At 37.1% G+C, this 72,089-nt stretch overlaps 1 protein-coding gene and 7 pseudogenes across 1 annotated transcript; 7 read left to right on the top strand and 1 right to left on the bottom strand.

Annotated features, from left to right (window-relative positions):
- Positions 1 to 28,807: 28,807 nt before the first annotated feature.
- On the bottom strand, positions 28,808 to 29,655 carry LOC149584501 (uncharacterized). The gene has a single exon (XM_089863480.1). The coding sequence runs from the start codon at positions 29,567 to 29,569 to the stop codon at positions 28,808 to 28,810; it is 762 nt and encodes a 253-aa protein (XP_089719606.1). The 5' UTR covers positions 29,570 to 29,655.
- Positions 29,656 to 45,246: 15,591 nt separating this feature from the next.
- On the top strand, positions 45,247 to 45,365 carry LOC149584500 (5S ribosomal RNA; annotated as a pseudogene).
- A 360-nt stretch (positions 45,366 to 45,725) lies between these two features.
- LOC149584499 (5S ribosomal RNA) lies at positions 45,726 to 45,844 on the top strand (annotated as a pseudogene).
- A 137-nt stretch (positions 45,845 to 45,981) lies between these two features.
- On the top strand, positions 45,982 to 46,100 carry LOC149584498 (5S ribosomal RNA; annotated as a pseudogene).
- A 123-nt stretch (positions 46,101 to 46,223) lies between these two features.
- Positions 46,224 to 46,342, top strand: LOC149584497 (5S ribosomal RNA; annotated as a pseudogene).
- Positions 46,343 to 46,941: 599 nt separating this feature from the next.
- LOC149584496 (5S ribosomal RNA) lies at positions 46,942 to 47,060 on the top strand (annotated as a pseudogene).
- A 137-nt stretch (positions 47,061 to 47,197) lies between these two features.
- On the top strand, positions 47,198 to 47,316 carry LOC149584495 (5S ribosomal RNA; annotated as a pseudogene).
- A 123-nt stretch (positions 47,317 to 47,439) lies between these two features.
- LOC149584494 (5S ribosomal RNA) lies at positions 47,440 to 47,558 on the top strand (annotated as a pseudogene).
- Positions 47,559 to 72,089: the final 24,531 nt, after the last annotated feature.

Here is a 72,089-nt window from a genome sequence, read left to right as displayed (position 1 = left end):
TAGACTATATTTTGCAGGCTCGTAACTCTGTTTCTACTGGAGATACGGGGATGTCCTTTGAGTATGTTATAGACCAATTTGTCCTCCATCTAGCCATACTAAGAATTAGGGCTACGACAAACAGTAGTCGAGTAATTAAGCTAATCGTAAACAAACCTACCCCTCCATAGGAAATACATTAGACTAAATTCTGGAGGCTCGTAACTCTGGTTCTACCAGAGATACGGGGATGTAAATAATGTGACCTTGACACAAATGTTCGGATAATTATAAAGGTCTTTGCATGTTCCAAGCAAAAAAACAAAACTTCGCGGTTTCGAACCTGTGGCCTTCCGGGAGTGAGGCGGATGCGATAACCGCTACACTAAAGATATGTTATTATTTTTAATCGAAAGAACAGGGTCAAGTAATTAAGCAATACATTAACACACAAACCCCTCCATAGAAAATGCATTAGACTATACTTTGCAGGCCCATAACTCTGTGTCTACTAGAGATACCGGGATGTCCTTAGGATATGTTATAGTCCAATTTGTCCCCCATCTAACCATAGTAAAAACATTGAGCTACGACAAACAGGGGCCGAGTAATTAAGCTAAACGTAAACAAACAACCCCTCCATAGGAAATGCATTAGACTATAATTTGCAGGCCCATAACTCTGTGTCTACTAGAGATACGGGGATGTCCTTAGGATATGATATAGTCCAATTTGTCCCCCATCTAACCATACTAAAAACTTTGGGCTACGAGAAACAGGGGCCGAGTAATTAAGCTAAACGTAAACAAACAACCCCTCCATAGGAAATGCATTAGACTATACTTTGCAGGCTCGTAACTCTGTTTCTACTGGAGATACGGGGATGTCCTTTGAGTATGTTATTGTCCAATTTGTCCCCCATCTAACCATACTAAAAACATTGAGCTACGACAAACAAGGGCCGAGATATTAAGCAAAATGTTCGTCAACTTTGGTATCGTCTCACTTATTTTTATTATGTTACTTATGATTTTTGCACTAAACTTTGGAGGCTCATAACTCTTGTTCTACAAGAGATACTGGGATCTACTTTGGATATGTTATAGTACTCTTTGCTCCCCATACAAGGATACTTTAAACTTGAGGCTACCTCAATATCGTCGTCAACTTATTTTTTGCCTCACTTATTGTTAGAAGGTTACTTTTGATTTTTGAAAATAAAGTTTGCAGGCTCGTAACTCTGGTTCTACCAGAGATACGGGGATGTAAATAATGTGACCTTGACACAAATGTTCGGATAATTATAAAGTTCTTTGCGGTTTCGAACCTGTGGCCTTCCGGGAGTGAGGCGGATGCGATAACCGCTACACTAAAGATATGCTATTATTTTTAATCGAAAGAACAGGGTCAAGTAATTAAGCAATACGTGAACAAACAAACCCCTTCATAGAAAATGCATTAGACTATACTTTGCAGGGCCATAACTCTGTGTCTACTAGAGATACCGGGATGTCCTTAGGATATGTTATAGTCCAATTTGTCCTTCATCTAACCATACTAAAAACTTTGGGCTACGACAAACAGGGGCCGAGTACTTAAGCAAAACGTAAAGAAACAAACCTCCTCCATAGGAAATGAGTTAGACTATACTTTGCAGGCTCGTAACTCTGTTTCTACTGGAGATACGAGGATGTCCTTTGAGTATTTTATAGTCCAATTTGTCCCCCATCTAACCATACTAAAAACATTGAGCTACGACAAACAGGGGCCGAGTAATTAAGCTAAACGTAAACAAACAACCCGTCCATAGGAAATGCATTAGACTATACTTTGCAGGCCCATAACTCTGTGTCTACAAGAGATACGGGGATGTCCTTAGGATATGATATAGTCCAAATTGTCCCCCATCTAACCATACTAAAAACATTGAGCTACGACAAACAGGGACCAAGATATTAAGCAAAATGTTCGTCAACTTTGGTATCGTCTCACTTATTTTTATTATGTTACTTATGATTTTTGCACTAAACTTTGGAGGCTCATAACTCTTGTTCTACAAGAGATACTGGGATCTCCTTTGGATATGTTATAGTACTCTTTGCTCCCCATACAAGGATACTTTAAACTTGAGGCTACCTCAATATCGTCGTCAACTTATTTTTTGTCTCACTTATTGTTAGAAGGTTACTTTTGATTTTTGAAAATAAACTTTGCAGGCTCGTAACTCTGGTTCTACCAGAGATACGGGGATGTAAATAATGTGACCTTGACACAAATGTTCGGATAGTTATAAAGGTCTTTGCATGTTCCAAGCAAAAAAAAAAACTTCGCGGTTTTGAACCTGTGGCCTTCCGGGAGTGAGGCGGATGCGATAACCGCTACACTAAAGATATGTTATTATTTTTAATCGAAAGAACAGGGTCAAGTAATTAAGCAATACGTGAACAAACAAACCCCTAAATAGAAAATGCATTAGACTATACTTTGCAGGCTCGTAACTCTGTTTCTACTGTACATAAGGCGATGTCCTTTGAGTATGTTATATTCCAATTTGTCCCCCATCTAACCATACTAAAAACATTGAGCTACGACAAACGGGGGCCGAGTAATTAAGCTAAACGTAAACAAACAACCCGTCCAAAGGAAATGCATTAGACTATGCTTTGCAGGCCCATAACTCTGTGTCTACTAGAGATACGGGGATGTCCTTAGGATATGTTATAGTCCAAATTGTCCTTCATCTAACCATCCTAAAAACTTTGGGCTACGACAAACAGGGGCCGAGTACTTAAGAAAACGTAACGAAACAAACCCCTCCATAGGAAATGCATTAGACTATACTTTGCAGGCTCGTAACTCTGTTTCTACTGGAGATACGGGGATGTCCTATGAGGATGTTATAGTCCAATTTGTCCACCATCTAACCATACTAAAAATAATGAGCTACGACGAACAGGGGCCGAGTAATTAAGCTAAACGTGAACAAACAAACCCCTCCATAGAAAATGCATTAGACTATATTTTGCAGGCTCGTAACTCTGTTTCTACTGGAGATACGGGGATGTCCTTTGAGTATGTTATAGATCAATTTGTCCTCCATCTAGCCATACTAAGAATTAGGGCTACGACAAACAGTAGTCGAGTAATTAAGCTAATCGTAAAAAAACCTACCCCTCCATAGGAAATACATTAGACTAAATTCTGGAGGCTCGTAACTCTGGTTCTACCAGAGATACGGGGATGTAAATAATGTGACCTTGACACAAATGTTCGGATAATTATAAAGGTCTTTGCATGTTCCAAGCAAAAAAAAAAACTTCGCGGTTTCGAACCTGTGGCCTTCCGGGAGTGAGGCGAATGCGATAACCGCTACACTAAAGATATGCTATTATTTTTAATCGAAAGAACAGGGTCAAGTAATTAAGCAATACGTGAACAAACAAACCCCTCCATAGAAAATGCATTAGACTATACTTTGCAGGCTCGTAACTCTGTTTCTACTGGAGATACGGGGATGTCCTTTGAGTATGTTATAGTCCAATTTGTCCTCCATCTAACCATACTAAAAATATTGAGCTACGACAAACAGGGGCCGAGTAATTAAGCTAAACGTAAACAAACAACCCGTCGATAGGAAATGCATTAGACTATACTTTGCAGGGCCATAACTCTGTGTCTACTAGAGATACCGGGATGTCCTTAGGATATGTTATAGTCCAATTTGTCCTTCATCTAACCATACTAAAAACTTTGGGCTACGACAAACAGGGGCCGAGTACTTAAGCAAAACGTAAAGAAACAAACCCCCTCCATAGGAAATGAGTTAGACTATACTTTGCAGGCTCGTAACTCTGTTTCTACTGGAGATACGGGGATGTCCTTTGAGTATTTTATAGTCCAATTTGTCCCCCATCTAACCATACTAAAAACATTGAGCTACGACAAACAGGGGCCGAGTAATTAAGCTAAACGTAAACAAACAACCCGTCCATAGGAAATGCATTAGACTATACTTTGCAGGCCCATAACTCTGTGTCTACAAGAGATACGGGGATGTCCTTAGGATATGATATAGTCCAAATTGTCCCCCATCTAACCATACTAAAAACATTGAGCTAAGACAAACAGGGGCCGAGATATTAAGCAAAATGTTCGTCAACTTTGGTATCGTCTCACTTATTTTTATTATGTTACTTATGATTTTTGCACTAAACTTTGGAGGCTCATAACTCTTGTTCTACAAGAGATACTGGGATCTCCTTTGGATATGTTATAGTACTCTTTGCTCCCCATACAAGGATACTTTAAACTTGAGGCTACCTCAATATCGTCGTCAACTTATTTTTTGTCTCACTTATTGTTAGAAGGTTACTTTTGATTTTTGAAAATAAACTTTGCAGGCTCGTAACTCTGGTTCTACCAGAGATACGGGGATGTAAATAATGTGACCTTGACACAAATGTTCGGATAATTATAAAGGTCTTTGCATGTTCCAAGCAAAAAAAAAACTTCGCGGTTTCGAACCTGTGGCCTTCCGGGAGTGAGGCGGATGCGATAACCGCTACACTAAAGATATGCTATTATTTTTAATCGAAAGAACAGGGTCAAGTAATTAAGCAATACGTGAACAAACAAACCCCTCCATTGAAAATGCATTAGACTATACTTTGCAGGCTCGTAACTCTGTTTCTACTGTAGATAAGGCGATGTCCTTTGAGTATGTTATATTCTAATTTGTCCCCCATCTAACCATACTAAAAACATTGAGCTACGACAAACAGGGGCCGAGTAATTAAGCTAAACGTAAACAAACAACCCGTCCATAGGAAATGCATTAGACTATATTTTGCAGGCCCATAACTCTGTGTCTACTAGAGATACGGGGATGTCCTTAGGAAATGTTATAGTCCATATTGTCCCCCATATAACCATACTAAAAACATTGAGCTACGACAAACAAGGGCCGAGATATTAAGCAAAATGTTCGTCAACTTTGGTATCGTCTCACTTATTTTTATTATGTTACTTATGATTTTTGCACTAAACTTTGGAGGCTCTCAACTCTTGTTCTACAAGAGATACTGGGATCTCCTTTGGATAAGTTATAGTACTCTTTGCTCCCCATACAAGGATATTTTAAACTTGAGGCTACCTCAATATCGTCGTCAACTTATTTTTTGTCTCACTTATTGTTAGAAGGTTACTTTTGATTTTTGAAAATAAACTTTGCAGGCTCGTAACTCTGGTTCTACCAGAGATACGGGGATGTAAATAATGTGACCTTGACACAAATGTTCGGATAATTATAAAGGTCTTTGCATGTTCCAAGCAAAAGAAAAAACTTCGCAGTTTCGAACCTGTGGCCTTCCGGGAGTGAGGCGGATGCGATAACCGCTACACTAAAGATATGTTATTATTTTTAATCGAAAGAACAGGGTCAAGTAATTAAGCAATACGTGAACAAACAAACCCCTCCATAGAAAATGCATTAGACTATACTTTGCAGGCTCGTAACTCTGTTTCTACTGTAGATAAGGCGATGTCCTTTGAGTATGTTATATTCCAATTTGTCCCCCATCTAACCATACTAAAAATAATGAGCTACGACAAACAGGGGCCGAGTAATTAAGCTAAACGTAAACAAACAACCCGTCCATAGGAAATGCATTAGACTATATTTTGCAGGCCCATAACTCTGTGTCTACTAGAGATACGGGGATGTCCTTAGGAAATGTTATAGTACAAATTGTCCCCCATCTAACCATACTAAAAACATTGAGCTACGACAAACAGGGGCCGAGTACTTAAGCAAAACGTAACGAAACAAACCCCCTCCATAGGAAATGCATTAGACTATACTTTGCAGGCTCGTAACTCTGTTTCTACTGGAGATACGGGGATGTCCTATGAGTATGTTATAGTCCAATTTGTCCACCATCTAACCATACTAAAAATAATGAGCTACGACAAACAGGGGCCGAGTAATTAAGCTAAACGTAAACAAACAACCCGTCCATAGGAAATGCATTAGACTATACTTTGCAGGCCCATTACTCTGTGTCTACTAGAGATACGGGGATGTCCTTAGGATATGTTATAGTCCAAATTGTCCTTCATCTAACCATACTAAAAACTTTGGGCTACGACAAACAGGGGCCGAGTACTTAAGCAAAACGTAACGAAACAAACCCCCTCCATAGGAAATGCATTAGACTATACTTTGCAGGCTCGTAACTCTGTTTCTACTGGAGATACGGGGATGTCCTATGAGAATGTTATAGTCCAATTTGTCCCCCATCTAACCATACTAAAAATAATGAGCTACGACAAACAGGGGCCGAGTAATTAAGCTAAACGTAAACAAACAACCCGTCCATAGGAAATGCATTAGACTACCCCAGTAACAAAATCGACGTTGGACCGACGCAGTCGGTTCGAGGTCCAACCAACACTGACGTAAAAGCGTCGGTAAACTTTCATTTCGACCGTCGAAATGTCCTATCCGTTTAAGCGTCGGCCCGACTTCAGGTCATACAAATTTTGCCAGCACTTTAACCGACTCTAAAAAGTAAGCGTGTCCAGCTCTTACCTTATCAAACAAGAAGTCGGCTTTGTTATCTGGTTATGGTCGGATTATTAATCTAATTGCGGTCGGCTTTATCGACTGTTATTTGTCGGCTTTATGGCTTGTTTGTGGGCGGCTTTATGGCTTGTTTGTGGTCGGTTTTATGGCTTGTTTGTGGTCGGCTTTATGGCTGTTTTGGGTCGGCTTTATGGCTTGTTTGTGGTCGGCTTTATGGCTTGTTTGTGGTCGGCTTTACGACTTGATTATGGTAGGCTTTACGACTTGATTATGGTAGGCTTTACGACTTGATTATGGTAGGCTTTACGACTTGATTATGGTAGGCTTTACGACTTGTTTATGGTCGGCTTTATGGATTGTTTATGGTCGGCTTTATGGATTGTTTATGGTCGGCTTTATGGATTGTTTATGGTCGGCTTTTTGGATTGTTTATGGTCAGCTTTTGGCTTGTTTATGGTCGGATTTAAAGCTTATTTATGGTCGGCTTTCAGGTTGTAGTGACTGTCTTCTAAACACCACTTTCATCTGGTATTCTGTCCATCCCACATGGACACCAGTGTGTACTTACTGGCTTCTACTCCTTCATCATCGTTAAGGTTAGCGATTGGCTAGGGTTACAAGAAACTTCTAGCCTCCCAATGGTCCAGTTTCCACCAAAGGTTCACGCAATTGAGCTGTTCTTATCCATTACTAAGATTCGAAACCTTATGTACCGATTTGAGTAAGACAACAATGGGCGTATGCTTCATTTCAAACGTCAATATTAGTCTAGTCTCTCAAGAATGTTCAATAGTTATTTTTTAAACGATGTAACGCGCAATAAGGTTAATAATTATCGAAAAAAATATATAATATTAATTATATTTATTTTAATGTTTAAGATAATCTTAAATTGTTGACACACTAGTGCACATTGATAAAAACGCATTTTAGTTGGTAAGGAGTCGAGCAGCCAACATAATCCTTCATTACATTAACCGACTTAAAATGAAACTATCAGACTACTCTATTCTATTGTTCTCAAGGCCGACGGCAAAGCGGAGTTAGCAACTGAAGTTGGATAAGAGTCGGATTTCCGTTGTAAGTGCCGACTAGACCATAAACCGACGAATCTACCTCGAACCGACTCAAACGCGGAAGAAGCTTCATTATAACTATTCTTTAGTATGATCGGTAGGTAGTCGGATATGCCGACCTCTCGTCCCTTGTTGTTATTTTTATAAAAACCCATGTTAGTTGGTAAGGAGTTGAGCAGCCGACCTAATCCTTTCTTACACCAACCGATATAAAATGTAACTATCAGCCAACTCTATTTGTTTGTTCTCACGGCCGACTTCAAAGCGGAGCTGGTATCTGAAGTTGGATAAGAGGCGGACTTTAGTCGTAAGTGCTGACTAGGCCATAAAGTGAAGAATCTACCTCGAACCGACTGAAACGCGGAAGAAGCTTCATTACAACTAAATCTTAAATTTTCAGTGTGATCGGTAGGCAGTCGGATATGTCGACCTCTAGACCCATATTGTTAACTTTTATTTGAAAGAAACGCGTGTTAATTGGTAAGGAGTCGAGCAGCCGACCTAATCCTTCATTACATTAACCGACTTATAATACAACTATCAGCCAACTCTATTTTATTGTTGTCCCGGCCGACTGCAAAGGGGACAACTTTTTGGGCTTCCGTTGCGCAATGGTTAGCGCGTTCGGCTGTTAACCGAAAGGTTGGTGGTTCGAGCCCACCCGGGAGCGTTGTTGTTGGATCTCTAATGTAACGTAAAAAGCCAAAGTTCTTCCACAATACCTAACAACCATTTAATTTCTGAGCTTCTGTGGCTCACTGGTTAGCGCGTTCAGCTGTTAACCAATAGGTTGGTGGTTCGAGCCCATCCGGGAGAAGTGTTGTGACGTCTCAGATGTAACGTAAAATGTCAGAGTTTTTCCACAATACCTGACGAACATTTAATTTTTGGGCTTCCGAGGCGCAATAATTAGCGCGTCCAGCTATTAATCGAAAGGTTGGTGGTTCGAGCCCACCCGGGAGCGGTGTTGTGGGATCTCAAATGTAACGTAGAAAGCCAAAGTTTTTCCACAATACCTGACTACCATTTAATTTTTGGGCTTCCTTGGCGCAATGGTTAGCGCGTTCGGCTGTTGACCGAAAGGTTGGTGATTCGAGCCCACCTGGGAGAGGTGCTGTAGGGTCTCAGATGTAACGTAAAAAGTCATAACTTATCCACAATACCTAACAACCATTTAATTTCTGAGCTTCTGTGGCTCACTGGTTAGCGCGTTCGGCTGTTAACCAATAGGTTGGTGGTTCGAGCCCATCCGGGAGAAGTGTTGTGACGTCTCAGATGTAACGTAAAATGTCAGAGTTTTTCCACAATACCTGACGAGCATTTAATTTTTGGGCTTCCGTGGCGCAATGGTTAGCGCGTTCAGCTGTTAATCGAAAGGTTGGTGGTTCGAGCCCATCCGGGAGCGGTTTTGTGTGGTCTCAGATGTGAAGTAAAAAGTCAAAGTTTTACCTCAATACCTGACGAAAATTTAATTTTTGGGCTTCAGTGGCGCAATGGTCAGCGCGTTCAGCTGTTAACCAATAGGTTGGTGGTTCGAGCCCACCCGGGAGCGGTGTTTTGGGATCTCAAATGTAACGTAAATAGCCAAAGTTTTTCCACAATACCTGACGACCATTTAATTTTTGGGCGTCCGTGGCGCAATGGTTAGCGCGTTCGGCTGTTAACCGAAAGGTTGGTGGTTCGAGCCCATCCGGGAGCGGTGCTGTGAGGTCTCAGATGTGAAGTAAAAAGTCAAAGTTTTACCTTAATACCTGACGACCATTTAATATTTGGGCTTCCGTTGCGCTATGGTTAGCGCGTTCGGCTGTTAACCGAAAGGTTGGTGGTTCGAGCGTACCCGGGAGCGGTGTTGTGATGTCTCAGATGTGACGTAAAAAGTCGAGGTTTTTCCACAATACCTGACGACCATTTAATATTTGGGCTGCCGTGGCGCAATGGTTAGCGCGTTCAGCAGTTAACCGAAAGGTTGGTGTTTCGAGCCCACCCAGGAGAGGTGTTGTGGGGTCTCAGATGTAGCGTAAAAAGTCAAAACTTTTTCACAATACGGGACAAACATTAATTTCTGAACTTCCGTGGCTCAATGGTTAGCGCGTTCGGCTGTTAACCAATAGGTTGGTGGTTCGAGCCCATCTGGGAGCGGTGTTGTGAGGTCTCAGATGTAACGTAAAAAGTCAAACGTTTTCCACAATAACTGACGAACCGAAAGTTTGGTGGTTCGAGCCCATCCGGGAGCGTTTTGTGGTGTCTCAGATGTAACGTGAAAAGTCAGAGTTTTTCCACAATACCTGACGAACATTTAATTTTTGGGCTTCCAGGGCGCAATGGTTAGTGCGCTCAGCTGTTATTCAAAAGGTTGGTGGTTCGAGCCCCTCCGGGAGCGTTTTGTGGGGTCTCATATATAACGTAAAAAGTCAGAGTTTCTCCAAAATACCTGACAACCAATTAATTACTGAGCTTCCGTGGCTCAATGGTTAGCGCGTTCGGCTGTTAACCAATAGGTTGGTGGTTCGAGCCCATCCGGGAGCGGTGTTGTGAGGTCTCAGATGTAACGTAAAATGTCAGTTTTTCCACAGCACCTGACGACCATTTAAATTTTGGGCTTCCGTGGCGCAATGGTTAGCGCGTTCAGCTGTTATTCAAAAGACTGGTGGTTTGAGCCCTCCCGGGAGCGGTGTTGTGAGGTCGCAAATGTGACGTAAAAAGTCAAGGATTTTCCACAATAACTGACGACCTTTTAATATTTGGGCTTCCGTTGCGCAATGGTTAGCGCGTTCGGCTGTTAACCGAAAGGTTGGTGGTTCGAGCCCACCCGGGAGCGTTGTTGTTGGATCTCTAATGTAACGTAAAAAGCCAAAGTTCTTCCACAATACCTGACGACCATTTAATTTTTGGGCGTCCGTGGCGCAATGGTTAGCGCGTTCGGCTGTTAACCGAAAGGTTGGTGGTTCGAGCCCATCCGGGAGCCGTGTTGTGACGTCTCAAATGTTACATAAAATGTCAGAGTTTTTCCACAATACCTGACGAACATTTAATTTTTGGGCTTCCGTGGCGCAATAATTAGCGCGTCCAGCTATTAATCGAAAGGTTGGTGGTTCGAGCCCACCCGGGAGCGGTGTTGTGGGATCTCAAATGTAACGTAGAAAGCCAAAGTTTTTCCACAATACCTGACTACCATTTAATTTTTGGGCTTCCTTGGCGCAATGGTTAGCGCGTTCGGCTGTTGACCGAAAGGTTGGTGATTCGAGCCCACCTGGGAGAGGTGCTGTAGGGTCTCAGATGTAACGTAAAAAGTCATAACTTATCCACAATACCTAACAACCATTTAATTTCTGAGCTTCTGTGGCTCACTGGTTAGCGCGTTCGGCTGTTAACCAATAGGTTGGTGGTTCGAGCCCTCCCGGGAGCGGTGTTGTGACGTCTCAGATGTAACGTAAAATGTCAGAGTTTTTCCACAATACCTGACGAGCATTTAATTTTTGGGCTTCCGTGGCGCAATGGTTAGCGCGTTCAGCTGTTAATCGAAAGGTTGGTGGTTCGAGCCCATCCGGGAGCGGTGTTGTGTGGTCTCAGATGTCAAGTAAAAAGTCAAAGTTTTACCTCAATACCTGACGAAAATTTAATTTTTGGGCTTCAGTGGCGCAATGGTCAGCGCGTTCAGCTGTTAACCAATAGGTTGGTGGTTCGAGCCCACCCGGGAGCGGTGTTTTGGGATCTCAAATGTAACGTAAATAGCCAAAGTTTTTCCACAATACCTGACGACCATTTAATTTTTGGGCGTCCGTGGCGCAATGGTTAGCGCGTTCGGCTGTTAACCGAAAGGTTGGTGGTTCGAGCCCATCCGGGAGCGGTGCTGTGAGGTCTCAGATGTGAAGTAAAAAGTCAAAGTTTTACCTCAATACCTGACGAAAATTTAATTTTTGGGCTTCAGTCACGCAATGTTCATCGCGTTCAGCTGTTAACCGAAAGGTTGGTGGTTCGAGCCCACCCGGGAGCGGTGTTTTTGGATCTCAAATGTAACGTAAATAGCCAAAGTTTTTCCACAATACCTGACGACCATTTAATTTTTGGGCGTCCGTGGCGAATGGTTAGCGCGTTCGGCTGTTAACCGAAAGGTTGGTGGTTCGAGCCCATCCGGGAGCGGTGTTGTGAGGTCTCAGATGTGAAGTAAAAAGTCAAAGTTTTACCTCAATACCTGACGAAAATTTAATTTTTGGGCTTCAGTGGCGCAATGGTTAGCGCGTTCGGCTGTTAACCAATAGGTTGGTGGTTCGAGCCCATCCGGGAGAGGTGATGTGACGTCTCAGATGTAACGTAAAATGTCAGAGTTTTTCCACAATACCTGACGAACATTTAATTTTTGGGCTTCCGTGGCTCAATGGTTAGCGCGTTCGGCTGTTAATCGAAAGGTTGGTGGTTCGAGCCCATCCGGGAGCGGTGTTGTGAGGACTCAGATGTAGCGTGAACAGTCAAACTTTTTCCATAATACGTGATAACCATTTATTTTCTGAGCTTCCGTGGCTCAATTGTTAGCGCGTTCGGCTGTTAACCAATAGGTTGGTGGTTCGAGCCCACCCGGGAGCGGTGTTTTGGGATCTCAAATGTAACGTAAATAGTCAAAGTTTTCCCACAATCCCTGACGACCATTTAATTTTTGGGCGTCCGTGGCGCAATGGTTAGCGCGTTCGGCTGTTAACCGAAAGGTTGGTGGTTCGAGCCCATCCGGGAGCGGTGTTGTGAGGTCTCAGATGTGAAGTAAAAAGTCAAAGTTTTACCTCAATACCGGACGACCATTTAATATTTGGGCTTCCGTTGCGCTATGGTTAGCGCGTTCGGCTGTTGACCGAAAGGTTGGTGGTTCGAGCCCACCTGGGAGAGGTGTTGTAGGGTCTCAGATGTAACGTAAAAAGTCATAACTTATCCACAATACCTAACAACCATTTAATTTCAGAGCTTCTGTGGCTCACTGGTTAGCGCGTTCGGCTGTTAACCAATAGGTTGGTGGTTCGAGCCCATCCGGGAGAAGTGTTGTGACGTCTCAGATGTAACGTAAAATGTCAGAGTTTTTCCACAATACCTGACGAACATTTAATTTTTGGGCTTCCGTGGCTCAATGGTTAGAGCGTTCGGCTGTTAACCAATAGGTTGGTGGTTCGGGCCCTCCCGGGAGCGGTGTTGTGACGTCTCAGATGTAACGTAAAATGTCAGAGTTTTTCCACAATACCTGACGAACATTTAATTTTTGGGCTTCCGTGGCTCAATGGTTAGAGCGTTCGGCTGTTAACCAATAGGTTGGTGGTTTGGGCCCTCCCGGGAGCGGTGTTGTGACGTCTCAGATGTAACGTAAAATGTCAGAGTTTTTCCACAATACCTGACGAACATTTAATTTTTGGGCTTCCGTGGCTCAATGGTTAGCGCGTTCGGCTGTTAATGGAAAGGTTGGTGTTTCGAGGCCATCCGGGAGCGGTGTTGTGAGGTCTCAGATGTAGCGTGAAAAGTCAAACTTTTTCCATAATACGTGATAACCATTTATTTTCTGAGCTTCCGTGGCTCAATTGTTAGCGCGTTCGGCTGTTAACCGAAAGGTTGGTGGTTCGAGCCCATCCTGGAGCGGTGTTGTGAGGTCTCAGGTGTGAAGTAAAAAGTCAAAGTTTTACCTCAATACCGGACGACCATTTAATATTTGGGCTTCCGTTGCGCTATGGTTAGCGCGTTCGGCTGTTGACCGAAAGGTTGGTGGTTCGAGCCCACCTGGGAGAGGTGTTGTAGGGTCTCAGATGTAACGTAAAAAGTCATAACTTATCCACAATACCTAACAACCATTTAATTTCTGAGCTTCTGTGGCTCACTGGTTAGCGCGTTCGGCTGTTAACCAATAGGTTGGTGGTTCGAGCCCATCCGGGAGAAGTGTTGTGCCGTCTCAGATGTAACGTAAAATGTCAGAGTTTTTCCACAATACCTGACGAACATTTAATTTTTGGGCTTCTGTGGCTCACTGGTTAGCGCGTTCGGCTGTTAACCAATAGGTTGGTGGTTCGAGCCCATCCGGGAGAAGTGTTGTGCCGTCTCAGATGTAACGTAAAATGTCAGAGTTTTTCCACAATACCTGACGAACATTTAATTTTTGGGCTTCCGAGGCGCAATAATTAGCGCGTCCAGCTATTAATCGAAAGGTTGGTGGTTCGAGCCCACCCGGGAGCGGTGTTGTGGGATCTCAAATGTAACGTAGAAAGCCAAAGTTTTTCCACAATACCTGACTACCATTTAATTTTTGGGCTTCCTTGGCGCAATGGTTAGCGCGTTCGGCTGTTGACCGAAAGGTTGGTGATTCGAGCCCACCTGGGAGAGGTGCTGTAGGGTCTCAGATGTAACGTAAAAAGTCATAACTTATCCACAATACCTAACAACCATTTAATTTCTGAGCTTCTGTGGCTCACTGGTTAGCGCGTTCGGCTGTTAACCAATAGGTTGGTGGTTCGAGCCCATCCGGGAGAAGTGTTGTGACGTCTCAGATGTAACGTAAAATGTCAGAGTTTTTCCACAATACCTGACGAGCATTTAATTTTTGGGCTTCCGTGGCGCAATGGTTAGCGCGTTCAGCTGTTAATCGAAAGGTTGGTGGTTCGAGCCCATCCGGGAGCGGTTTTGTGTGGTCTCAGATGTGAAGTAAAAAGTCAAAGTTTTACCTCAATACCTGACGAAAATTTAATTTTTGGGCTTCAGTGGCGCAATGGTCAGCGCGTTCAGCTGTTAACCAATAGGTTGGTGGTTCGAGCCCACCCGGGAGCGGTGTTTTGGGATCTCAAATGTAACGTAAATAGCCAAAGTTTTTCCACAATACCTGACGACCATTTAATTTTTGGGCGTCCGTGGCGCAATGGTTAGCGCGTTCGGCTGTTAACCGAAAGGTTGGTGGTTCGAGCCCATCCGGGAGCGGTGCTGTGAGGTCTCAGATGTGAAGTAAAAAGTCAAAGTTTTACCTTAATACCTGACGACCATTTAATATTTGGGCTTCCGTTGCGCTATGGTTAGCGCGTTCGGCTGTTAACCGAAAGGTTGGTGGTTCGAGCGTACCCGGGAGCGGTGTTGTGATGTCTCAGATGTGACGTAAAAAGTCGAGGTTTTTCCACAATACCTGACGACCATTTAATATTTGGGCTGCCGTGGCGCAATGGTTAGCGCGTTCAGCAGTTAACCGAAAGGTTGGTGTTTCGAGCCCACCCAGGAGAGGTGTTGTGGGGTCTCAGATGTAGCGTAAAAAGTCAAAACTTTTTCACAATACGGGACAAACATTAATTTCTGAACTTCCGTGGCTCAATGGTTAGCGCGTTCGGCTGTTAACCAATAGGTTGGTGGTTCGAGCCCATCTGGGAGCGGTGTTGTGAGGTCTCAGATGTAACGTAAAAAGTCAAACGTTTTCCACAATAACTGACGAACCGAAAGTTTGGTGGTTCGAGCCCATCCGGGAGCGTTTTGTGGTGTCTCAGATGTAACGTGAAAAGTCAGAGTTTTTCCACAATACCTGACGAACATTTAATTTTTGGGCTTCCAGGGCGCAATGGTTAGTGCGCTCAGCTGTTATTCAAAAGGTTGGTGGTTCGAGCCCCTCCGGGAGCGTTTTGTGGGGTCTCATATATAACGTAAAAAGTCAGAGTTTCTCCACAATACCTGACAACCAATTAATTACTGAGCTTCCGTGGCTCAATGGTTAGCGCGTTCGGCTGTTAACCAATAGGTTGGTGGTTCGAGCCCATCCGGGAGCGGTGTTGTGAGGTCTCAGATGTAACGTAAAATGTCAGTTTTTCCACAGCACCTGACGACCATTTAAATTTTGGGCTTCCGTGGCGCAATGGTTAGCGCGTTCAGCTGTTATTCAAAAGACTGGTGGTTTGAGCCCTCCCGGGAGCGGTGTTGTGAGGTCGCAAATGTGACGTAAAAAGTCAAGGATTTTCCACAATAACTGACGACCTTTTAATATTTGGGCTTCCGTTGCGCAATGGTTAGCGCGTTCGGCTGTTAACCGAAAGGTTGGTGGTTCGAGCCCACCCGGGAGCGTTGTTGTTGGATCTCTAATGTAACGTAAAAAGCCAAAGTTCTTCCACAATACCTGACGACCATTTAATTTTTGGGCGTCCGTGGCGCAATGGTTAGCGCGTTCGGCTGTTAACCGAAAGGTTGGTGGTTCGAGCCCATCCGGGAGCCGTGTTGTGACGTCTCAAATGTTACATAAAATGTCAGAGTTTTTCCACAATACCTGACGAACATTTAATTTTTGGGCTTCCGTGGCGCAATAATTTGCGCGTCCAGCTATTAATCGAAAGGTTGGTGGTTCGAGCCCACCCGGGAGCGGTGTTGTGGGATCTCAAATGTAACGTAGAAAGCCAAAGTTTTTCCACAATACCTGACTACCATTTAATTTTTGGGCTTCCTTGGCGCAATGGTTAGCGCGTTCGGCTGTTGACCGAAAGGTTGGTGATTCGAGCCCACCTGGGAGAGGTGCTGTAGGGTCTCAGATGTAACGTAAAAAGTCATAACTTATCCACAATACCTAACAACCATTTAATTTCTGAGCTTCTGTGGCTCACTGGTTAGCGCGTTCGGCTGTTAACCAATAGGTTGGTGGTTCGAGCCCATCCGGGAGAAGTGTTGTGACGTCTCAGATGTAACGTAAAATGTCAGAGTTTTTCCACAATACCTGACGAGCATTTAATTTTTGGGCTTCCGTGGCTCAATGGTTAGAGCGTTCGGCTGTTAACCAATAGGTTGGTGGTTCGAGCCCTCCCGGGAGCGGTGTTGTGACGTCTCAGATGTAACGTAAAATGTCAGAGTTTTTCCACAATACCTGACGAGCATTTAATTTTTGGGCTTCCGTGGCGCAATGGTTAGCGCGTTCAGCTGTTAATCGAAAGGTTGGTGGTTCGAGCCCATCCGGGAGCGGTGTTGTGTGGTCTCAGATGTCAAGTAAAAAGTCAAAGTTTTACCTCAATACCTGACGAAAATTTAATTTTTGGGCTTCAGTGGCGCAATGGTCAGCGCGTTCAGCTGTTAACCAATAGGTTGGTGGTTCGAGCCCACCCGGGAGCGGTGTTTTGGGATCTCAAATGTAACGTAAATAGCCAAAGTTTTTCCACAATACCTGACGACCATTTAATTTTTGGGCGTCCGTGGCGCAATGGTTAGCGCGTTCGGCTGTTAACCGAAAGGTTGGTGGTTCGAGCCCATCCGGGAGCGGTGCTGTGAGGTCTCAGATGTGAAGTAAAAAGTCAAAGTTTTACCTCAATACCTGACGAAAATTTAATTTTTGGGCTTCAGTCACGCAATGTTCATCGCGTTCAGCTGTTAACCGAAAGGTTGGTGGTTCGAGCCCACCCGGGAGCGGTGTTTTTGGATCTCAAATGTAACGTAAATAGCCAAAGTTTTTCCACAATACCTGACGACCATTTAATTTTTGGGCGTCCGTGGCGAATGGTTAGCGCGTTCGGCTGTTAACCGAAAGGTTGGTGGTTCGAGCCCATCCGGGAGCGGTGTTGTGAGGTCTCAGATGTGAAGTAAAAAGTCAAAGTTTTACCTCAATACCTGACGAAAATTTAATTTTTGGGCTTCAGTGGCGCAATGGTTAGCGCGTTCGGCTGTTAACCAATAGGTTGGTGGTTCGAGCCCATCCGGGAGAGGTGATGTGACGTCTCAGATGTAACGTAAAATGTCAGAGTTTTTCCACAATACCTGACGAACATTTAATTTTTGGGCTTCCGTGGCTCAATGGTTAGCGCGTTCGGCTGTTAATCGAAAGGTTGGTGGTTCGAGCCCATCCGGGAGCGGTGTTGTGAGGACTCAGATGTAGCGTGAACAGTCAAACTTTTTCCATAATACGTGATAACCATTTATTTTCTGAGCTTCCGTGGCTCAATTGTTAGCGCGTTCGGCTGTTAACCAATAGGTTGGTGGTTCGAGCCCACCCGGGAGCGGTGTTTTGGGATCTCAAATGTAACGTAAATAGTCAAAGTTTTCCCACAATCCCTGACGACCATTTAATTTTTGGGCGTCCGTGGCGCAATGGTTAGCGCGTTCGGCTGTTAACCGAAAGGTTGGTGGTTCGAGCCCATCCGGGAGCGGTGTTGTGAGGTCTCAGATGTGAAGTAAAAAGTCAAAGTTTTACCTCAATACCGGACGACCATTTAATATTTGGGCTTCCGTTGCGCTATGGTTAGCGCGTTCGGCTGTTGACCGAAAGGTTGGTGGTTCGAGCCCACCTGGGAGAGGTGTTGTAGGGTCTCAGATGTAACGTAAAAAGTCATAACTTATCCACAATACCTAACAACCATTTAATTTCAGAGCTTCTGTGGCTCACTGGTTAGCGCGTTCGGCTGTTAACCAATAGGTTGGTGGTTCGAGCCCATCCGGGAGAAGTGTTGTGACGTCTCAGATGTAACGTAAAATGTCAGAGTTTTTCCACAATACCTGACGAACATTTAATTTTTGGGCTTCCGTGGCTCAATGGTTAGAGCGTTCGGCTGTTAACCAATAGGTTGGTGGTTCGGGCCCTCCCGGGAGCGGTGTTGTGACGTCTCAGATGTAACGTAAAATGTCAGAGTTTTTCCACAATACCTGACGAACATTTAATTTTTGGGCTTCCGTGGCTCAATGGTTAGAGCGTTCGGCTGTTAACCAATAGGTTGGTGGTTTGGGCCCTCCCGGGAGCGGTGTTGTGACGTCTCAGATGTAACGTAAAATGTCAGAGTTTTTCCACAATACCTGACGAACATTTAATTTTTGGGCTTCCGTGGCTCAATGGTTAGCGCGTTCGGCTGTTAATGGAAAGGTTGGTGGTTCGAGGCCATCCGGGAGCGGTGTTGTGAGGTCTCAGATGTAGCGTGAAAAGTCAAACTTTTTCCATAATACGTGATAACCATTTATTTTCTGAGCTTCCGTGGCTCAATTGTTAGCGCGTTCGGCTGTTAACCGAAAGGTTGGTGGTTCGAGCCCATCCTGGAGCGGTGTTGTGAGGTCTCAGGTGTGAAGTAAAAAGTCAAAGTTTTACCTCAATACCGGACGACCATTTAATATTTGGGCTTCCGTTGCGCTATGGTTAGCGCGTTCGTCTGTTGACCGAAAGGTTGGTGGTTCGAGCCCACCTGGGAGAGGTGTTGTAGGGTCTCAGATGTAACGTAAAAAGTCATAACTTATCCACAATACCTAACAACCATTTAATTTCTGAGCTTCTGTGGCTCACTGGTTAGCGCGTTCGGCTGTTAACCAATAGGTTGGTGGTTCGAGCCCATCCGGGAGAAGTGTTGTGCCGTCTCAGATGTAACGTAAAATGTCAGAGTTTTTCCACAATAATTGACGAACATTTAATTTTTGGGCTTCCGTGGCTCAATGGTTAGAGCGTTCGGCTGTTAACCAATAGGTTGGTGGTTCGGGCCCTCCCGGGAGCGGTGTTGTGACGTCTCAGATGTAACGTAAAATGTCAGAGTTTTTCTACAATACCTGATGAACATTTAATTTTTGGGCTTCCGTGGCTCAATGGTTAGAGCGTTCGGCTGTTAACCAATAGGTTGGTGGTTCGGGCCCTCCCGGGAGCGGTGTTGTGACGTCTCAGATGTAACGTAAAATGTCAGAGTTTTTCCACAATACCTGACGAACATTTAATTTTTGGGCTTCCGTGGCTCAATGGTTAGAGCGTTCGGCTGTTAACCAATAGGTTGGTGGTTCGGGCCCTCCCGGGAGCGGTGTTGTGACGTCTCAGATGTAACGTAAAATGTCAGAGTTTTTCCACAATACCTGACGAACATTTAATTTTTGGGCTTCCGTGGCTCAATGGTTAGAGCGTTCGGCTGTTAACCAATAGGTTGGTGGTTCGGGCCCTCCCGGGAGCGGTGTTGTGACGTCTCAGATGTAACGTAAAATGTCAGAGTTTTTCCACAATACCTGACGAACATTTAATTTTTGGGCTTCCGTGGCTCAATGGTTAGCGCGTTCGGCTGTTAATGGAAAGGTTGGTGGTTCGAGGCCATCCGGGAGCGGTGTTGTGAGGTCTCAGATGTAGCGTGAAAAGTCAAACTTTTTCCATAATACGTGATAACCATTTATTTTCTGAGCTTCCGTGGCTCAATTTTTAGCGCGTTCGGCTGTTAACCGAAAGGTTGGTGGTTCGAGCCCATCCTGGAGCGGTGTTGTGAGGTCTCAGGTGTGAAGTAAAAAGTCAAAGTTTTACCTCAATACCGGACGACCATTTAATATTTGGGCTTCCGTTGCGCTATGGTTAGCGCGTTCGGCTGTTGACCGAAAGGTTGGTGGTTCGAGCCCACCTTTGAGAGGTGTTGTAGGGTCTCAGATGTAACGTAAAAAGTCATAACTTATCCACAATACCTAACAACCATTTAATTTCAGAGCTTCTGTGGCTCACTGGTTAGCGCGTTCGGCTGTTAACCAATAGGTTGGTGGTTCGAGCCCATCCGGGAGATGTGTTGTGACGTCTCAGATGTAACGTAAAATGTCAGAGTTTTTCCACAATACCTGACGAACATTTAATTTTTGGGCTTCCGTGGCTCAATGGTTAGAGCGTTCGGCTGTTAACCAATAGGTTGGTGGTTCGGGCCCTCCCGGGAGCGGTGTTGTGACGTCTCAGATGTAACGTAAAATGTCAGAGTTTTTTCTACAATACCTGATGAACATTTAATTTTTGGGCTTCCGTGGCTCAATGGTTAGAGCGTTCGGCTGTTAACCAATAGGTTGGTGGTTCGGGCCCTCCCGGGAGCGGTGTTGTGACGTCTCAGATGTAACGTAAAATGTCAGAGTTTTTCCACAATACCTGACGAACATTTAATTTTTGGGCTTCCGTGGCTCAATGGTTAGAGCGTTCGGCTGTTAACCAATAGGTTGGTGGTTCGGGCCCTCCCGGGAGCGGTGTTGTGACGTCTCAGATGTAACGTAAAATGTCAGAGTTTTTCCACAATACCTGACGAACATTTAATTTTTGGGCTTCCGTGGCTCAATGGTTAGAGCGTTCGGCTGTTAACCAATAGGTTGGTGGTTCGGGCCCTCCCGGGAGCGGTGTTGTGACGTCTCAGATGTAACGTAAAATGTCAGAGTTTTTCCACAATACCTGACGAACATTTAATTTTTGGGCTTCCGTGGCTCAATGGTTAGCGCGTTCGGCTGTTAATGGAAAGGTTGGTGGTTCGAGGCCATCCGGGAGCGGTGTTGTGAGGTCTCAGATGTAGCGTGAAAAGTCAAACTATTTCCATAATACGTGATAACCATTTATTTTCTGAGCTTCCGTGGCTCAATTGTTAGCGCGTTCGGCTGTTAACCGAAAGGTTGGTGGTTCGAGCCCATCCTGGAGCGGTGTTGTGAGGTCTCAGGTGTGAAGTAAAAAGTCAAAGTTTTACCTCAATACCGGACGACCATTTAATATTTGGGCTTCCGTTGCGCTATGGTTAGCGCGTTCGGCTGTTGACCGAAAGGTTGGTGGTTCGAGCCCACCTGGGAGAGGTGTTGTAGGGTCTCAGATGTAACGTAAAAAGTCATAACTTATCCACAATACCTAACAACCATTAAATTTCAGAGCTTCTGTGGCTCACTGGTTAGCGCGTTCGGCTGTTAACCAATAGGTTGGTGGTTCGAGCCCATCCGGGAGATGTGTTGTGACGTCTCAGATGTAACGTAAAATGTCAGAGTTTTTCCACAATACCTGACGAACATTTAATTTTTGGGCTTCCGTGGCTCAATGGTTAGAGCGTTCGGCTGTTAACCAATAGGTTGGTGGTTCGGACCCTCCCGGGAGCGGTGTTGTGACGTCTCAGATGTAACGTAAAATGTCAGAGTTTTTTCTACAATACCTGATGAACATTTAATTTTTGGGCTTCCGTGGCTCAATGGTTAGAGCGTTCGGCTGTTAACCAATAGGTTGGTGGTTCGGGCCCTCCCGGGAGCGGTGTTGTGACGTCTCAGATGTAACGTAAAATGTCAGAGTTTTTCCACAATACCTGACGAACATTTAATTTTTGGGCTTCCGTGGCTCAATGGTTAGAGCGTTCGGCTGTTAACCAATAGGTTGGTGGTTCGGGCCCTCCCGGGAGCGGTGTTGTGACGTCTCAGATGTAACGTAAAATGTCAGAGTTTTTCCACAATACCTGACGAACATTTAATTTTTGGGCTTCCGTGGCTCAATGGTTAGAGCGTTCGGCTGTTAACCAATAGGTTGGTGGTTCGGGCCCTCCCGGGAGCGGTGTTGTGACGTCTCAGATGTAACGTAAAATGTCAGAGTTTTTCCACAATACCTGACGAACATTTAATTTTTGGGCTTCCGTGGCTCAATGGTTAGCGCGTTCGGCTGTTAATGGAAAGGTTGGTGGTTCGAGGCCATCCGGGAGCGGTGTTGTGAGTTCTCAGATGTAGCGTGAAAAGTCAAACTTTTTCCATAATACGTGATAACCATTTATTTTCTGAGCTTCCGTGGCTCAATTGTTAGCGCGTTCGGCTGTTAACCGAAAGGTTGGTGGTTCGAGCCCATCCTGGAGCGGTGTTGTGAGGTCTCAGGTGTGAAGTAAAAAGTCAAAGTTTTACCTCAATACCGGACGACCATTTAATATTTGGGCTTCCGTTGCGCTATGGTTAGCGCTTTCGGCTGTTGACCGAAAGGTTGGTGGTTCGAGCCCACCTGGGAGAGGTGTTGTAGGGTCTCAGATGTAACTTAAAAAGTCATAACTTATCCACAATACCTAACAACCATTTAATTTCTGAGCTTCTGTGGCTCACTGGTTAGCGCGTTCGGCTGTTAACCAATAGGTTGGTGGTTCGAGCCCATCCGGGAGAAGTGTGTGACGTCTCAGATGTAACGTAAAATGTCAGTTTTTCCACAATACCTGACGAACATTTAATTTTTGGGCTTCCGTGGCTCAATGGTTAGAGCGTTCGGCTGTTAACCAATAGGTTGGTGGTTCGGGCCCTCCCGGGAGCGGTGTTGTGACGTCTCAGATGTAACGTAAAATGTCAGAGTTTTTCCACAATACCTGACGAACATTTAATTTTTGGGCTTCCGTGGCTCAATGGTTAGCGCGTTCGGCTGTTAATCGAAAGGTTGGTGGTTCGAGGCCATCCGGGAGCGGTGTTGTGAGGTCTCAGATGTAGCGTGAAAAGTCAAACTTTTTCCATAATACGTGATAACCATTTATTTTCTGAGCTTCCGTGGCTCAATTGTTAGCGCGTTCGGCTGTTAACCAATAGGTTGGTGGTTCGAGCCAACCCGGGAGCGGTGTTTTGGGATCTCAAATGTAACGTAAAAACCCAAAGTTTTTCCACAATACCTGACGACCATTTAATTTTTGGGCGTCCGTGGCGCAATGGTTAGCGCGTTCGGCTGTTAACCGAAAGGTTGGTGGTTCGAGCCCACCCGGGAGCGGTGTTGTGGGATCTCTAATGTAACGTAAAAACCCAAATTTTCCCACAATACCTGACGACCATTTAATATTTGGGCTTCCGTTGCGCAATGGTTAGCGCGTTCGGCTGTTAACCGAAAGGTTGGTGGTTCGAGCCCACCCGGGAGCGGTGTTGTGGGATCTCTAATGTAACGTAAAAACCCAAAGTTTATCCACACTGAAACCATTATTTTTATACTTTTTGCTTTAATTCAAGCAAATGTAACGATACTCAATCAAAAAACTGTTAAAATTAAATTTTTCAATAAGAAATCGTTGTCACGGATTTTGTATCTTGAAGAAGAAAAACATGCGATTTTTTCGGTACTTTTTTGAATGCATTTTTTTCTGGAGAAATTTTTGACCGAATTCAGCTTAATTCCCTATAAAACACTCATTAAAAGTGATTTCATCTCGATTGAACAATAAATAAAAATGTACCTCGATTTTTAATAACATTTTCAAAATCGACGTTTCACGGCCAAAGAAGCATATTTTGAGTATTTCTTCACTATTTTCAAATATAACCACTGAAACCATTATTTTTATACTTTTTGCTTTAATTCAAGCAAATGTAACGATAATCATTCAACAAACTGTTAAAATTCAATTTTAAATAAGAAATCGTTGTCACGGATATTGTATCTTGAAGAAAAAAAACATGCGATTTTTTCGGTACACTTTTGAATGCATTTTTTTTGGAAAAATGTTTGACCGAATTCAGCTTAATTCCCTATAAAACACTCTTTGAAAGTGATTTCATCTCGATTGAACAATAATTAAAAATTTACCTCGATTTTTAATAACATTTTCAAAATCGACGTTTCACGGCCAAAGAAGCATACTTTGAGTATTTCTTCACTATTTTCAAATATGTTCACTGAAACCATTATTTTTATACTTTTTGCTTTAATTCAAGCAAATGTAACGATATTCAATCAAAAAACTGTTAAAATTCAATTTTTCAATAAGAAATCGTTGTCACGGATTTTGTATCTTGAAGAAGAAAAACATGCGATTTTTTCGGTACTTTTTTGAATGAATTTTTTTCTGAAGAAATTTTTGACCGAATTCAGCTTAATTCCCTATAAAACACTCATTAAAAGTGATTTCATCTCGATTGAACAATAAATAAAAATGTACCTCGATTTTTAATAACATTTTCAAAATCGACGTTTCACGGCCAAAGAAGCATACTTTGAGTATTTCTTCACTATTTTCAAATATATTCATTGAAACCATTATTTTTATACTTTTTGCTTTAATTCAAGCAATGTAACGATATTCATTCAAAAAACTGTTAAAATTCAATGTTCAATAAGAAATCGTATTCACGGATTTTGTGTCTTGAAGAAGAAAAACCTGCGATTTTTTCGGTACTTTTTTGAATGAATTTTTTTCTGGTGAAATTTTTGACCGAATTCAGCTTAATTCCCTATAAAACACTCATTGAAAGTGATTTCATCTCGATTGAACAATAATTAAAAATTTACCTCGATTTTTAATAACATTTTCAAAATCGACGTTTCACGGCCAAAGAAGCATACTTTGAGTATTTCTTCACTATTTTCAAATATGTTCACTGAAAGCATTATTTTTATACTTTTTGCTTTAATTCAAGCAAATGTAACGATATTCAATCAAAAAACTGTTAAAATTAAATTTTAAATAAGAAATCGTTGTCACGGATATTGTATCTTGAAGAAAAAAAACATGCGATTTTTTCGGTACACTATTGAATGCATTTTTTTTTTGGAGAAATATTTGACCGAATTCTGCTTAATTCCCTATAAAACACTCTTTGAAAGTGATTTCATCTCGATTGAACAATAATTAAAAATTTACCTCGATTTTTAATAACATTTTCAAAAACGACGTAACTCGGCCTAAGAAAAACATTTTGAGTATTTGTTCACTATTTTCAAATATAACCACTGAAACCATTATTTTTGTAATTTTTGCGTTATTTCAAGCAAATGTAACGATATTCATTCAACAAACTGTTAAAATTCAATTTTAAATAAGAAATCGTTGTCACGGATTTTGTATCTTGAAAAAAAAAACATGCGATTTTTTCGGTACACTTTTAAATGCATTTTTTTCTGGAGAAATGTTTGACCGAATTCAGCTTAATTCCCTATAAAACACTCATTAAAAGTGATTTCATCTCGATTGAACAATAATTAAAAATGTACCTCGATTTTTAATAACATTTTAAAAATCGACGTTTCACCGCCAACGAAGCATATTTTGAGTATTTCTTCACAATTTACAAATATATTCACTGAAACCATTATTTTTATACTTTTTGCTTTAATTCAAGCAAATGTAACGATATTCAATCAAAAAACTGTTAAAATTAAATTTTTCAATAAGAAATCGTTGTCACGGATTTTGTATCTTGAAAAAGAAAAACATGCGATTTTTTCGGTACTTTTTTGAATGCATTTTTTTCTGGAGAAATTTTTGACCGAATTCAGCTTAATTCCCTATAAAACACTCATTAAAAGTGATTTCATCTCGATTGAACAATAAATAAAAATGTACCTCGATTTTTAATAACATTTTCAAAATCGACGTAACTCGGCCTAAGAAAAACATTTTGAGTATTTGTTCACTATTTTCAAATATAACCACTGAAACCATTATTTTTGTAATTTTTGCGTTAATTCAAGCAAATGTAACGATATTCATTCAACAAACTGTTAAAATTCAATTTTAAATAAGAAATCGTTGTCACGGATTTTGTATCTTGAAAAAAAACATGTGATTTTTTCGGTACACTTTTAAATGCATTTTTTTCTGGAGAAATGTTTGACCGAATTCAGCTTAATTCCCTATAAAACACTCATTAAAAGTGATTTCATCTCGATTGAACAATTATTAAAAATGTACCTCGATTCTTAATAACATTTTAAAAATCGACGTTTCACCGCCAACGAAGCATATTTTGAGTATTTCTTCACTATTTTCAAATATAACCACTGAAACCATTATTTTTATACTTTTTGCTTTAATTCAAGCAAATGTAACGATAATCATTCAAAAAACTGTTAAAATTCAATTTTTCAATAAGAAATCGTTGTCACGGATTTTGTATCTTGAAGAAGAAAAACATGCGATTTTTTCGGTACTTTTTTGAATGAATTTTTTTCTGAAGAAATTTTTGACCGAATTCAGCTTAATTCCCTATAAAACACTCACTAAAAGTGATTTCATCTCGATTGAACAATAAATAAAAATGTACCTCGATTTTTAATAGCATTTTCAAAATCGACGTAACTCGGCCTAAGAAAAACATTTTGAGTATTTGTTCACTGTTTTCAAATATAACCACTGAAACCATTATTTTTGTAATTTTTGCGTTAATTCAAGCAAATGTAACGATATTCATTCAACAAACTGTTAAAATTCAATTTTAAATAAGAAATCGTTGTCACGGATTTTGTATCTTGAAGAAGAAAAACATGCGATTTTTTCGGTACACTTTTGAATGCATTTTTTTCTTGAGAAATTTTTGACCGAATTCAGCTTAATTCCCTATAAAACACTCATTGAAAGTGATTTCATCTCGATTTAACAATAATTAAAAATTTACCTCGATTTTTAATAACATTTTCAAAATCGACGTTTCACGGCCAAAGAAGCATACTTTGAGTATTTCTTCACTATTTTCAAATATGTTCACTGAAACCATTATTTTTATACTTTTTGCTTTAATTCAAGCAAATGTAACGATATTCAATCAAAAAACTGTTAAAATTAAATTTTTCAATAAGAAATCGTTGTCACGGATTTTGTATCTTGAAAAAAAAACATGCGATTTTTTCGGTACACTTTTAAATGCATTTTTTTCTGGAGAAATGTTTGACCGAATTCAGCTTAATTCCCTATAAAACACTCATTAAAAGTGATTTCATCTCGATTGAACAATAATTAAAAATGTACCTCGATTTTTAATAACATTTTAAAAATCGACGTTTCGCCGCCAACGAAGCATATTTTGAGTATTTCTTCACTATTTACAAATATATTCACTGAAACCATTATTTTTATACTTTTTGCTTTAATTCAAGCAAATGTAACGATATTCAATCAAAAAACTGTTAGAATTAAATTTTTCAATAAGAAATCGTTGTCACGGATTTTGTATCTTGAAGAAGAAAAACATGCGATTTTTTCGGTACTTTTTTGAATACATTTTTTTCTGGAGAAATTTTTGACCGAATTCAGCTTAATTCCCTATAAAACACTCATTAAAAGTGATTTCATCTCGATTGAACAATAAATAAAAATGTACCTTGATTTTTAATAACATTTTCAAAATCGACGTTTCACGGCCAAAGAAGCATATTTTGAGTATTTCTTCACTATTTTCAAATATAACCACTGAAACCATTATTTTTATACTTTTTGCTTTAATTCAAGCAATGTAACGATATTCATTCAAAAAACTGTTAAAATTCAATTTTCAGTAAGAAATCGTATTCACGGATTTTGTGTCTTGAAGAAGAAAAACCTGCGATTTTTTCGGTACTTTTTTGAATGAATTTTTTTCTGGAGAAATTTTTGACCGAATTCAGCTTAATTCCCTATAAAACACTCATTAAAAGTGATTTCATCTCGATTGAACAATAAATAAAAATGTACCTCGATTTTTAATAACATTTTCAAAATCGACGTAACTCGGCCTAAGAAAAACATTTTGAGTATTTGTTCACTATTTTCAAATATAACCACTGAAACCATTATTTTTGTAATTTTTGTAGGTATTGGTCTTTGTTCACCTGTGAGGGCGATCTTCTAAACCTTTTTTGTGCTTTATGTTTATTCCTCAAAATTTCTTTTATATCGTCTGTTATCCACGAGTCTTTTCCTAATTTTATTGTCTTGTATGCAAAAATCGTGTTATATTCGGCACTGATTTTTTCTTCGAAGTAATCGTAAGCAGTATTAATGTCAGGGTTATTGTAAAGTTGTTCCCAATTTATATTGTTGATTCTTGATTTAAATTTTAGTAAATTGGTTTTACTGTAATCTCTTAATCTAACTGTGTTGTCTTTTTCCAAAATTGTTGTGGAGGTAAGGTATAAGGGCATATGATCAGTTATATCCACGCTGGCTAGTACTTTGGTAGTGCCCTCAAAATTTATAAAGATATTATCTATACAGGTGGCAGTGCTTATCGTTGTTCTAGTGGGGGTTTGGACAGTTTGTTTGAGACCATAGCTCAGACATAGTTCTATTAAGGCATTCGAGCATGGAGTGGTTTCTAGTAAGTTTATATTAAAATCACCTGCTAATATTTTCCTATTTTTATTATTTCCCATTCCCTCCAATATGAATTCCAGGGCATTAAAAAAATTGTGAATTTTTGAGGAATGGGGTCTATATATTATTGCATAGATTTCGTCAGTTTCTAAAACCTTTATAACATAACTCTCAACGTCTTGCGTACACATGCATAGGTTTGAAATTCTGGTTATTTTTATATCTTGTTTACAGTAGAATCCCACCCCCCCACCTACTCTATTCCCTATTCCATAGAACTTATAATTTTGCAAGTATAAAAATGTATTTTCTCTAAACCATGTTTCTGTTAAGGCTATTATATCCGGAACTATCTCTTTTGTTGTTAGCGTTGCAATCAGATTTGGTAAATTACATCTTGCGCTTCTGATGTTCGAATAGATAAATTTCATTTTGGGTTATTATGGATAACAAATATAGAGTTATTTTATTGGTATTTAATTTTAGTTCTTTACAAGAACTTTTTGCTCAAGATCGTTGTAATAATATTTTTCATCACCTTTTTGTAGCATGAGGTGGGAAATAAATTTAGTTTTCTCATTTCCAGGGATTTTACAGAACTGTCTTAAGTGGAAGCGAGCAAATTCTTGTTTCGGCGTGAAATCATGTGATATGAATATATTTGATCCTTTTAATTGGTAAGCCTTTTTTAAGATCTCTCTTTTAGTATCAGCGTCTCCTACACTTAAAACTATCCTACGCATTTCACCACGTCTATATACTTGTGTGGGTCGTATTCTAGTTGGTATGCCCATTAATCCCTTAAAGATATCGTTCACGATATCTGCTAGCTGCTCTCTGGTTTCACCTGGTTTTTCAGGTATACCGGTTAAAACTAAATTATTTCTTCGTTTGTCCAGTTCTATAAGTTCCTGCTTATGTTTTAGCTCATTAATCTCTTTGTTTTTTAATTCTAGCTTATTGTTAATATCAGTTACAAAACTGTCATAATCAAATCTTATATCCTCTATCATTTCGCTTTGCTTTTCAAGTTTCTCTATTCTAGTTTCATGTTCATTAACTTTTCTACATATCTTATCAATTTTTCCATTTGTCTCTTTCATCGCCGTTTTTATATCATCAACCTTCAACGCTATAGTTTGTACTTCTGACCTAATCTTAGTCCCCATCTTATCTACTTCAGTTTTTATCGTTGCCTTCATTTCCTTCATTTCTCTAAGTATATCACTTAGTGAGGCATCCATTTTAGTGTTTATTGTCAGTGAGCGCGGTTGTTTGGGTGGATATTGTTAGGTAGTACCAATACGTGTAAAAATAAAGAAAAAATAAATCGTTATAACTACCTATGAATAGAAGAGAGAAGTTTGATTAGTTCGGTTCCGGTTTCCTTCGCTATCTGGCGATCTTCGGATTTTGTTTATCACAGTTTAAGTTCAAGATAAGCGATTTTTTGTTCGAGGATAGTTTAGATGATGTTTTTTGTCCGTTTATTTTTTACCGGTTTCGAAAGCGTTTTTATACGGTTGGCTAATTGAACGTTTTAGTGTAATTTTTTTATCTCGTTTCTACCGCTTGAGTTACCCCTACGCGTTATGTTCTTAAAAAATGAGAACCGAGAGTCATTGAGTCTGTAATACCGTAAAAAAACCGAACACAATCCGCAGTTCTGTAGATAATTACTTCTTTTTGGGTTACTTGAACTGATGGTGGCGTTTATTTCCGGCGGCGTTGTGGTACCTTTGTTGGAGTAGTCAGAGGAAACACATAAGATCCGTTTGATTATCCCTTTTGATCCGAAGTCCTGGCGTATAGTCGTGTTTGTAGCTGATTAAAGCCGATATTCTTGATAGTAGCACGCCGCCAATTACCGTTGACTCTCCTCACTTAAGGACATTTTAAGAGAGACTGTCTACTTGATTACGTGTGCTGGAAATCGTGTCGCCTTCTATCCACCTGATTTCCCGCTTTGCCAGTCGGTAGAGATATATGCATGTAAATGAATGCATTTTTTTCTGGAGAAATTTTTGACAGAATTCAGCTTAATTCCCTATAAAACACTCATTAAAAGTGATTTCATCTCGATTGAACAATAAATAAAAATGTACCTCGATTTTTAATAACATTTTCAAAATCAACGTTTCACGGCCAAAGAAGCATATTTTGAGTATTTCTTCACTATTTTCAAATATAACCACTGAAACCATTATTTTTATACTTTTTGCTTTAATTCAAGCAAATGTAACGATAATCATTCAAAAAACTGTTAAAATTCAATTTTTCAATAAGAAATCGTTGTCACGGATTTTGTATCTTGAAGAAGAAAAACATGCGATTTTTTCGGTACTTTTTTGAATGAATTTTTTTCTGAAGAAATTTTTGACCGAATTCAGCTTAATTCCCTATAAAACACTCATTAAAAGTGATTTCATCTCGATTGAACAATAAATAAAAATGTACCTCGATTTTTAATAACATTTTCAAAATCGACGTAACTCGGCCTAAGAAAAACATTTTGAGTATTTGTTCACTGTTTTCAAATATAACCACTGAAACCATTATTTTTGTAATTTTTGCGTTAATTCAAGCAAATGTAACGATATTCATTCAACAAACTGTTAAAATTCAATTTTAAATAAGAAATCGTTGTCACGGATTTTGTATCTTGAAGAAAAAAAACATGCGATTTTTTCGGTACACTTTTGAATGCATTTTTTTCTGGAGAAATTTTTGACCGAATTCAGCTTAATTCCCTATAAAACACTCATTAAAAGTGATTTCATCTCGATTGAACAATAAATAAAAATGTACCTCGATTTTTAATAACATTTTCAAAATCGACGTTTCACGGCCAAAGAAGCATATTTTGAGTATTTCTTCACTATTTTCAAATATAACCACTGAAACCATTATTTTTATACTTTTTGCTTTAATTCAAGCAAATGTAACGATATTCATTCAAAAAACTGTTAAAATTCCATTTTTCAATAAGAAATCGTTGTCACGGATTTTGTATCTTGAAGAAGAAAAACATGCGATTTTTTCGGTACACTTTTGAATGCATTTTTTTCTGGAGAAATTTTTGACCGAATTCAGCTTAATTCCCTATAAAACACTCATTGAAAGTGATTTCATCTCGATTTAACAATAATTAAAAATGTACCTCGATTTTTAATAACATTTTAAAAATCGACGTTTCGCCGCCAACGAAGCATATTTTGAGTATTTCTTCACTATTTACAAATATATTCACTGAAACCATTATTTTTATACTTTTTGCTTTAATTCAAGCAAATGTAACGATATTCAATCAAAAAACTGTTAAAATTAAATTTTTCAATAAGAAATCGTTGTCACGGATTTTGTATCTTGAAGAAGAAAAACATGCGATTTTTTCGGTACTTTTTTGAATACATTTTTTTCTGGAGAAATTTTTGACCGAATTCAGCTTAATTCCCTATAAAACACTCATTAAAAGTGATTTCATCTCGATTGAACAATAAATAAAAATGTACCTCGATTTTTAATAACATTTTCAAAATCGACGTTTCACGGCCAAAGAAGCATATTTTGAGTATTTCTTCACTATTTTCAAATATAACCACTGAAACCATTATTTTTATACTTTTTGCTTTAATTCAAGCAATGTAACGATATTCATTCAAAAAACTGTTAAAATTCAATTTTCAATAAGAAATCGTATTCACGGATTTTGTGTCTTGAAGAAGAAAAACCTGCGATTTTTTCGGTACTTTTTTGAATGCTTTTTTTCTGGAGAAATTTTTTTTTCTGGAGATGAAATCACTTTTAATTAGTGTTTTATAGGGAATTAAGCTGAATTCGGTCAAAAATTTCTCCAGAAAAAAATGCATTCAAAAAAGTACCGAAAAAATCGCAGGTTTTTCTTCTTCAAGACACAAAATCCGTGAATACGATTTCTTATTGAAAATTGAATTTTAACAGTTTTTTGAATGAATATCGTTACATTGCTTGAATTAAAGCAAAAAGTATAAAAATAATGGTTTCAGTGGTTATATTTGAAAATAGTGAAGAAATACTCAAAATATGCTTCTTTGGCCGTGAAACGTCGATTTTGAAAATGTTATTAAAAATCGAGGTACATTTTTATTTATTGTCCTGACGAACATTTAATTTTTGGGCTTCCGTGGCTCAATGTTAGCGCGTTCGGCTGTTAATCGAAAGGTTGGTGGTTCGAGCCCATCCGGGAGCGGTGTTGTGAGGTCTCAGATGTAGCGTGAAAAGTCAAACTTTTTCCATAATACGTGATAACCATTTATTTTCTGAGCTTCCGTGGCTCAATGGTTAGCGCGTTCGGCTGTTAAGCAATAGGTTGGTGGTTCGAGCCCACCCGGGAGCGGTGTTTTGGGATCTCAAATGTAACGTAAATAGCCAAAGTTTTTCCACAATACCTGACGACCATTTCATTTTTGGCGCAATGGTTAGCGCGTTCGGCTGTTAACTGAAAGGATGGTGGTTCGAGCCCACCTGGGAGAGGTGTTGTAGGGTCTCAGATGTAACGTAAAAAGTCATAACTTATCCACAAAACCTAACAACCATTTAATTTCTGAGCTTCTGTGGCTCAATGACTAGCGCGTTCGGCTGTTAACCAATTGGTTGGTTTTTCGAGCCTATCCGGGAGAAGTGTTGTGACGTCTCAGATGTAACGTAAAATGTCAGAGTTTTTCCACAATATCTGACGAACATTTAATTTTTGGGCTTGCGTGGCGCAATGGTTAGCGCGTTCAGCTGTTAATCGAAAGGTTGGTGGTTCGAGGCCACCCGGGAGAGGTGTTGTTGGGTCTCATATGTAGCGTAAAAAGACAAAACTTTTCCACAATACGTGACAACCATTTATTTTCTGAGCTTTCGTGGCTCAATGGTTAGCGCGTTCGGCTGTTAACCAATAGGTTGGTGGTTCGAGCCCACCCGGGAGCGGTGTTTTTGGATCTCAAATGTAACGTAAATAGCCAAAATATTTCCACAATACCTGACGACCATTTAATTTTTGGGCGTCCGTGGCGAATGGTTGGCGCGTTCGGCTGTTAGCCGAAAGGTTGGTGGTTCGAGCCCATCCGGGAGCGGTGTTGTGAGGCCTCAGATGTGAAGTAAAAAGTCAAAGTTTTACCTCAATACCTGACGAAAATTTAATTTTTGGGCTTCAGTGGCGCAATGGTTAGCGCGTTCGGCTATTAACCAATAGGTTGGTGGTTCGAGCCCATCCGGGAGAAGTGTTGTGACGTCTCAGATGTAACGTAAAATGTCAGAGTTTTTCCACAATACCTGACGAACATTTAATTTTTGGGCTTCCGTGGCGCAATGGTTAGCGCGTTCAGCTGTTAATCGAAAGGTTGGTGGTTCGAGCCCACCCGGAAGAGGTGATGTGGGGTCTCAGATGTAGCGTAAAAAGTCAAAACGTTTCCACAAAACGTGACAACCATTTAATTTCTGAGCTTCAGTGGCGCAATGGTCAGCGCGTTCAGCTGTTAACCGAAAGGTTGGTGGTTCGAGCCCTCCCGGGAGCGGTGTTGTGACGTCTCAGATGTAACGTAAAATGTCAGAGTTTTTCCACAATACCTGACGAGCATTTAATTTTTGGGCTTCCGTGGCGCAATGGTTAGCGCGTTCAGCTGTTAATCGAAAGGTTGGTGGTTCGAGCCCACCCGAGAGAGGTGTTGTGAGGTCTCAGATGTAGCGTGAAAAGTCAAACTTTTTCCATAATACGTGATAACAATTTATTTTCTGATCTTTCGTGGCTCAATGGTTAGCGCGTTCGGCTGTTAACCCATAGCTTGGTGGTTCGAGCCCACCCGGGAGCGGTGTTTTTGGATCTCAAATGTAACGTAAATAGCCAAAGTTTTTCCACAATACCTGACGACCATTTAATTTTTGGGCCTCAGTGGCGAATGGTTAGCGCGTTCGGCTGTTAACCGAAAGGTTGGTGGTTCGAGCCCATCCGGGAGCGGTGTTGTGAGGCCTCAGATGTGAAGTAAAAAGTCAAAGTTTTACCTCAATACCTGACGAAAATTTAATTTTTGGGCTTCAGTGGCGCAATGGTTAGCGCGTTCGGCTATTAACCAATAGGTTGGTGGTTCGAGCCCAAACGAGAGAGGTTTTGTGGGGTCTCAGATGTAGCGTGAAAAGTCTTAACTTTTCAACAATACCTGACAACCATTTAATTTTTGGGCATCCGTGGCGCAATAGCTAGCGCGTTCGGCTGTTAACCGAAAGGTTGGTGGTTCGAGCCCATCCGGGAGCGGTGTTGTGACGTCTCAGATGTTACGTAAAATGTCAGAGTTTTTCCACAATACCTGACAACCATTTAATTTCGGAGCTTCCGTGGCGCAGTAATTAGCGCGTCCAGCTCTTAATCGAAAGGTTGGTGGTTCGAGCCCACCCGGAAGAGGTGTTGTGGGGTCTCAGATGTAGCGTTAAAGGTCAAGACTTTTCCACAATACGTGACAACCATTTAATTTCTGATCTTCCGTGGCTCAATGGTTAGCGCGTTCGGCTGTTAACCAATAGGTTGGTGGTTCGAGCCCACCCGGGAGCGGTGTTTTTGGATCTCAAATGTAACGTAAATAGCCAAAGTTTTTCCACAATACCTGACGACCATTTAATTTTTGGGCCTCAGTGGCGAATGGTTAGCGCGTTCGGCTGTTAACCGAAAGGTTGGTGGTTCGAGCCCATCCGGGAGCGGTGTTGTGAGGTCTCAGATGTGAAGTAAAAAGTCAAGGTTTTACCTCAATACCTGACGAAAATTTAATTTTTGGGCTACAGTGGCGCAATGGTCAGCGCGTTCAGCTGTTAACCGAAAGGTTGGTGGTTCGAGCCCTCCCGGGAGCGGTGTTGTGACGTCTCAGATGTAACGTAAAATGTCAGAGTTTTTCCAAAACACCTGACGAACATTTAACTTTTGGGCTTCCGTGGCGCAATGGTTAGCGCGTTCAGCTGTTAATCGAAAGGTTGGTGGTTCGAGCCCGCCCGGAAGAGGTATTGTGTGGTCTCAGATGTAGCGTAAAAAGTCAAAACTTTTCCACAATACGTGACAACCATTTAATTTCTCAGCTTCCGTGGCTCAATGGTTAGCGCGTTCGGCTGTTAATCGAAAGGTTGGTGGTTCGAGCCCATCCGGGAGCGGTGTTGTGAGGTCTCAGATGTAGCGTGAAAAGTCAAACTTTTTCCATAATACGTGATAACCATTTATTTTCTGAGCTTCCGTGGCTCAATGGTTAGCGCGTTCGGCTGTTAACCAATAGGTTGGTGGTTCGAGCCCACCCGGGAGCGGTGTTTTGGGATCTCAAATGTAACGTAAATAGCCAAAGTTTTTCCACAATACCTGACGACCATTTAATTTTTGGGCCTCAATGGCGCAATGGTTAGCGCGTTCAGCTGTTAACCGAAAGGTTGGTGGTTCGAGCCCACCCGGGAGAGGTGTTGTGGGGTCTCAAATGTGACGTAGAAAGCCAAAGTTTTTCCACAATACCTGACAACCGTTTAATTTCTGAGCTTCCGTGGCTCAATGGTTAGCGCGTTCAGCTGTTAACCAATAGGTTAGTGGTTCGAGCCCAAACGAGAGAGGATTTGTGGGGTCTCAGAAGTAGCGTGAAAAGTCGTAACTTTTCAACAATACCTGACAACCATTTAATTATTGGGCGTCCGTGGCGCAATGGTTAGCGCGTTCGGCTGTTAACCAATAGGTTGGTGGTTCGAGCCCATCCGGGAGCGGTGTTGTGAGGTCTTAGATGTGACGTAAAAAGTCAAGGTTTTTACACAATATCTGACGAGCATCTAATTTTTGGGCTTCCGTGGCGCAATGGTTAGCGCGTTCAGCTGTTAATCGAAAGGTTGGTGGTTCGAGCCCACCCGGGAGAGGTGTTGTGGGGTCTCAAATGTAACGTAGAAAGCCAAAGTTTTTCCACAATACCTGACAACCGTTTAATTTCTGAGCTTCCGTGGCTCAATGGTTAGCGCGTTCAGCTGTTAACCAATAGGTTGGTGGTTCGAGCCCACCCGGGAGCGGTGTTGTGTGATCTCAAATGTAACGTAGAAAGCCAAAGTTTTTCCACAATACCAGACGACCATTTAATTTTTGGGCTTCCGTGGCGCAATGGTTAGCGCGTTCGGCTGTTAACCGAAAGGTTGGTGGTTCGAGCCCATCCGGGAGCGGTGTTGTGAGGCCTCAGATGTGAAGTAAAAAGTCAAAGTTTTACCTCAATACCTGAAGAAAATTTAATTTTTGGGCTTCAGTGGCGCAATGGTCAGCGCGTTCAGCTGTTAACCGGAAGGTTGGTGGTTCGAGCCCAAACGAGAGAGGTTTTGTGGGGTCTCAGATGTAGCGTGAAAAGTCGTAACTTTTCAACAATACCTGACAACCATTTAATTTCTGAGCTTCCGTGGCTCAATGGTTAGCGCGTTCGGCTGTTAACCAATAGGTTGGTGGTTCTAGCCCATCCGGGAGCGGTGTTGTGATGTCTCAGATGTAACGTAAAATGTCAGAGTTTTTCCACAATACCTGACGAACATTTAATTTTTGGGCTTCCGTGGCGCAATGGTTAGCGCGTTCAGCTGTTAATCGAAAGGTTGGCGGTTCGAGCCCACCCGGAAGAGGTGATGTGGGGTCTCAGATGTAGCGTAAAAAGTCAAAACTTTTCCACAATACGTGACAACCATTTATTTTCTGAGCTTCAGTGGCGCAATGGTCAGCGCGTTCAGCTGTTAACCGAAAGGTTGGTGGTTCGAGCCCTCCCGGGAGCGGTGTTGTGACGTCTCAGATGTAACGTAAAATGTCAGAGTTTTTCCACAATACCTGACGAGCATTTAATTTTTGGGCTTCTGTGGCGCAATGGTTAGCGCGTTCAGCTGTTAATCGAAAGGATGGTGGTTCAAGCCCACCCGGGAGAGGTGTTGTGAGGTCTCAGATGTAGCGTGAAAAGTCAAACTTTTTCCATAATACGTGATAACCATTTATTTTCTGATCTTTCGTGGCTCAATGGTTAGCGCGTTCGGCTGTTAACCAATAGCTTGGTGGTTCGAGCCCACCCGGGAGCGGTGTTTTTGGATCTCAAATGTAACGTAAATATCCAAAGTTTTTCCGCAATACCTGACGACCATTTTTTTTTGGGCGTCCGTGGCGCAATGGTTAGCGCGTTCGGCGGTTAACCAATAGGTTGGTGGTTCGAGCCCATCCGGGAGCGGTGTTGTGAGGTCTCAGATGTGACGTAAGAAGTCAAGGTTTTTACACAATACCTGACGAGTATTTAACTTTTGGGCTTCCGTGGCGCAATGGTTAGCGCGTTCGGCTGTTAACCAATAGGTTGGTGGTTCGAGCCCATCCGGGAGCGGTGTTGTGAGGTCTCAGATGTGACGTAAAACGTCAAGTTTTTTGCACAATACCTGACGAGCATTTAGCTTTTGGGCTTCCGTGGCGCAATGGTTAGCGCGTTCGGCTGTTAAGCAATAGGTTGGTGGTTCGAGCCCATCCGGGAGCGGTGTTGTGAGGTCTCAGATGTGACGTAAAAAGTCAAGGTTATAAAGATGAAGGTTAATTTGTCTCACTTAATTTAAATTCGAATTTTTAACTAGCACTCTCGGCAACGGCCATATCTTAGGCCGAGTTACGTCGATTTTGAAAATGTTATTAAAAATCGAGGTACATTTTTATTTATTGTTCAATCGAGATGAAATCACTTTTAATGAGTGTTTTATAGGGAATTAAGCTGAATTCGGTCAAAAATTTCCCCAGAAAAAAATGCATTCAAAAAAGTACCGAAAAAATCACAGGTTTTTCTTCTTCAAGACACAAAATCCGTGAATACGATTTCTTATTGAAAATTGAATTTTAACAGTTTTTTGAATGAATATCGTTACATTGCTTGAATTAAAGCAAAAAGTATAAAAATAATGGTTTCAGTGGTTATATTTGAAAATAGTGTAGAAATACTCAAAATATGCTTCTTTGGCCGTGAAACGTCGATTTTGAAAATGTTATTAAAAATCGAGGTACATTTTTATTTATTGTCCTGACGAACATTTAATTTTTGGGCTTCCGTGGCTCAATGTTAGCGCGTTCGGCTGTTAATCGAAAGGTTGGTGGTTCGAGCCCATCCGGGAGCGGTGTTTTGGGATCTCAAATGTAACGTAAATAGCCAATTTTTTCCACAATACCTGACGACCATTTTTTTTTGGGCGTCCGTGGCGCAATGGTTAGCGCGTTCGGCTGTTAACCAATAGGTTGGTGGTTCGAGCCCAAACGAGAGAGGTTTTGTGGGGTCTCAGATGTAGCGTGAAAAGTCGTAACTTTTCCACAATACCTGACAACCATTTAATTTCTGAGCTTCCGTGGCTCAATGGTTAGCGCGTTCGGCTGTTAACCAATAGGTTGGTGGTTCTAGCCCATCCGGGAGCGGTGTTGTGATGTCTCAGATGTAACGTAAAATGTCAGAGTTTTTCCACAATACCTGACGAACATTTAATTTTTGGGCTTCCGTGGCGCAATAATTAGCGCGTCCAGCTGTTAATCGAAAGGTTGGTGGTTCGAGCCCACCCGGGAGCGGTGTTGTGTGATCTCAAATGTAACGTAGAAAGCCAAAGTTTTTCCACAATACCTGACGACCATTTAATTTTTGGGCTTCCGTGGCGCAATGGTTAGCGCGTTCGGCTGTTAACCAATAGGTTGGTGGTTCGAGCCCATCCGGGAGCGGTGTTGTGAGGTCTCAGATGTGACGTAAAAAGTCAAGGTTTTTACACAATACCTGACGAGCATTTAATTTTTGGGCTTCCGTGGCACAATGGTTAGCGCGTTCAGCTGTTAATCGAAAGGTTGGTGGTTCGAGCCCACCCGGGAGAGGTGTTGTGGGGTCTCAAATGTAACGTAGAAAGCCAAAGTTTTTCCACAATACCTGACAACAATTTAATTTCTGAGCTTCCGTGGCTCAATGGTTAGCGCGTTCGGCTGTTAACCAATAGGTTGGTGGTTCGACCCCATCCGGGAGCGGTGTTGTGAGGTCTCAGATGTGACGTAAAAAGTCAAGGTTTTTACATAATACCTGACGAGCATTTAACTTTTGGGCTTCCGTGTCGCAATGGTTAGCGCGTTCGGCTGTTAACCAATAGGTTGGTGGTTCGAGCCCATCCGGGAGCGGTGTTGTGAGGTCTCAGATGTGACGTAAAAAGTCAAGGTTTTTACACAATACCTAACGAGCATTTAACTTTTGGGCTTCCGTGGCACAATGGTTAGCGCGTTCAGCTGTTAATCGAAAGGTTGGTGGTTCGAGCCCACCCGGGAGAGGTGTTGTGGGGTCTCAAATGTAACGTAGAAAGCCAAAGTTTTTCCACAATACCTGACAACAATTTAATTTCTGAGCTTCCGTGGCTCAATGGTTAGCGCGTTCGGCTGTTAACCAATAGGTTGGTGGTTCGACCCCATCCGGGAGCGGTGTTGTGAGGTCTCAGATGTGACGTAAAAAGTCAAGGTTTTTACATAATACCTGACGAGCATTTAACTTTTGGGCTTCCGTGTCGCAATGGTTAGCGCGTTCGGCTGTTAACCAATAGGTTGGTGGTTCGAGCCCATCCGGGAGCGGTGTTGTGAGGTCTCAGATGTGACGTAAAAAGTCAAGGTTTTTACATAATACCTGACGAGCATTTAACTTTTGGGCTTCCGTGTCGCAATGGTTAGCGCGTTCGGCTGTTAACCAATAGGTTGGTGGTTCGAGCCCATCCGGGAGCGGTGTTGTGAGGCCTCAGATGTGACGTAAAAAGTCAAGGTTTTTACACAATACCTAACGAGCATTAAACTTTTGGGCTTCCGTGGCGCAATGGTTAGCGCGTTCGGCTGTTAACCAATAGGTTGGTGGTTCGAGCCCATCCGGGAGCGGTGTTGTGAGGTCTCAGATGTGACGTAAAAAGTCAAGGTTTTTACACAATACCTGACGAGCATTTAACTTTTGGGCTTCCGTGGCGCAATGGTTAGCGCGTTCGGCTGTTAACCAATAGGTTGGTGCTTCGAGCCCATCCGGGAGCGGTGTTGTGAGGTCTCAGATGTGACGTAAGAAGTCAAGGTTTTTACACAATACCTGACGAGTATTTAACTTTTGGGCTTCCGTGGCGCAATGGTTAGCGCGTTCGGCTGTTAATCAATAAGTTGGTGGTTCGAGCCCATCCGGGAGCGGTATTGTGAGGTCTCAGATGTGACGTAAAAAGTCAAGGTTTTTACACAATACCTGACGAGCATTTAATTTTTGGGATTCCGTGGCGCAATGGTTAGCGCGTTAAGCTGTTAATCGAAAGGTTAGTGGTTCGAGCCCACGCGGGAGAGGTGTTGTGGGGTCTCAAATGTAACGTAGAAAGCCAAAGTTTTTCCACAACACCTGACAACCATTTAATTTCTGAGCTTCCGTGGCTCAATGGTTAGCGCGTTCGGCTGTTAACCAATAGGTTGGTGGTTCGAGCCCATCCGGGAGCGGTGTTGTGAGGTCTCAGATGTGACGTAAGAAGTCAAGGTTTTTACACAATACCTGACGAGTATTTAACTTTTGGGCTTCCGTGGCGCAATGGTTAGCGCTTTCGGCTGTTAATCAATAGGTTGGTGGTTCGAGCCCATCCGGGAGCGGTATTGTGAGGTCTCAGATGTGACGTAAAAAGTCAAGGTTTTTACACAATACCTGACGAGCATTTAATTTTTGGGATTCCGTGGCGCAATGGTTAGCGCGTTCGGCTGTTAACCAATAGGTTGGTGGTTCGAGCCCATCCGGGAGCGGTATTGTGAGGTCTCAGATGTGACGTAAAAAGTCAAGGTTTTTACACAATACCTGACGAGCATTCAATTTTTGGGATTCCGTGGCGCAATGGTTAGCGCGTTCAGCTGTTAATCGAAAGGTTAGTGGTTCGAGCCCACGCGGGAGAGGTGTTGTGGGGTCTCAAATGTAACGTAGAAAGCCAAAGTTTTTCCACAATACCTGACAACCGTTTAATTTCTGAGCTTCCGTGGCTCAATGGTTAGCGCGTTCAGCTGTTAACCAATAGGTTGGTGGTTCGAGCCCACCCGGGAGCGGTGTTGTGTGATCTCAAATGTAACGTAGAAAGCCAAAGTTTTTCCACAATACCTGACGACCATTTAATTTTTGGGCTTCCGTGGCGCAATGGTTAGCGCGTTCGGCTGTTAACCAATAGGTTGGTGGTTCGAGCCCATCCGGGAGCGGTGTTGTGAGGTCTCAGATGTGACGTAAAAAGTCAAGGTTTTTACACAATACCTGACGAGCATTTAATTTTTGGGCTTCCGTGGCACAATGGTTAGCGCGTTCAGCTGTTAATCGAAAGGTTGGTGGTTCGAGCCCACCCGGGAGAGGTGTTGTGGGGTCTCAAATGTAACGTAGAAAGCCAAAGTTTTTCCACAATACCTGACAACAATTTAATTTCTGAGCTTCCGTGGCTCAATGGTTAGCGCGTTCGGCTGTTAACCAATAGGTTGGTGGTTCGACCCCATCCGGGAGCGGTGTTGTGAGGTCTCAGATGTGACGTAAAAAGTCAAGGTTTTTACATAATACCTGACGAGCATTTAACTTTTGGGCTTCCGTGTCGCAATGGTTAGCGCGTTCGGCTGTTAACCAATAGGTTGGTGGTTCGAGCCCATCCGGGAGCGGTGTTGTGAGGTCTCAGATGTGACGTAAAAAGTCAAGGTTTTTACACAATACCTAACGAGCATTTAACTTTTGGGCTTCCGTGGCACAATGGTTAGCGCGTTCAGCTGTTAATCGAAAGGTTGGTGGTTCGAGCCCACCCGGGAGAGGTGTTGTGGGGTCTCAAATGTAACGTAGAAAGCCAAAGTTTTTCCACAATACCTGACAACAATTTAATTTCTGAGCTTCCGTGGCTCAATGGTTAGCGCGTTCGGCTGTTAACCAATAGGTTGGTGGTTCGACCCCATCCGGGAGCGGTGTTGTGAGGTCTCAGATGTGACGTAAAAAGTCAAGGTTTTTACATAATACCTGACGAGCATTTAACTTTTGGGCTTCCGTGTCGCAATGGTTAGCGCGTTCGGCTGTTAACCAATAGGTTGGTGGTTCGAGCCCATCCGGGAGCGGTGTTGTGAGGCCTCAGATGTGACGTAAAAAGTCAAGGTTTTTACACAATACCTAACGAGCATTAAACTTTTGGGCTTCCGTGGCGCAATGGTTAGCGCGTTCGGCTGTTAACCAATAGGTTGGTGGTTCGAGCCCATCCGGGAGCGGTGTTGTGAGGTCTCAGATGTGACGTAAAAAGTCAAGGTTTTTACACAATACCTGACGAGCATTTAACTTTTGGGCTTCCGTGGCGCAATGGTTAGCGCGTTCGGCTGTTAATCAATAGGTTGGTGGTTCGAGCCCATCCGGGAGCGGTATTGTGAGGTCTCAGATGTGACGTAAAAAGTCAAGGTTTTTACACAATACCTGACGAGCATTTAATTTTTGGGATTCCGTGGCGCAATGGTTAGCGCGTTCAGCTGTTAATCGAAAGGTTAGTGGTTCGAGCCCACGCGGGAGAGGTGTTGTGGGGTCTCAAATGTAACGTAGAAAGCCAAAGTTTTTCCACAACACCTGACAACCATTTAATTTCTGAGCTTCCGTGGCTCAATGGTTAGCGCGTTCGGCTGTTAACCAATAGGTTGGTGGTTCGAGCCCATCCGGGAGCGGTGTTGTGAGGTCTCAGATGTGACGTAAGAAGTCAAGGTTTTTACACAATACCTGACGAGTATTTAACTTTTGGGCTTCCGTGGCGCAATGGTTAGCGCGTTCGGCTGTTAATCAATAGGTTGGTGGTTCGAGCCCATCCGGGAGCGGTATTGTGAGGTCTCAGATGTGACGTAAAAAGTCAAGGTTTTTACACAATACCTGACGAGCATTTAATTTTTGGGATTCCGTGGCGCAATGGTTAGCGCGTTCAGCTGTTAATCGAAAGGTTAGTGGTTCGAGCCCACGCGGGAGAGGTGTTGTGGGGTCTCAAATGTAACGTAGAAAGCCAAAGTTTTTCCACAACACCTGACAACCATTTAATTTCTGAGCTTCCGTGGCTTAATGGTTAGCGCGTTCGGCTGTTAACCAATAGGTTGGTGGTTCGAGCCCATCCGGGAGCGGTGTTGTGAGGTCTCAGATGTGACGTAAGAAATCAAGGTTTTTACACAATACCTGACGAGTATTTAACTTTTGGGCTTCCGTGGCGCAATGGTTAGCGCTTTCGGCTGTTAATCAATAGGTTGGTGGTTCGAGCCCATCCGGGAGCGGTATTGTGAGGTCTCAGATGTGACGTAAAAAGTCAAGGTTTTTACACAATACCTGACGAGCATTTAATTTTTGGGATTCCGTGGCGCAATGGTTAGCGCGTTCGGCTGTTAACCAATAGGTTGGTGGTTCGAGCCCATCCGGGAGCGGTATTGTGAGGTCTCAGATGTGACGTAAAAAGTCAAGGTTTTTACACAATACCTGACGAGCATTTAATTTTTGGGATTCCGTGGCGCAATGGTTAGCGCGTTCAGCTGTTAATCGAAAGGTTAGTGGTTCGAGCCCACGCGGGAGAGGTGTTGTGGGGTCTCAAATGTAACGTAGAAAGCCAAAGTTTTTCCACAATACCTGACAACCGTTTAATTTCTGAGCTTCCGTGGCTCAATGGTTAGCGCGTTCAGCTGTTAACCAATAGGTTGGTGGTTCGAGCCCACCCGGGAGCGGTGTTGTGTGATCTCAAATGTAACGTAGAAAGCCAAAGTTTTTCCACAATACCTGACGACCATTTAATTTTTGGGCTTCCGTGGCGCAATGGTTAGCGCGTTCGGCTGTTAACCAATAGGTTGGTGGTTCGAGCCCATCCGGGAGCGGTGTTGTGAGGTCTCAGATATGACGTAAAAAGTCAAGGTTTTTACACAATACCTGACGAGCATCTAATTTTTGGGCTTCCGTGGCACAATGGTTAGCGCGTTCGGCTGTTAACCAATAGGTTGGTGGTTCGAGCCCATCCGGGAGCGGTGTTGTGAGGTCTCAGATGTGACGTAAGAAGTCAAGGTTTTTACACAATACCTGACGAGTATTTAACTTTTGGGCTTCCGTGGCGCAATGGTTAGCGCGTTCGGCTGTTAATCAATAGGTTGGTGGTTCGAGCCCATCCGGGAGCGGTGTTGTGAGGTCTCAGATGTGACGTAAAAAGTCAAGGTTTTTACACAATACCTGACGAGCATTTAATTTTTGGGATTCCGTGGCGCAATGGTTAGCGCGTTCAGCTGTTAATCGAAAGGCTAGTGGTTCGAGCCCACGCGGGAGAGGTGTTGTGGGGTCTCAAATGTAACGTAGAAAGCCAAAGTTTTTCCACAACACCTGACAACCATTTAATTTCTGAGCTTCCGTGGCTCAATGGTTAGCGCGTTCGGCTGTTAACCAATAGGTTGGTGGTTCGATCCCATCCGGGAGCGGTGTTGTGAGGTCTCAGATGTGACGTAAAAAGTCAAGGTTTTTACACAATACCTGAAGAGCATTTAACTTTTGGGCTTCCGTGGCGCAATGGTTAGCGCGTTCGGCGGTTAACCAATAGGTTGGTGGTTCGAGCCCATCCGGGAGCGGTGTTGTGAGGTCTCAGATGTGACGTAAAAAGTCAAGGTTATAAAGATGAAGGTTAATTTGTCTCACTTAATTTAAATTCGAATTTTTAACTAGCACTCTCGGCAACGGCCATATCACGCTGAGAACACCGGTTCTCGTCCGATCGCCGACGTTAGCAGCGTCGAGCGCAGTCAGTACTTGGGAATACTGCGTGCCGTTGGTTTTTCACTTTTGTTTCCTCTATTAAATTCCACCCGATTTGAAAAAAGCACACATATCTTCTTTTTGTTATTGTTTTATAAAGATGAAAGTTAATTAAATTCAAATTATTAACTAGCACTCTCGGCAACGGCCATATCACGCTGAATACACCGGTGTTCGTCCGAAAACCGAAGTTAAGCAGCGTCGAGCGCAGTCAGTACTTGGGAGGGCGACAACTTAGGAACACTGCGTGCCGTTAGATTTTTCACTTTTTTTTTCCTCTTTTAAATTCCAATAGATATGAAAAAAGCAAACATATTTTCTTTTTTTTATTGTTTTAAAAAGATGAAGGTTAATTTGTCTCACTTAATTTAAATTCGAATTATTATCTAGCACTCTCGGCAACGGCCATATCACGCTGAGAACACCGGTTCTCGTCCGATCGCCGAGGTTAGCAGCGTCGAGCGCAGTCAGTACTTGGGAATACTGCGTGCCGTTGGTTTTTCACTTTTGTTTCCTCTTTTAAATTCCACCCGATTTGAAAAAGCACACATATCTTCTTTTTGTTATTGTTTTATAAAGATGAAAGTTAATTAAATTAAAATTATTAACTAGCACTCTCGGCAACGGCCATATCACGCTGAATACACCGGTTCTCGTCCGATAACTGAAGTTAAGCAGCGTCGAGCGCAGTCACTACTTGGGAGGGAGACCACTTAGGAACACTGCGTGCCGTTGGCTTTTTCACTTTTTTTTCCTCTTTTAAATTTTCATAGATATGAAAAAAGCAAACATGTTTTCAATTTGTTATTGTTTTAAAATGATGAAGGTTAATTGGTCTCACTTAATTTATATTCGAATTATTAACTAGCACTCTCGGCAACGACCATATCACGCTGAATACAGCGGTTCTCGTCCGATCACCGAAGTTAAGCAGCGTCGAGGGCAGTCAGTACTTGGGATGGAGACCACTTAGGAACACTGCGTGCCGTTGGCTTTTTCACTTTTTTTTCCTCTTTTAAATTTTAATAGATATGAAAAAAGCAAACATATCTTCTTTTTTGTTATGGTTTTATAAAGATGAAAGTTAATTAAATTCAAATTAGTAACTAGCACTCTCGGCAACGGCCAAATCACGCTGAATACACCCGTTCTCGTCCGATCACCGAAGTTAAGCAGCGTCGAGCGCAGTCAGTACTTGGGAGGGCGACCACTTAGGAACACTGCGTGCCGTTAGCTTTTTCACTTTTTTTTTCCTCTTTTAAATTCCAATAGATATGAAAAAAGCAAACATATTTTCTTTTTGTTATTGTTTTAAAAAGATGAAGGTTAATTTGTCTCACTTAATTTAAATTCGAATTATTATCAAGCACTCTCGGCAACGGCCATATCACGCTGAGAACACCGGTTCTCGTCCGATCGCCGACGTTAGCAGCGTCGAGCGCAGTCAGTACTTGGGAATACTGCGTGCCGTTGGCTTTTTCACTTTTGTTTCCTCTTTTAAATTCCACCCGATATGAAAAAAGCAAACATATCTTCTTTTTGTTATTGTTTTATAAAGATGAAGGTTAATTTGTCTCACTTAATTTAAATTCGAATTTTTAACTAGCACTCTCGGCAACGGCCATATCACGCTGAGAACACCGGTTCTCGTCCGATCGCCGACGTTAGCAGCGTCGAGCGCAGTCAGTACTTGGGAATACTGCGTGCCGTTGGTTTTTCACTTTTGTTTCCTCTTTTAAATTCCACCCGATTTGAAAAAGCACAGATATCTTCTTTTTGTTATTGTTTTATAAAGATGAAAGTTAATTAAATTAAAATTATTAACTAGCACTCTCGGCAACGGCCATATCACGCTGAATACACCGGTTCTCGTCCGATAACTGAAGTTAAGCAGCGTCGAGCGCAGTCACTACTTGGGAGGGAGACCACTTAGGAACACTGCGTGCCGTTGGCTTTTTCACTTTTTTTTCCTCTTTTAAATTTTAATAGATATGAAAAAAGCAAACATGTTTTCATTTTGTTATTGTTTTAAAATGATGAAGGTTAATTTGTCTCACTTAATTTAAATTCGAATTATTAACTAGCACTCTCGGCAACGACCATATCACGCTGAATACAGCGGTTCTCGTCCGATCACCGAAGTTAAGCAGCGTCGAGCGCAGTCAGTACTTGGGATGGAGATCACTTAGGAACACTGCGTGACGTTGGCTTTTTCACTTTTTTTTCCTCTTTTAAATTTTAATAGATATGAAAAAAGCAAACATATCTTCTTTTTTGTTATTGTTTTATAAAGATGAAAGTTAATTAAATTCAAATTATTAACTAGCACTCTCGGCAACGGCCATATCACGCTGAATACACCGGTTCTCGTCCGAAAACCGAAGTTAAGCAGCGTCGAGCGCAGTCACTACTTGGGAGGGAGACCACTTAGGTACACTGCGTGCCGTTGGCTTTTTCACTTTTTTTTCCTCTTTTAAATTCCAATAGATTTGAACAATAAATAAAAATGTACCTCGATTTTTAATATCATTTTCAAAATCGACGTAACTCGGCCTAAGAAAAACATTTTGAGTATTTGTTCACTGTTTTCAAATATAACCACTGAAACCATTATTTTTGTAATTTTTGCGTTAATTCAAGCAAATGTAACGATATTCATTCAACAAACTGTTAAAATTCAATTTTAAATAAGAAATCGTTGTCACGGATTTTGTATCTTGAAGAAAAAAACATGCGATTTTTTCGGTACACTTTTGAATGCATTTTTTCTGGAGAAATGTTTGACCGAATTCAGCTTAATTCCCTATAAAACACTCATTGAAAGTGATTTCATCTCGATTGAACAATAATTAAAAATTTACCTCGATTTTTAATAACATTTTCAAAATCGACGTTTCACGGCCAAAGATGCATACTTTGAGTATTTCTTCACTATTTTCAAATATGTTCACTGAAACCATTATTTTTATACTTTTTGCTTTAATTCAAGCAAATGTAACGATATTCAATCAAAAAACTATTAAAATTAAATTTTTCAATAAGAAATCGTTGTCACGGATTTTGTATCTTGAAGAAGAAAAACCTGCGATTTTATCGGTACTTTTTTGAATGCATTTTTTTCTGGAGAAATATTTGACCGAATATAGCTTAATTCCCTATAAAACACTCATTGAAAAAGATTTCATCTCGATTGAACAATAATTAAAAATTTACCTCGATTTTTAATAACATTTTCAAAATCGACGTTTCACGGCCAAAGAAGCATACTTTGAGTATTTCTTCACTATTTTCAAATATATTCATTGAAACCATTTTTTTATACTTTTTGCTTTAATTCAAGCAATGTAACGATATTCATTCAAAAAACTGTTAAAATTCAATTTTCAATAAGAAATCGTATTCACGGATTTTGTGTCTTGAAGAAGAAAAACCTGCGATTTTTTCGGTACTTTTTTGAATGAATTTTTTTCTGGAGAAATTTTTGACCGAATTCAGCTTAATTCCCTATAAAACACTCATTAAAAGTGATTTCATCTCGATTGAACAATAAATAAAAATGTACCTCGATTTTTAATAACATTTTCAAAATCGACGTAACTCGACCTAAGAAAAACATTTTGAGTATTTGTTCACTGTTTTCAAATATAACCACTGAAACCATTATTTTTGTAATTTTTGCGTTAATTCAAGCAAATGTAACGATATTCATTCAACAAACTGTTAAAATTCAATTTTAAATAAGAAATCGTTGTCACGGATTTTGTATCTTGAAGAAAAAAAACATGAGATTTTTTCGGTACACTTTTGAATGCATTTTTTTCTGGAGAAATAATTGACCGAATTCAGCTTAATTCCCTATAAAACACTCATTAAAAGTGATTTCATCTCGATTGAACAATAATTAAAAATGTACCTCGATTTTTAATAACATTTTAAAAATCGACGTTTCACCGCCAACGAAGCATATTTTGAGTATTTCTTCACTATTTACAAATATATACACTGAAACCATTATTTTTATACTTTTTGCTTTAATTCAAGCAAATGTAACGATATTCAATCAAAAAACTGTTAAAATTAAATTTTTCAATAAGAAATCGTTGTCACGGATTTTGTATCTTGAAGAAGAAAAACATGCGATTTTTTCGGTACTATTTTGAATGCATTTTTTTCTGGAGAAATTTTTGACCTAATTCAGCTTAGTTCCCTATAAAACACTCATTAAAAGTGATTTCATCTCGATTGAACAATAATTAAAAATGTACCTCGATTTTTAATAACATTTTAAAAATCGACGTTTCACCGCCAACGAAGCATATTTTGAGTATTTCTTCACTATTTACAAATATATTCACTGAAACCATTATTTTTATACTTTTTGCTTTAATTCAAGCAAATGTAACGATATTCATTCAAAAAACTGTTAAAATTCGATTTTTCAATAAGAAATCGTTGTCACGGATTTTGTATCTTGAAGAAGAAAAACATGCGATTTTTTCGGTACTTTTTTGAATGCATTTTTTTCTGGAGAAATTTGTGACCGAATTCAGCTTAATTCCCTATAAAACACTCATTGAGAGTGATTTCATCTCGATTGAACAATAAATAAAAATGTACCTCGATTTTTAATAACATTTTCAAAATCTACGTTTCACGGCCAAAGAAGCATATTTTGAGTATTTCTTCACTATTTTCAAATATAACCACTGAAACCATTATTTTTATACTTTTTGCTTTAATTCAAGCAAATGTAACGATATTCATTCAAAAAACTGTTAAAATTCAATTTTTCAATAAGAAATCGTTGTCACGGATTTTGTATCTTGAAGAAGAAAAACATGCGATTTTTTCGGTACTTTTTTGAATGCATTTTTTTCTGGAGAAATTTTTGACCGAATTCAGCTTAATTCCCTATAAAACACTCATTAAAAGTGATTTCATCTCGATTGAACAATAATTAAAAATTTACCTCGATTTTTAATAACATTTTCAAAATCGACGTTTCACGGCCAAAGAAGCATATTTTGAGTATTTGTTCACTATTTTCAAATATAACCACTGAAACCATTATTTTTGTAATTTTTGCGTTAATTCAAGCAAATGTAACGATATTCATTCAACAAACTGTTAAAATTCAATTTTAAATAAGAAATCGTTGTCACGGATTTTGTATCTTGAAGAAAAAAAACATGCGATTTTTTCGGTACACTTTTGAATGCATTTTTTTCTGGAGAAATAATTGACCGAATTCAGCTTAATTCCCTATAAAACACTCATTAAAAGTGATTTCATCTCGATTGAACAATAATTAAAAATGTACCTCGATTTTTAATAACATTTTAAAAATCGACGTTTCACCGCCAACGAAGCATATTTTGAGTATTTCTTCACTATTTACAAATATATTCACTGAAACCATTATTTTTATACTTTTTGCTTTAATTCAAGCAAATGTAACGATATTCATTCAAAAAACTGTTCAAATTCAATTTTCAATAAGAAATCGTTGTCACGGATTTTGTATCTTGAAGAAAAAAAACATGCGATTTTTTCGGTACACTTTTGAATGCATTTTTTTCTGGACAAATTTTTGACCGAATTCAGCTTAATTACCTACAAAATACTCATTAAAAGTGATTACATCTCGATAGATCAATAAATAAAAATGTACCTCGATTTTTAATAACATTTTCGAAAACGACGTTTCTCGACCAGAGAAGCACATTTTGAGTATTTTTTCAATATTTTCAAATATAACCACTGAAACCACTATTTTTGTACTTTTTGCTTTAATTCAAGCAAATGTAACGATATTCATTCAAAAAACTGTTCAAATTCAATTTTCAATAAGAAATCGTTGTCACGGATTTCGTTTCTTGAAGAAAAAACATGCGATTTTTTCGGTACACTTTTGAATGCATTTTTTTCTGGACAAATTTTTGACCGACTTAAGCTTAATTACCTATAAAATACTCATTAAAAGTGATTTCATCTCGATTGATCAATAAATAAAAATGTACCTCGATTTTTAATACCATTTTCAAAATCGACGTTTCGCGACCAGAAAAGCACATTTTGAAAATTTTTTCACTATTTTCAAATATAACCACTTAAACCATTATTTTTGTATTTTTTGCTGTAATTCAAGCAAATGTAACGATATTCATTCAAAAAACTGTTCAAATTCAATTTTCAATAAGAAATCGTTGTCACGGATTTCGTATCTTGAAGAAAAAAACATGCGATTTTTTCGGTACACTTTTGAATGCATTTTTTTCGGGACAAATTTTTGACCGACTTAAGCTTAATTACCTATAAAATACTCATTAAAAGTGATTTCATCTCGATTGATCAATAAATAAAAATGAACCTCGATTTTTAATACCTTTTTCAAAATCGACGTTTCTCGACCAGAAAAGCACATTTTGAGAATTTTTACACTATTTTCAATTATAACCACTGAAACCATTATTTTTGTATTTTTTGCTCTAATTCAAGCAAATGTAACGATATTCATTCAAAAAACTGTTCAAATTCAATTTTCAATAAGAAATCGTTGTCACGGATTTCGTATCTTGAAGAAAAAACATGCGATTTTTTCGATACACTTTTGAATGCATTTTTTTCTGGACAAATTTTTGACCGACTTAAGCTTAATTACCTACAAAATACTGAATAAAAGTGATTTCATCTCGATTGATCAATAAATAAAAATGTACCTCGATTTTTAATACCATTATCAAAATCGACGTTTCTCGACCAGAAAAGCACATTTTGAGAATTTTTTCACTATTTTCAAATATACCCACTGAAACCATTATTTTTGTATTTTTTGCTGTAACTCAAGCAAATGTAACGATATTCATTCAAAAAACTGTTCAAATTCAATTTTCAATAAGAAATCGTTGTCACGGATTTTGTATCTTGAAGAAAAAAACATGCGATTTTTTTCGGTACACTTTTGAATGCATTTTTTTCTGGAAAAATTTTTGACCGACTTAAGCTTAATTACCTATAAAATACTCATTAAAAGTGATTTCATCTCGATTGATCAATAAATAAAAATGTACCTCGATTTTTAATACCATTTTCAAAATCGACGTTTCTCGACCAGAAAAGCACATTTTGAGAATTTTTTCACAATTTTCAAATATAACCACTGAAACCATTATTTTTGTATTTTTTGCTGTAACTCAAGCAAATGTAACGATATTCATTCAAAAAACTGTTCAAATTCAATTTTCAATAAGAAATCGTTGTCACGGATTTTGTATCTTGAAGAAAAAAACATGCGATTTTTTCGGTACACTTTTGAATGCATTTTTTCTGGACAAATTTTTGACCGAATTCAGCTTAATTACCTACAAAATACTCATTAAAAGTGATTACATCTCGATTGATCAATAAATAAAAATGTACCTCGATTTTTAATAACATTTTCGAAAACGACATTTCTCGACCAGAGAAGCACATTTTGAGTATTTTTTCAATATTTTCAAATATAACCACTGAAACCACTATTTTTGTACCTTTTGCTTTAATTCAAGCAAATGTAACGATATTCATTCAAAAAACTGTTCAAATTCAATTTTCAATAAGAAATCGTTGTCACGGATTTCGTATCTTGAAGAAAAAACATGCGATTTTTTCGATACACTTTTGAATGCATTTTTTTCTGGACAAATTTTTGACCGACTTAAGCTTAATTACCTACAAAATACTGAATAAAAGTGATTTCATCTCGATTGATCAATAAATAAAAATGAACCTCGATTTTTAATACCTTTTTCAAAATCGACGTTTCTCGACCAGAAAAGCACATTTTGAGAATTTTTACACTATTTTCAATTATAACCACTGAAACCATTATTTTTGTATTTTTTGCTCTAATTCAAGCAAATGTAACGATATTCATTCAAAAAACTGTTCAAATTCAATTTTCAATAAGAAATCGTTGTCACGGATTTCGTATCTTGAAGAAAAAACATGCGATTTTTTCGATACACTTTTGAATGCATTTTTTTCTGGACAAATATTTGACCGAATTCGGCTTAATTACCTATAAAATACTCATTAAATGTGATTTCATCTCGATTGATCAATAAATAAAAATGTACCTCGATTTTCAATACCATTTTCAAAATCGACGTTTCTCGACCAGAAAAGCACATTTTGAAAATTTTTTCACTATTTTCAAATATAACCACTGAAACCATTATTTTTGTATTTTTTGCTGTAATTCAAGCAAATGTAACGATATTCATTCAAAAAACTGTTCAAATTCAATTTTCAATAAGAAATCGTTGTCACGGATTTCGTTTCTTGAAGAAAAAACATGCGATTTTTTTGGTACACTTTTGAATGCATTTTTTTCTGGACAAATTTTTGACCGACTTAAGCTTAATTACCTATAAAATACTCATTAAAAGTGATTTCATCTCGATTGATCAATAAATAAAAATGAACCTCGATTTTTAATACCTTTTCAAAATCGACGTTTCTCGACCAGAAAAGCACATTTTGAGAATTTTTACACTATTTTCAATTATAACCACTGAAACCATTATTTTTGTATTTTTTGCTCTAATTCAAGCAAATGTAACGATATTCATACAAAAAACTGTTCAAATTCAATTTTCAATAAGAAATCGTTGTCACGGATTTTGTATCTTGAAGAAAAAAACATGCGATTTTTTTCGGTACACTTTTGAATGCATTTTTTTCTGGAAAAATTTTTGACCGACTTAAGCTTAATTACCTATAAAATACTCATTAAAAGTGATTTCATCTCGATTGATCAATAAATAAAAATGTACCTCGATTTTTAATACCATTTTCAAAATCGACGTTTCTCGACCAGAAAAGCACATTTTGAGAATTTTTTCACTATTTTCAAATATAACCACTGAAACCATTATTTTTGTATTTTTTGCTGTAACTCAAGCAAATGTAACGATATTCATTCAAAAAACTGTTCAAATTCAATTTTCAATAAGAAATCGTTGTCACGGATTTTGTATCTTGAAGAAAAAAACATGCGATTTTTTTCGGTACACTTTTGAATGCATTTTTTTCTGGAAAAATTTTTGACCGACTTAAGCTTAATTACCTATAAAATACTCATTAAAAGTGATTTCATCTCGATTGATCAATAAATAAAAATGTACCTCGATTTTTAATACCATTTTCAAAATCGACGTTTCTCGACCAGAAAAGCACATTTTGAGAATTTTTACACTATTTTCAAATATAACCACTGAAACCATTATTTTTGTATTTTTTGCTCTAATTCAAGCAAATGTAACGATATTTATTCAAAAAACTGTTCAAATTCAATTTTTAGTAAGGAATAGTTGTCACGGATTTTGTATCTTGAAGAAAAAAACATGCGACTTTTTTCGGTACACTTTTGAATGCATTTTTTTCTGGAAAAATTTTTGACCGACTTAAGCTTAATTACCTATAAAATACTCATTAAAAGTGATTTCATCTCGATTGATCAATAAATAAAAATGTACCTCGATTTTTAATAACATTTTCGAAAACGACGTTTCTCGACCAGAGAAGCACATTTTGAGTATTTTTTCAATATTTTCAAATATAACCACTGAAACCATTATTTTTGTACTTTTTGCTTTAATTCAAGCAAATGTAACGATATTCATTCAAAAAACTGTTCAAATTCAATTTTCAATAAGAAATCGTTGTCACGGATTTTGTATCTTGAAGAAAAAAAACATGAGATTTTTTCGGTACACTTTTGAATGCATTTTTTTCTGGACAAATTTTTGACCGAGTTCAGCTTAATTACCTACAAAATACTCATTAAAAGTGATTACATCTCGATTGATCAATAAATAAAAATGTACCTCGATTTTTAATAACATTTTCGAAAACGACGTTTCTCGACCAGAGAAGCACATTTTGAGTATTTTTTCAATATTTTCAAATATAACCACTGAAACCACTATTTTTGTACTTTTTGCTTTAATTCAAGCAAATGTAACGATATTCATTCAAAAAACTGTTCAAATTCAATTTTCAATAAGAAATCGTTGTCACGGATTTTGTATCTTGAAGAAAAAAACATGCGATTTTTTCGGTACACTTTTGAATGCATTTTTTTCTGGACAAATTTTTGACCGACTTAAGCTTAATTACCTATAAAATACTCATTAAAAGTGATTTCATCTCGATTGATCAATAAATAAAATTGTACCTGGATTTTTAATAACATTTTCGAAAACGAAGTTTCTCGACCAGAGAAGCACATTTTGAGAATTTTTTCACTATTTTCAAATATAACCACTGAAACCATTATTTTTGTACTTTTTGCTTTAATTCAAGCAAATGTAACGATATTCATTCAAAAAACTGTTCAAATTCAATTTTCAATAAGAAATCGTTGTCACGGATTTTGTATCTTGAAGAAAAAAAACATGCGATTTTTTCGGTACACTTTTGAATGCATTTTTTTCTGGACAAATATTTGACCGAATTCGGCTTAATTACCTACAAAATACTCAATAAAAGTGATTTCATCTCGATTGATCAATAAATAAAAATGTACCTCGATTTTTAATACCATTATCAAAATCGACGTTTCTCGACCAGAAAAGCACATTTTGAGAATTTTTTCACTATTTTCAAATATACCCACTGAAACCATTATTTTTGTATTTTTTGCTGTAACTCAAGCAAATGTAACGATATTCATACAAAAAACTGTTCAAATTCAATTTTCAATAAGAAATCGTTGTCACGGATTTTGTATCTTGAAGAAAAAAACATGCGATTTTTTTCGGTACACTTTTGAATGCATTTTTTTCTGGAAAAATTTTTGACCGACTTAAGCTTAATTACCTATAAAATACTCATTAAAAGTGATTTCATCTCGATTGATCAATAAATAAAAATGTACCTCGATTTTTAATACCATTTTCAAAATCGACGTTTCTCGACCAGAAAAGCACATTTTGAGAATTTTTTCACTATTTTCAAATATAACCACTGAAACCATTATTTTTGTATTTTTTGCTGTAACTCAAGCAAATGTAACGATATTCATTCAAAAAACTGTTCAAATTCAATTTTCAATAAGAAATCGTTGTCACGGATTTTGTATCTTGAAGAAAAAAACATGCGATTTTTTTCGGTACACTTTTGAATGCATTTTTTTCTGGAAAAATTTTTGACCGACTTAAGCTTAATTACCTATAAAATACTCATTAAAAGTGATTTCATCTCGATTGATCAATAAATAAAAATGTACCTCGATTTTTAATACCATTTTCAAAATCGACGTTTCTCGACCAGAAAAGCACATTTTGAGAATTTTTACACTATTTTCAAATATAACCACTGAAACCATTATTTTTGTATTTTTTGCTTTAATTCAAGCAAATGTAACGATATTCATTCAAAAAACTGTTCAAATTCAATTTTCAATAAGAAATCGTTGTCACGGATTTTGTATCTTGAAGAAAAAAAACATGCGATTTTTTCGGTACACTTTTGAATGCATTTTTTTCTGGACAAATGTTTGACCGAGTTCAGCTTAATTACCTACAAAATACTCATTAAAAGTGATTACATCTCGATTGATCAATAAATAAAAATGTACCTCGATTTTTAATAACATTTTCGAAAACGACGTTTCTCGACCAGAAAAGCACATTTTGAGAATTTTTACACTATTTTCAAATATAACCACTGAAACCACTATTTTTGTATTTTTTGCTCTAATTCAAGCAAATGTAACGATATTCATTCAAAAAACTGTTCAAATTCAATTTTCAATAAGAAATCGTTGTCACGGATTTTGTATCTTGAAGAAAAAAACATGCGATTTTTTCGGTACACTTTTGAATGCATTTTTTTCTGGACAAATTTTTGACCGACTTAAGCTTAATTACCTATAAAATACTCATTAAAAGTGATTTCATCTCGATTGATCAATAAATAAAATTGTACCTGGATTTGTAATAACATTTTCGAAAACGAAGTTTCTCGACCAGAGAAGCACATTTTGACTATTTTTTCCATATTTTCAAATATAACCACTGAAACCATTATTTTTGTACTTTTTGCTTTAATTCAAGCAAATGTAACGATATTCATTCAAAAAACTGTTCAAATTCAATTTTCAATAAGAAATCGTTGTCACGGATTTTGTATCTTGAAGAAAAAAAACATGCGATTTTTTCGGTACACTTTTGAATGCATTTTTTTCTGGACAAATATTTGACCGAATTCGGCTTAATTACCTATAAAATACTCATTAAAAGTGATTTCATCTCGATTGATCAATAAATAAAAATGTACCTCGATTTTTAATACCATTATCAAAATCGACGTTTCTCGACCAGAAAAGCACATTTTGAGAATTTTTTCACTATTTTCAAATATACCCACTGAAACCATTATTTTTGTATTTTTTGCTGTAACTCAAGCAAATGTAACGATATTCATACAAAAAACTGTTCAAATTCAATTTTCAATAAGAAATCGTTGTCACGGATTTTGTATCTTGAAGAAAAAAACATGCGATTTTTTTCGGTACATTTTGAATGCATTTTTTTCTGGAAAAATTTTTGACCGACTTAAGCTTAATTACCTATAAAATACTCATTAAAAGTGATTTCATCTCGATTGATCAATAAATAAAAATGTACCTCGATTTTTAATACCATTTTCAAAATCGACGTTTCTCGACCAGAAAAGCACATTTTGAGAATTTTTTCACTATTTTCAAATATAACCACTGAAACCATTATTTTTGTATTTTTTGCTGTAACTCAAGCAAATGTAACGATATTCATTCAAAAAACTGTTCAAATTCAATTTTCAATAAGAAATCGTTGTCACGGATTTTGCATCTTGAAGAAAAAAAACATGCGATTTTTTCGGTACACTTTTGAATGCATTTTTTTCTGGAGAAATTTTTGACCGAATTCGGCTTAATTACCTATAAAATACTCATTAAAAGTTATTTCATCTCGATTGATCAATAAATAAAAATGTACCTCGATTTTTAATACCATTTTCAAAATCGACGTTTCTCGACCAGAAAAGCACATCTTGAGAATTTTTTCACTATTTTCAAATATAACCACTGAAACCATTATTTTTGTATTTTTTGCTGTAATTCAAGCAAATGTAACGATATTTATTCAAAAAACTGTTCAAATTCAATTTTTAGTAAGGAATAGTTGTCACGGATTTTGTATCTTGAAGAAAAAAACATGCGACTTTTTTCGGTACACTTTTGAATGCATTTTTTTCTGGAAAAATTTTTGACCGACTTAAGCTTAATTACCTATAAAATACTCATTAAAAGTGATATCATCTCGATTGATCAATAAATAAAAATGTACCTCGATTTTTAATAACATTTTCGAAAACGACGTTTCTCGACCAGAGAAGCACATTTTGAGTATTTTTTCAATATTTTCAAATATAACCACTGAAACCATTATTTTTGTACTTTTTGCTTTAATTCAAGCAAATGTAACGATATTCATTCAAAAAACTGTTCAAATTCAATTTTCAATAAGAAATCGTTGTCACGGATTTTGTATCTTGAAGAAAAAAAACATGCGATTTTTTCGGTACACTTTTGAATGCATTTTTTTCTGGACAAATTTTTGACCGAGTTCAGCTTAATTACCTACAAAATACTCATTAAAAGTGATTACATCTCGATTGATCAATAAATAAAAATGTACCTCGATTTTTAATAACATTTTCGAAAACGACGTTTCTCGACCAGAGAAGCACATTTTGAGTATTTTTTCAATATTTTCAAATATAACCACTGAAACCACTATTTTTGTACTTTTTGCTTTAATTCAAGCAAATGTAACGATATTCATTCAAAAAACTGTTCAAATTCAATTTTCAATAAGAAATCGTTGTCACGGATTTTGTATCTTGAAGAAAAAAACATGCGATTTTTTCGGTACACTTTTGAATGCATTTTTTTCTGGACAAATTTTTGACCGACTTAAGCTTAATTACCTATAAAATACTCATTAAAAGTGATTTCATCTCGATTGATCAATAAATAAAATTGTACCTGGATTTTTAATAACATTTTCGAAAACGAAGTTTCTCGACCAGAGAAGCACATTTTGACTATTTTTTCCATATTTTCAAATATAACCACTGAAACCATTATTTTTGTACTTTTTGCTTTAATTCAAGCAAATGTAACGATATTCATTCAAAAAACTGTTCAAATTCAATTTTCAATAAGAAATCGTTGTCACGGATTTTGTATCTTGAAGAAAAAAAACATGCGATTTTTTCGGTACACTTTTGAATGCATTTTTTTCTGGACAAATATTTGACCGAATTCGGCTTAATTACCTACAAAATACTCAATAAAAGTGATTTCATCTCGATTGATCAATAAATAAAAATGTACCTCGATTTTTAATACCATTATCAAAATCGACGTTTCTCGACCAGAAAAGCACATTTTGAGAATTTTTTCACTATTTTCAAATATACCCACTGAAACCATTATTTTTGTATTTTTTGCTGTAACTCAAGCAAATGTAACGATATTCATACAAAAAACTGTTCAAATTCAATTTTCAATAAGAAATCGTTGTCACGGATTTTGTATCTTGAAGAAAAAAAACATGCGATTTTTTCGGTACACTTTTGAATGCATTTTTTTCTGGACAAATTTTTGACCGAGTTCAGCTTAATTACCTACAAAATACTCATTAAAAGTGATTACATCTCGATTTATCAATAAATAAAAATGTACCTCGATTTTTAATAACATTTTCGAAAACGACGTTTCTCGACCAGAGAAGCACATTTTGAGTATTTTTTCAATATTTTCAAATATAACCACTGAAACCACTATTTTTGTACTTTTTGCTTTAATTCAAGCAAATGTAACGATATTCATTCAAAAAACTGTTCAAATTCAATTTTCAATAAGAAATCGTTGTCACGGATTTTGTATCTTGAAGAAAAAAACATGCGATTTTTTCGGTACACTTTTGAATGCATTTTTTTCTGGACAAATTTTTGACCGACTTAAGCTTAATTACCTATAAAATACTCATTAAAAGTGATTTCATCTCGATTGATCAATAAATAAAATTGTACCTGGATTTTTAATAACATTTTCGAAAACGAAGTTTCTCGACCAGAGAAGCACATTTTGACTATTTTTTCCATATTTTCAAATATAACCACTGAAACCATTATTTTTGTACTTTTTGCTTTAATTCAAGCAAATGTAACGATATTCATTCAAAAAACTGTTCAAATTCAATTTTCAATAAGAAATCGTTGTCACGGATTTTGTATCTTGAAGAAAAAAAACATGCGATTTTTTCGGTACACTTTTGAATGCATTTTTTTCTGGACAAATATTTGACCGAATTCGGCTTAATTACCTACAAAATACTCAATAAAAGTGATTTCATCTCGATTGATCAATAAATAAAAATGTACCTCGATTTTTAATACCATTATCAAAATCGACGTTTCTCGACCAGAAAAGCACATTTTGAGAATTTTTTCACTATTTTCAAATATACCCACTGAAACCATTATTTTTGTATTTTTTGCTGTAACTCAAGCAAATGTAACGATATTCATACAAAAAACTGTTCAAATTCAATTTTCAATAAGAAATCGTTGTCACGGATTTTGTATCTTGAAGAAAAAAACATGCGATTTTTTTCGGTACACTTTTGAATGCATTTTTTTCTGGAAAAATTTTTGACCGACTTAAGCTTAATTACCTATAAAATACTCATTAAAAGTGATTTCATCTCGATTGATCAATAAATAAAAATGTACCTCGATTTTTAATACCATTTTCAAAATCGACGTTTCTCGACCAGAAAAGCACATTTTGAGAATTTTTTCACTATTTTCAAATATAACCACTGAAACCATTATTTTTGTATTTTTTGCTGTAACTCAAGCAAATGTAACGATATTCATTCAAAAAACTGTTCAAATTCAATTTTCAATAAGAAATCGTTGTCACGGATTTTGTATCTTGAAGAAAAAAACATGCGATTTTTTTCGGTACACTTTTGAATGCATTTTTTTCTGGAAAAATTTTTGACCGACTTAAGCTTAATTACCTATAAAATACTCATTAAAAGTGATTTCATCTCGATTGATCAATAAATAAAAATGTACCTCGATTTTTAATACCATTTTCAAAATCGACGTTTCTCGACCAGAAAAGCACATTTTGAGAATTTTTACACTATTTTCAAATATAACCACTGAAACCATTATTTTTGTATTTTTTGCTGTAATTCAAGCAAATGTAACGATATTTATTCAAAAAACTGTTCAAATTCAATTTTTAGTAAGGAATAGTTGTCACGGATTTTGTATCTTGAAGAAAAAAACATGCGACTTTTTTCGGTACACTTTTGAATGCATTTTTTTCTGGAAAAATTTTTGACCGACTTAAGCTTAATTACCTATAAAATACTCATTAAAAGTGATTTCATCTCGATTGATCAATAAATAAAAATGTACCTCGATTTTTAATAACATTTTCGAAAACGACGTTTCTCGACCAGAGAAGCACATTTTGAGTATTTTTTCAATATTTTCAAATATAACCACTGAAACCATTATTTTTGTACTTTTTGCTTTAATTCAAGCAAATGTAACGATATTCATTCAAAAAACTGTTCAAATTCAATTTTCAATAAGAAATCGTTGTCACGGATTTTGTATCTTGAAGAAAAAAAACATGCGATTTTTTCGGTACACTTTTGAATGCATTTTTTTCTGGACAAATATTTGACCGAATTCGGCTTAATTACCTATAAAATACTCATTAAAAGTTATTTCATCTCGATTGATCAATAAATAAAAATGTACCTCGATTTTTAATACCATTTTCAAAATCGACGTTTCTCGACCAGAAAAGCACATCTTGAGAATTTTTTCACTATTTTCAAATATAACCACTGAAACCATTATTTTTGTATTTTTTGCTGTAATTCAAGCAAATGTAACGATATTTATTCAAAAAACTGTTCAAATTCAATTTTTAGTAAGGAATAGTTGTCACGGATTTTGTATCTTGAAGAAAAAAACATGCGACTTTTTTCGGTACACTTTTGAATGCATTTTTTTCTGGAAAAATTTTTGACCGACTTAAGCTTAATTACCTATAAAATACTCATTAAAAGTGATTTCATCTCGATTGATCAATAAATAAAAATGTACCTCGATTTTTAATAACATTTTCGAAAACGACGTTTCTCGACCAGAGAAGCACATTTTGAGTATTTTTTCAATATTTTCAAATATAATCACTGAAACCATTATTTTTGTACTTTTTGCTTTAATTCAAGCAAATGTAACGATATTCATTCAAAAAACTGTTCAAATTCAATTTTCAATAAGAAATCGTTGTCACGGATTTTGTATCTTGAAGAAAAAAAACATGCGATTTTTTCGGTACACTTTTGAATGCATTTTTTTCTGGACAAATTTTTGACCGAGTTCAGCTTAATTACCTACAAAATACTCATTAAAAGTGATTACATCTCGATTGATCAATAAATAAAAATGTACCTGGATTTTTAATAACATTTTCGAAAACGACGTTTCTCGACCAGAGAAGCACATTTTGAGTATTTTTTCCATATTTTCAAATATAACCACTGAAACCATTATTTTTGTACTTTTTGCTTTAATTCAAGCAAATGTAACGATATTCATTCAAAAAACTGTTCAAATTCAATTTTCAATAAGAAATCGTTGTCACGGATTTTGTATCTTGAAGAAAAAAAACATGCGATTTTTTCGGTACACTTTTGAATGCATTTTTTTCTGGACAAATATTTGACCGAATTCGGCTTAATTACCTACAAAATACTCAATAAAAGTGATTTCATCTCGATTGATCAATAAATAAAAATGTACCTCGATTTTTAATACCATTATCAAAATCGACGTTTCTCGACCAGAAAAGCACATTTTGAGAATTTTTTCACTATTTTCAAATATACCCACTGAAACCATTATTTTTGTATTTTTTGCTGTAACTCAAGCAAATGTAACGATATTCATACAAAAAACTGTTCAAATTCAATTTTCAATAAGAAATCGTTGTCACGGATTTTGTATCTTGAAGAAAAAAACATGCGATTTTTTTCGGTACACTTTTGAATGCATTTTTTTCTGGAAAAATTTTTGACCGACTTAAGCTTAATTACCTATAAAATACTCATTAAAAGTGATTTCATCTCGATTGATCAATAAATAAAAATGTACCTCGATTTTTAATACCATTTTCAAAATCGACGTTTCTCGACCAGAAAAGCACATTTTGAGAATTTTTTCACTATTTTCAAATATAACCACTGAAACCATTATTTTTGTATTTTTTGCTGTAACTCAAGCAAATGTAACGATATTCATTCAAAAAACTGTTCAAATTCAATTTTCAATAAGAAATCGTTGTCACGGATTTTGTATCTTGAAGAAAAAAAACATGCGATTTTTTCGGTACACTTTTGAATGCATTTTTTTCTGGAGAAATTTTTGACCGAATTCGGCTTAATTACCTATAAAATACTCATTAAAAGTTATTTCATCTCGATTGATCAATAAATAAAAATGTACCTCGATTTTTAATACCATTTTCAAAATCGACGTTTCTCGACCAGAAAAGCACATCTTGAGAATTTTTTCACTATTTTCAAATATAACCACTGAAACCATTATTTTTGTATTTTTTGCTGTAATTCAAGCAAATGTAACGATATTTATTCAAAAAACTGTTCAAATTCAATTTTTAGTAAGGAATAGTTGTCACGGATTTTGTATCTTGAAGAAAAAAACATGCGACTTTTTTCGGTACACTTTTGAATGCATTTTTTTCTGGAAAAATTTTTGACCGACTTAAGCTTAATTACCTATAAAATACTCATTAAAAGTGATTTCATCTCGATTGATCAATAAATAAAAATGTACCTCGATTTTTAATAACATTTTCGAAAACGACGTTTCTCGACCAGAGAAGCACATTTTGAGTATTTTTTCAATATTTTCAAATATAACCACTGAAACCATTATTTTTATACTTTTTGCTTTAATTCAAGCAAATGTAACGATATTCATTCAAAAAACTGTTCAAATTCAATTTTCAATAAGAAATCGTTGTCACGGATTTTGTATCTTGAAGAAAAAAAACATGCGATTTTTTCGGTACACTTTTGAATGCATTTTTTTCTGGACAAATTTTTGACCGAGTTCAGCTTAATTACCTACAAAATACTCATTAAAAGTGATTACATCTCGATTGATCAATAAATAAAAATGTACCTCGATTTTTAATAACATTTTCGAAAACGACGTTTCTCGACCAGAGAAGCACATTTTGAGTATTTTTTCAATATTTTCAAATATAACCACTGAAACCACTATTTTTGTACTTTTTGCTTTAATTCAAGCAAATGTAACGATATTCATTCAAAAAACTGTTCAAATTCAATTTTCAATAAGAAATCGTTGTCACGGATTTTGTATCTTGAAGAAAAAAACATGCGATTTTTTCGGTACACTTTTGAATGCATTTTTTTCTGGACAAATTTTTGACCGACTTAAGCTTAATTACCTATAAAATACTCATTAAAAGTGATTTCATCTCGATTGATCAATAAATAAAAATGTACCTCGATTTTTAATAACATTTTCGAAAACGACGTTTCTCGACCAGAGAAGCACATTTTGAGTATTTTTTCAATATTTTCAAATATAACCACTGAAACCATTATTTTTATACTTTTTGCTTTAATTCAAGCAAATGTAACGATATTCATTCAAAAAACTGTTCAAATTCAATTTTCAATAAGAAATCGTTGTCACGGATTTTGTATCTTGAAGAAAAAAAACATGCGATTTTTTCGGTACACTTTTGAATGCATTTTTTTCTGGACAAATTTTTGACCGAGTTCAGCTTAATTACCTACAAAATACTCATTAAAAGTGATTACATCTCGATTGATCAATAAATAAAAATGTACCTCGATTTTTAATAACATTTTCGAAAACGACGTTTCTCGACCAGAGAAGCACATTTTGAGTATTTTTTCAATATTTTCAAATATAACCACTGAAACCACTATTTTTGTACTTTTTGCTTTAATTCAAGCAAATGTAACGATATTCATTCAAAAAACTGTTCAAATTCAATTTTCAATAAGAAATCGTTGTCACGGATTTTGTATCTTGAAGAAAAAAACATGCGATTTTTTCGGTACACTTTTGAATGCATTTTTTTCTGGACAAATTTTTGACCGACTTAAGCTTAATTACCTATAAAATACTCATTAAAAGTGATTTCATCTCGATTGATCAATAAATAAAAATGTACCTCGATTTTTAATACCATTTTCAAAATCGACGTTTCTCGACCAGAAAAGCACATTTTGAGAATTTTTTCACTATTTTCAAATATAACCACTGAAACCATTATTTTTGTATTTTTTGCTGTAACTCAAGCAAATGTAACGATATTCATTCAAAAAACTGTTCAAATTCAATTTTCAATAAGAAATCGTTGTCACGGATTTTGTATCTTGAAGAAAAAAAACATGCGATTTTTTCGGTACACTTTTGAATGCATTTTTTTCTGGAGAAATTTTTGACCGAATTCGGCTTAATTACCTATAAAATACTCATTAAAAGTTATTTCATCTCGATTGATCAATAAATAAAAATGTACCTCGATTTTTAATACCATTTTCAAAATCGACGTTTCTCGACCAGAAAAGCACATCTTGAGAATTTTTTCACTATTTTCAAATATAACCACTGAAACCATTATTTTTGTATTTTTTGCTGTAATTCAAGCAAATGTAACGATATTTATTCAAAAAACTGTTCAAATTCAATTTTTAGTAAGGAATAGTTGTCACGGATTTTGTATCTTGAAGAAAAAAACATGCGACTTTTTTCGGTACACTTTTGAATGCATTTTTTTCTGGAAAAATTTTTGACCGACTTAAGCTTAATTACCTATAAAATACTCATTAAAAGTGATTTCATCTCGATTGATCAATAAATAAAAATGTACCTCGATTTTTAATACCATTTTCAAAATCGACGTTTCTCGACCAGAAAAGCACATTTTGAGAATTTTTTCACTATTTTCAAATATAACCACTGAAACCATTATTTTTGTATTTTTTGCTGTAACTCAAGCAAATGTAACGATATTCATTCAAAAAACTGTTCAAATTCAATTTTCAATAAGAAATCGTTGTCACGGATTTTGTATCTTGAAGAAAAAAAACATGCGATTTTTTCGGTACACTTTTGAATGCATTTTTTTCTGGAGAAATTTTTGACCGAATTCGGCTTAATTACCTATAAAATACTCATTAAAAGTTATTTCATCTCGATTGATCAATAAATAAAAATGTACCTCGATTTTTAATACCATTTTCAAAATCGACGTTTCTCGACCAGAAAAGCACATCTTGAGAATTTTTTCACTATTTTCAAATATACCCACTGAAACCATTATTTTTGTATTTTTTGCTGTAACTCAAGCAAATGTAACGATATTCATACAAAAAACTGTTCAAATTCAATTTTCAATAAGAAATCGTTGTCACGGATTTTGTATCTTGAAGAAAAAAACATGCGATTTTTTTCGGTACACTTTTGAATGCATTTTTTTCTGGAAAAATTTTTGACCGACTTAAGCTTAATTACCTATAAAATACTCATTAAAAGTGATTTCATCTCGATTGATCAATAAATAAAAATGTACCTCGATTTTTAATACCATTTTCAAAATCGACGTTTCTCGACCAGAAAAGCACATTTTGAGAATTTTTTCACTATTTTCAAATATAACCACTGAAACCATTATTTTTGTATTTTTTGCTGTAACTCAAGCAAATGTAACGATATTCATTCAAAAAACTGTTCAAATTCAATTTTCAATAAGAAATCGTTGTCACGGATTTTGTATCTTGAAGAAAAAAAACATGCGATTTTTTCGGTACACTTTTGAATGCATTTTTTTCTGGAGAAATTTGTGACCGAATTCGGCTTAATTACCTATAAAATACTCATTAAAAGTTATTTCATCTCGATTGATCAATAAATAAAAATGTACCTCGATTTTTAATACCATTTTCAAAATCGACGTTTCTCGACCAGAAAAGCACATCTTGAGAATTTTTTCACTATTTTCAAATATAACCACTGAAACCATTATTTTTGTATTTTTTGCTGTAATTCAAGCAAATGTAACGATATTTATTCAAAAAACTGTTCAAATTCAATTTTTAGTAAGGAATAGTTGTCACGGATTTTGTATCTTGAAGAAAAAAACATGCGACTTTTTTCGGTACACTTTTGAATGCATTTTTTTCTGGAAAAATTTTTGACCGACTTAAGCTTAATTACCTATAAAATACTCATTAAAAGTGATTTCATCTCGATTGATCAATAAATAAAAATGTACCTCGATTTTTAATAACATTTTCGAAAACGACGTTTCTCGACCAGAGAAGCACATTTTGAGTATTTTTTCAATATTTTCAAATATAACCACTGAAACCATTATTTTTGTACTTTTTGCTTTAATTCAAGCAAATGTAACGATATTCATTCAAAAAACTGTTCAAATTCAATTTTCAATAAGAAATCGTTGTCACGGATTTTGTATCTTGAAGAAAAAAAACATGCGATTTTTTCGGTACACTTTTGAATGCATTTTTTTCTGGACAAATTTTTGACCGAGTTCAGCTTAATTACCTACAAAATACTCATTAAAAGTGATTACATCTCGATTGATCAATAAATAAAAATGTACCTCGATTTTTAATAACATTTTCGAAAACGACGTTTCTCGACCAGAGAAGCACATTTTGAGTATTTTTTCAATATTTTCAAATATAACCACTGAAACCACTATTTTTGTACTTTTTGCTTTAATTCAAGCAAATGTAACGATATTCATTCAAAAAACTGTTCAAATTCAATTTTCAATAAGAAATCGTTGTCACGGATTTTGTATCTTGAAGAAAAAAACATGCGATTTTTTCGGTACACTTTTGAATGCATTTTTTTCTGGACAAATTTTTGACCGACTTAAGCTTAATTACCTATAAAATACTCATTAAAAGTGATTTCATCTCGATTGATCAATAAATAAAAATGTACCTCGATTTTTAATACCATTTTCAAAATCGACGTTTCTCGACCAGAAAAGCACATTTTGAGAATTTTTTCACTATTTTCAAATATAACCACTGAAACCATTATTTTTGTATTTTTTGCTGTAACTCAAGCAAATGTAACGATATTCATTCAAAAAACTGTTCAAATTCAATTTTCAATAAGAAATCGTTGTCACGGATTTTGTATCTTGAAGAAAAAAAACATGCGATTTTTTCGGTACACTTTTGAATGCATTTTTTTCTGGAGAAATTTTTGACCGAATTCGGCTTAATTACCTATAAAATACTCATTAAAAGTTATTTCATCTCGATTGATCAATAAATAAAAATGTACCTCGATTTTTAATACCATTTTCAAAATCGACGTTTCTCGACCAGAAAAGCACATCTTGAGAATTTTTTCACTATTTTCAAATATAACCACTGAAACCATTATTTTTGTATTTTTTGCTGTAATTCAAGCAAATGTAACGATATTTATTCAAAAAACTGTTCAAATTCAATTTTTAGTAAGGAATAGTTGTCACGGATTTTGTATCTTGAAGAAAAAAACATGCGACTTTTTTCGGTACACTTTTGAATGCATTTTTTTCTGGAAAAATTTTTGACCGACTTAAGCTTAATTACCTATAAAATACTCATTAAAAGTGATTTCATCTCGATTGATCAATAAATAAAAATGTACCTCGATTTTTAATACCATTTTCAAAATCGACGTTTCTCGACCAGAAAAGCACATCTTGAGAATTTTTTCACTATTTTCAAATATAACCACTGAAACCATTATTTTTGTATTTTTTGCTGTAATTCAAGCAAATGTAACGATATTCATTCAAAAAACTGTTCAAATTCAATTTTCAATAAGAAATCGTTGTCACGGATTTTGTATCTTGAAGAAAAAAAACATGCGATTTTTTCGGTACACTTTTGAATGCATTTTTTTCTGGACAAATTTTTGACCGAGTTCAGCTTAATTACCTACAAAATACTCATTAAAAGTGATTACATCTCGATTGATCAATAAATAAAAATGTACCTGGATTTTTAATAACATTTTCGAAAACGAAGTTTCTCGACCAGAGAAGCACATTTTGACTATTTTTTCCATATTTTCAAATATAACCACTGAAACCATTATTTTTGTACTTTTTGCTTTAATTCAAGCAAATGTAACGATATTCATTCAAAAAACTGTTCAAATTCAATTTTCAATAGGAAATCGTTGTCACGGATTTTGTATCTTGAAGAAAAAAAACATGCGATTTTTTCGGTACACTTTTGAATGCATTTTTTTCTGGACAAATATTTGACCGAATTCGGCTTAATTACCTACAAAATACTCAATAAAAGTGATTTCATCTCGATTGATCAATAAATAAAAATGTACCTCGATTTTTAATAACATTTTCGAAAACGACGTTTCTCGACCAGAGAAGCACATTTTGAGTATTTTTTCAATATTTTCAAATATAACCACTGAAACCACTATTTTTGTACTTTTTGCTTTAATTCAAGCAAATGTAACGATATTCATTCAAAAAACTGTTCAAATTCAATTTTCAATAAGAAATCGTTGTCACGGATTTTGTATCTTGAAGAAAAAAACATGCGATTTTTTCGGTACACTTTTGAATGCATTTTTTTCTGGACAAATTTTTGACCGACTTAAGCTTAATTACCTATAAAATACTCATTAAAAGTGATTTCATCTCGATTGATCAATAAATAAAATTGTACCTGGATTTTTAATAACATTTTCGAAAACGAAGTTTCTCGACCAGAGAAGCACATTTTGAGAATTTTTTCACTATTTTCAAATATAACCACTGAAACCATTATTTTTGTACTTTTTGCTTTAATTCAAGCAAATGTAACGATATTCATTCAAAAAACTGTTCAAATTCAATTTTCAATAAGAAATCGTTGTCACGGATTTTGTATCTTGAAGAAAAAAAACATGCGATTTTTTCGGTACACTTTTGAATGCATTTTTTTCTGGACAAATATTTGACCGAATTCGGCTTAATTACCTACAAAATACTCAATAAAAGTGATTTCATCTCGATTGATCAATAAATAAAAATGTACCTCGATTTTTAATACCATTATCAAAATCGACGTTTCTCGACCAGAAAAGCACATTTTGAGAATTTTTTCACTATTTTCAAATATACCCACTGAAACCATTATTTTTGTATTTTTTGCTGTAACTCAAGCAAATGTAACGATATTCATACAAAAAACTGTTCAAATTCAATTTTCAATAAGAAATCGTTGTCACGGATTTTGTATCTTGAAGAAAAAAACATGCGATTTTTTTCGGTACACTTTTGAATGCATTTTTTTCTGGAAAAATTTTTGACCGACTTAAGCTTAATTACCTATAAAATACTCATTAAAAGTGATTTCATCTCGATTGATCAATAAATAAAAATGTACCTCGATTTTTAATACCATTTTCAAAATCGACGTTTCTCGACCAGAAAAGCACATTTTGAGAATTTTTTCACTATTTTCAAATATAACCACTGAAACCATTATTTTTGTATTTTTTGCTGTAACTCAAGCAAATGTAACGATATTCATTCAAAAAACTGTTCAAATTCAATTTTCAATAAGAAATCGTTGTCACGGATTTTGTATCTTGAAGAAAAAAACATGCGATTTTTTTCGGTACACTTTTGAATGCATTTTTTTCTGGAAAAATTTTTGACCGACTTAAGCTTAATTACCTATAAAATACTCATTAAAAGTGATTTCATCTCGATTGATCAATAAATAAAAATGTACCTCGATTTTTAATACCATTTTCAAAATCGACGTTTCTCGACCAGAAAAGCACATTTTGAGAATTTTTACACTATTTTCAAATATAACCACTGAAACCATTATTTTTGTATTTTTTGCTTTAATTCAAGCAAATGTAACGATATTCATTCAAAAAACTGTTCAAATTCAATTTTCAATAAGAAATCGTTGTCACGGATTTTGTATCTTGAAGAAAAAAAACATGCGATTTTTTCGGTACACTTTTGAATGCATTTTTTACTGGACAAATTTTTGACCGAGTTCAGCTTAATTACCTACAAAATACTCATTAAAAGTGATTACATCTCGATTGATCAATAAATAAAAATGTACCTCGATTTTTAATAACATTTTCGAAAACGACGTTTCTCGACCAGAAAAGCACATTTTGAGAATTTTTACACTATTTTCAAATATAACCACTGAAACCACTATTTTTGTATTTTTTGCTCTAATTCAAGCAAATGTAACGATATTCATTCAAAAAACTGTTCAAATTCAATTTTCAATAAGAAATCGTTGTCACGGATTTTGTATCTTGAAGAAAAAAACATGCGATTTTTTCGGTACACTTTTGAATGCATTTTTTTCTGGACAAATTTTTGACCGACTTAAGCTTAATTACCTATAAAATACTCATTAAAAGTGATTTCATCTCGATTGATCAATAAATAAAATTGTACCTGGATTTGTAATAACATTTTCGAAAACGAAGTTTCTCGACCAGAGAAGCACATTTTGACTATTTTTTCCATATTTTCAAATATAACCACTGAAACCATTATTTTTGTACTTTTTGCTTTAATTCAAGCAAATGTAACGATATTCATTCAAAAAACTGTTCAAATTCAATTTTCAATAAGAAATCGTTGTCACGGATTTTGTATCTTGAAGAAAAAAAACATGCGATTTTTTCGGTACACTTTTGAATGCATTTTTTTCTGGACAAATATTTGACC

This window comes from Phalangium opilio, unplaced genomic scaffold (genome assembly GCF_054372755.1).
Source record: "Phalangium opilio isolate 3A_F unplaced genomic scaffold, DU_Popi_V2 ptg001170l_1, whole genome shotgun sequence".
In the NCBI taxonomy this organism is placed as follows: domain Eukaryota; kingdom Metazoa; phylum Arthropoda; class Arachnida; order Opiliones; family Phalangiidae; genus Phalangium; species Phalangium opilio.
The sequence above is the reverse complement of the archived record's forward strand: the minus strand, read 5'-3'. Positions and strand labels throughout refer to the sequence as shown.

Bases quoted from the DNA above. Each gene is read 5' to 3' on its own strand.
- LOC149584501 (XM_089863480.1), bottom strand. From the start codon at position 29,569: ATGGATGCCTCACTAAGTGATATACTTAGAGAAATGAAGGAAATGAAG.